This window comes from Corvus hawaiiensis, chromosome 12 (genome assembly GCF_020740725.1).
Source record: "Corvus hawaiiensis isolate bCorHaw1 chromosome 12, bCorHaw1.pri.cur, whole genome shotgun sequence".
Classification (NCBI taxonomy): domain Eukaryota; kingdom Metazoa; phylum Chordata; class Aves; order Passeriformes; family Corvidae; genus Corvus; species Corvus hawaiiensis.
The window spans coordinates 5433818-5505906 of NC_063224.1; the positions used below are offsets into that span (position 1 = coordinate 5433818).

General features: G+C 40.5%; 1 long non-coding RNA gene across 3 annotated transcripts; it reads left to right on the top strand.

The window, feature by feature from the left end:
• Window positions 1-589: 589 nt before the first annotated feature.
• Window positions 590-58435, top strand: LOC125332351. 3 transcript variants are annotated; one of them, XR_007206453.1, is made up of 8 exons: window positions 590-846; window positions 7915-8111; window positions 29393-29516; window positions 32252-32313; window positions 40151-40301; window positions 49643-49739; window positions 51431-51542; window positions 52113-58435. It is a non-coding gene; the product is annotated as an uncharacterized LOC125332351 (long non-coding RNA). The 3 variants fall into 3 exon arrangements; XR_007206452.1 differs by having other exon boundaries at window positions 51434-51542; XR_007206454.1 differs by lacking the exon at window positions 7915-8111 and having other exon boundaries at window positions 51434-51542.
• The last annotated feature ends 13654 nt before the right edge of the window (window positions 58436-72089 follow it).

The window sequence follows — 72089 nt, forward strand, 5'->3', positions numbered from 1 at the left end:
TAATTTCCTTGCTCTATACTGAAAAGCAGTAAAATTGATTTGTTGCTGATATTTTAGGGATATTTGTTTCTAGAGACAGCAGGGAAAAGCTAATTTAGCCAGAAAGTCTTCCTGTTTTCCAGGACAAATCTGTCTGTTTTTCTGTTACATTGTCGTTGCCTTCAGCAGATGGGGAATTAGTAGCCAAGGAGTACAGGAGCTGCTAAGAAATTCTGTCTTTGACTTTAGAAACCTAATGCATGGAAAATTAATTTTTGACTTGGGAGCTGCTGGTTTATACAAACTCTGGTGGCACATGCCTGCCTCACGAGGGAATCTGGAAAGATGCTTTGGGAAATTTAGGAGCTGAGCAGCAACTCTCTTTGGCTGTTGGTGTCACTGAGGCATCCAGTTCCTCAGGAGGGTGCTGAGTTGGGCTGATGAGAGCATGGCTCTGGATGAACACATAGGAGAGCAGAGATAATAATTAGTGCAAAGGCGTGTGGGGGAACATCTCGCTCTCACCGAGGACAGCACGGAGCCGCACCACCCACGAGGCATCACTGGGATGATAACTTAATTGAAAAGAGTTGCTCAAGCATGTACCATGCCTGGCACAGAGGTAGAAACTTCTGCTCCAAGTAATGTTTTAACAAGTTGTTTTCTTTTTTCTGTTGTCACCTGAACCAGAAGATTTGGGTGCTTGCTTACTGCATAGATACACCTCAGGTTAAGCCTGATTTTTTCTTTCCTTTGTTTTGTTTCTTAAACTGGTTGCATTCATGTGCTCAGGCCTCTTCAGCACTTCAGATCCCAAGTGAAACAAGAAATGGGAGGATGCAGAACAAAGCCACCGTGAGTACACAGGTGAGAGGTGGAGTGTTCTACTTCATTCCAGAGAACAGGAATCATATCTGGTCAGTCAAGCTTTTATTCCAGCTCCAATTTTTAAAGAAAATATTTGCAGGAAAAATAAGCATTTGAAGCTAGACTACTAAATTGAAATTATATGGGCTGATTTATAACAAGAATTGAAAGTCCAACACTTTCTTCTTGATTGTAATTTAAGGTTAAATGGAAAAAAGTAAAATTAATATCAATGATACACACCAAAGTAAAAAGGAAAAATGTCCTACTCTGCCTGACAATTCCTTCTCCTTTGAAGGTACCTCTGCCTCTTTTTCTTTCCTCCAGAGAAGCAAATTGTAGCATATCTGGGAGAATAACTAATTTAAGCTGTTTTGGACAAAGAGGGGCGAACCCATTCCTATATCAAGTCTGTTCAAACAACACTGAAGTTCCTAAGTATTGAATGGACTGGAACTTAGATGTTTAGGGTGATGTGCACTGTGGCTCTCCCTGGTGATCTGGGTGCTTGCAGACAGAGAAAAATTTCCTCTGCTGCAGCTGCTGCTTTGCTGGTCTGGTCTAGTCTGGCATTGCACAGGGACCTGTGACCGAGGAGAGGGTTGGTGTGTTGTGCACCACCTTCACTTTCTGGGTGACTTCAGATGGGACTCCTGACAGCTCATGTCTTGTGAAGTCCACAGGGAAGAATATTTTATGTCATTGTTTGTGGAGGCAAGTGACTAAAAACTGTGGGAAGCTGGTTGTCCAAAAGAAATCGGGGATCTTAATTATATTCTCTGAGTTGTGAAACAGGGTGGCAACCAGGCTCCAATATTTCTCTTCCCAATCTGTGCCACTTCCAGACCTGATCTTACCCGGCCGGGTCGATAAAAGACACATTCTTGCCTTCCTGATGTCATCAGAACTGACACTGCCTCCCTCCTAATAGCCCTGTGTGTGCATTTAGTGAAAGGGAGCATAAATTTGGAACTTCATAAAAACACCACTTAGAGCACAGAAGAATTTATAATGGTGACAGATATGCACAGGTGACCTCCTATCAGAGAGTGAACATTTGTCTTTTCTTAACCCTGCTCTAAGAGGAGATGATCAGCTAACCTGATCAGCACAGCCTGCACCATACGCACTCTGGTGCTCGGATTGACAGAGATCTGGGTGATCCAAGCCCCTGGAATGTTGCTATATTTTCTGTATGGGTAAAGAGAAGAAAAAGTTTAAAACAAATATCCTATTGCTCCTTTTCTACATCTTGGTACAAAATGAAATCACAGACTTGTTTCTTTATGAAAACACCAGCAATGGTTTCATTTCAGTGACCTGGCAGCCCTACTGTCCACCGAGCTGTCTCACAGTAGAGGTTAACTTCAGCCTAACTCCCCTAGCCCTAATCACTTTTGAGAGAGTTAAGCACTGCTGAAAGCTTCTGGTGTTGAGTAGGGAGCCTGCAGCCATCCAATAAACCCCACTAAGCACAGAGACTGTGAGGGTCTGTTTGCAGCCCCTTGTGTGTTAAAGCTGCAAAGTCTCTGGGCACAGTCCAGTTGGATGTAAACAGCATTCCTTGCCGGGGCAGCAAACGATACCTTCCTCCCTGCTGGGCCTCAAGATGTAGCCAAAACTTGTTTACTCTGTAATTTAGAGTTCATTGTAATCTAAATAGGGATTTTTGCAATGCAAATAGGGCTGTACAGAATGTAATACATTTTATTTATCGCTACTGTTAATTATGACTGTATAGCTTATCACTCATCACATAACCTGGATTGCAAAACACAATGTTTCAAACACACTTTAACTCTCAGATCATGATCAGTAAAGAGAATATATTATACTTTTAATATGCACTTTCCCCCACAGTATTTTACAACAGCCTGCATAAACTCCATTCTGCAGAAAAGGTTTCCAAGAAACAAAAAAAAGAAATATCTTGATTCATGTACAAAGGTAGTTTCTGATTGCATATAGTGGGCAAAAAAAGTGTCTTTTTATTTGATTTCCTGGAGTGCTCACTTGTCCTGACTGTTATACATCTATGAGGGAGCTGCTATTAAGCCTAAAATTCTGAGTATTAGAAGATCATCCCATAACGATATAATGCTAGGATAAATAACTGCAGTTCAGCATGGCTAGAACAGTCTGATGGACTCAGTGCTCTTTAAAGGTGCTGAAACGAGAAATGGAGTGCAGAGGTTCAGGAACAACAATATTCAGTGAAGGAAAAGTCTCCTCTCTCCTTGGCCTGTAGGAGGTGATCTAGGTTTGCTTCTATAATTTACACCTGTCATAAACTAATAATCAAGCTCAATACAAAGTGAAATTAAAGTACTGCCCAGTGAAGAGAGATGAAGTGGTTAATATTTGTTACATACCCTGATGCTGGACCTTGGCCTTCTGACAACACCCACCATTCTCGAGGTGCCGTTGCAGATAAATGATTCCCTCTGGCAGAGATAAAGCACTAAATGCTTCACTGTTGTCCATCGAATACCATGACCCTTATGCACCAAGAGGTTAGAAATCTTTTATTAGCCAGTTGCTGTTCTAAGTAAAGGTTTTTAGGCTAGGTCTAAGAAGCCTGGTTCCATGAGTTTTACTAAACTCTCCATCTCTTCCTACACCCCACTGCATTTCAGAGGGCAGTGCAGGTGGGAACAGGTCACCCAGAGAGACCTGGAACCATCCATCCAGGGAGGCTTTCAGGAGCTGCCCAGGCAGAGACAAGTTTGATCTATAGTTGGCAATGTCCCCATGCTGGGAGGAAGGTGGAACTAGATGGCAGCTAGAGATTTCATCCAGTCTCTGCATCTCCTTTCAGCTCCCCAACTCCAGTAAGTCCCTGATAAATGCCAGGGTGTTGTAGGTCTTACACAGCACTCATCACCCTCATATCTGAGATTATGCCTGGTCCTGCAAGGACTGAAAACAGTGGGAATGTGCCAGGAGATCCCAGTGCCTCAGGCATCTCTCTAAGTTCCCATCCAGCCCATGCACCTGCGTTCCTTCTCACAATAAATGAGCAAGAGGATTAGGTTGTGATGTGCTTCTGGATTTTGGCCTAAAGTGGAATTGAGGGCATGGCTCAAGAATATACATAGATTGAGGAGATGCTGCATCTTCTACAGATCAGGCACAGCCCCAGTGCCTAAAAGAACTGCTGATTTTAGCTGAATTTTGCCACAATAAATTTTTTTTCAGCAATAAACTTAGTGGTGAGACTGGCCACCATAAGTGAGCATGATGCTGGAGGGAGACACAGAAATCAATGCAGGTATTTGGCAAACTAGAATATCTGACAGTGTTGGAATTAACAAAGCTGGTTTAGCATTTCCCCTGCCAGTATCCACTCTTGTAAATAAGAATTTCATTTTTGTTGATATAATTGCAGTCAGCAAAATGTTTTGTAGAGAGAGAAGTTCTGTCTACAGTATTTTCTCTGATACCTGAAATTCAGAGTGGACATGACATATTGTTTTGCTTTGACTTTCATTTAATTTGAGCATTATGATGACACTGAAATAACGGGAAAGTGGTAGCAAGTATTCTTCATTTGAATATATTATCTTAGGTCTCACCAGCTGCAGAAGTTGCATTTACATAGACAGATGGTGGTGTAAGAGCCACCACTACTGACTGTTCCACAATGTTAAGTAGTTTTTCAGTGTGTGTAAGAGGCAGTGCTGATTGTGTTAGGAGTACTAGCAGCAACCTGTTTTGTTTCTTCTTCTATAATCCAAACCCCCAACAACTCCAAAAACAGTAGTCGCTGTGGAGTAGCTGGTGTAAAGATGGAGGCAGTAAAACTGTCATGTTTGAAAATGCCATTTGGGAGCTTCCACAATTTATTTTCTGAATGATTAGGGAGTCTGTCACAACGTAAAATATTTGGAAGTAAGCTGTCCTATGTTCAAAGGTATGCGGCTTGTCACAAGAGCAGTTACACTGCAGCTAAATCCTTGGTGATGTAAACAGCTGTCAGCTTTCAATTAAATAGGGATCACTCCATGTTTTTGCCTTGCCTCTGAGATAAGGGAGCCTTGTTGTGTCTGTGCCAGAGCATCTACCTGTGCAGAGTGCTGCTCAGCAGATTGCTGGTACCAGTTGTTTTCAATGCACAAAGTTCTGAGTATTACCAGGAAAGAAAAAGCCTGACCCTTCTTCCTCTACCTGAGGTGCATTGCTGTACAAGGGTCAGGAAAACCCCTCCTGGCTGAAGGGCAGGGACCAGCCCAGCTCACACGGCCGCTGGCACAGGTGTGTCTGGCACTGGTGGTGCCGTGGCCTCTGTCTCAAGGTTACTGTTGGTCATGGGAGCATCAAGTAGCTCTTTCATGCTCTTGGTTGAAAGGAGGCAGATTGCCTTGGTTTTGGTCTGTGCTGTGCTTTCTCCCTGTGTAGTGTACCCAATGTAGTCATGAACATAATTAAATATTTGTAACCATGTACATGTACACGGGGTAGTCTGGATTAAAACATAAAATGAACAAGCGTTACAGGATTTTCTCCAAGAACCCAATTAAAAAGATGTGCTTTCCATCACAAAGATGCTATCAACCCAAAAATCTTACTTTATATTCCCAGGACAGATCATTAATAGTATTTCAATCAAAATTTGATTATAATAATCCTAACCTGTTTAGTATAAGATGTGCAGAGCCTTTTATTTTTTTAACTGGATGCAAACAGTAACATTGCCATCATCAAAAAAGTTAAAAAAAAGATGTATTTGATATTGAGGTAATTTAAACTCATTTCAGCAGAGACTGTAGACTAGGGGCAAATGTTTTCTATAAAGCTGCTCTTTCTGAACACCAGCATTTATGAAAGTCACATCCACTAAATCCGTGGCTCTGTCTTGTGAATGTTTTATCTAATTCTAGTGTTGCTAGCACGTCAGAGGGTTGTGCTTTTTGGGAGGTTTCCAGTTGTCTGGTAGAAATCCAGTTGCTTATTCATGGATGAAATCTGATCAAGATGGAAGTTACTGCAATGAGTGGAATTACCTTTTGGCTTTGATGAGCTGGTCTAAAACTGGAGAGAGAAGCAAAATTCTATTATACGTGATTTTTCCTCTCCAGTTTTATTTATTTCCTTTCCCTCCCCTCCATCCTTGCACTTTTCTCTGGGCACTTGGCAAATCCACAAGTGCCATTAATGTTGTTCCTTGACTGAACATTAAATGTGTATTTTTGAACACCGCCTCCCTATCTTGCGCCTCCCTGGAATGCCCCAGTCTTGTTGGCTCAGGGATTGTATTTGTTCTTGGAATATCCCAAGGGAAATCCCATCACTTTTCTTCCATTTGCATGACCTAATGATTGTTTGAAAGTCCCTGATTTTGCAGCTTCTTTCTTTTAAAGTCTGAATTTTGAAGTATATGTATTAAATTGGACTTTGGAGAACTTTAACCCAGTTCACTTCTTTTAGCCCAGGCATGAAAAGCTTTACTGGACATTATGTGATGTCCATGTAAATGCTGAGATAGAGTTGAGCACTCGACATTTGCCTTAAAGACAGAATACAAACAATGAAAATACACCAACCTTCAGCCCACAGTCATTATCTGTGGTACCTTAGTAATAGATGTAATGCCTTGTGCAGAGTTCAAGGCTCTCATATTTAAAGACTGAGGGATTTTTCTTCCCACAGAGTTGAAAAGAAAATGTTGTAACTAAAGACAACATTATTTTTATTAGTTTAAAATGGGTTGTGAATAATCTGAACAAGTACAAAAACGCCCGCATGCCTGCTAGTCAATATAGGATATTTTTATCTGCCATTGCAGTCTACACCACTTCTGTATTAACCATCTTAAGCAAAAATATGCCAGACCATTTGGGCCTTAGGATAATGATGTTGTGATTTATTGCACTCTGTGATTCCATCCTGCAACAATTACCAGAAGAGCTGATAATGGTCTGCAATTTGTTTTCCAGAACTGGGAATAGCTGCCAGCAAGAGCCACTGTCAGGGAAAGGCAGTGGCTGTTTACCTGCCCTGCTCAGCCAGTCCAGGGAGGACAGGGCAGTGAAACCCTTGGGAATGCACAGCAAAGTGCCAGCCTGTTAACTGAGAGCAGCTGTTTCTCATGAGGTGCTGCAGTGGGACCCAACAGTATAAAAACTGACTTGTTATTGAGTTTCTATAAAAAATATGAGACCTGACTAAAAGAATGGGTAGTGTATCAGTTTTTTTACCTTTCAGTTCACTCACATCAATTTAAGACATGCTCTTGATTCCAAGAATCAAGTCACACCACCCTGTTTTTAAAGAGCTCACAGCTCTAGCTATTGGTGGAGGTTCCTTATATTGGAATTTACTGTAAGCACTTGTCATAGTTATATGGAATCTTTATAATCTGTGGGGTTAGAGATGTTTCCTGTTTCGAACAGGTTTCTTGATGACTTTGGTTCAATGTGTTGAGGCTCCACACTCATTTTTCAGGACTTGATCCTGCCCTGCTGTGACAACTGTTTGTCAGCTGCCAAGAGATGAGAGTCTGTGAATCTCAGTATAAAGGACAAATATTCATCTTCATATAAGATGATTTCATACTTATGGAAAGTTTGTGGGTTTCCATTACTATCAGTAAGGTTGGCTTAGTTCTCTTTAATTGGAAAGGGATTGTAGGCTACACAAAAGTAGTTTGACAGAAGCTGTCATAGCCTAGGTCTTGGTAAATGACCAGAATAGGATTTCAGCACTTAATGAACTGAGAACATAAAGTGATACACAAATATTTTGCAGACAGAGAAAAAACTTTTTGGCTTCTCTAAGAAAAAGAAAAGGTTGGTCTGTATGTTGTCATTGGAGAATGAAGCTGTTTTTTTTTAAAAAAAGCTGCATTTGGCTTAGCCTGTATTCTATTTCCTCTTTTGCTGGTTCTCCTTATGCATTTAGAATCTGCTCTGCTGTGCTCAGTACCTGGTATTTTTCATGAGCAGTCATATAAGTAACAGTCTGCTACTGGAGCATAGTAAATACTGGTTCTATTATTCTGACTTCTTTAGGCTTGGTGTCCCAAGTTTTAGAATGGTAAAATGGACTTTTACTGTGCTTTATTTAAAGGAGAACAATTAAATGGTTTACCTTCCTCAAAATAACTATTTTCCTGTAACATGGCTGGAAAGAAAGAAGGAATCTATTGACATTCCCATTGGTGAAAGTCAGAACATAAGGGTCTGGATCACATCCAGTAGCAGAACTAAAACCAGTCCTGTGTCAAGATGATGTAACCACCAGGGGATTGCAGATGCCAAGCACAGGTAAGAAAGGACTCTGCATTACCACTTCTTTCTTGTCTCTGCTTCCTTTCACACATACGCTCCTGTTTGTGAGCATTCTCCCCTGCATTCTCCAAAGTCACTGGGATTCCCAATAAGTTTTCAGCAAGAACAGGAATAACAATGACTGCAGGCACTTTAATGCACTTTTCCTTTGGCAAGGAGACATAAGTATTTTCCCACCATTCTTCTCCCCATTAGCAGCAGCTCTTTTTTTTTTTTTTTTTTACTTTCTTTTTGTCCCCCAGGTCATTTTGCTACAACACTTCTGAAGGGTTGTACTGAAGTCACTCTTCAGTGAGTAACCAAAATAATCAGGTATTAATTACAGCTAAAGAACAAGGTCCAAAGTGTGATTCATTGTAATTCTTCAGTTCATCTAGAGTAAATAGGACCTTATCTGTGGGGCTGCCTAGGTTTTTTACTTCAGTGATATGTGGAAACTATAGCTCAAGATCTTGGAGGAAACTTTGAACCCACTATACCAGTTTGAACAGGTTTGTGGCCTTTGGCTTTTTAATTTTTGCCTTGGTTCACTGTTAGATTTGAATGATTGCCAAGTACTGTAAAAGCCTGGAAATTGGATATTAATCTTGAAACTCTTATTTAGATTCTTTTCCCAAGGAGGATGTTGCACAAGAAACATTGCCCGTCCATCTGGTCATGGGAGAGTGTTTTCCACTTTTGTTTCAACTCTATTCTCAATGAGAATGGAAGAGACTCAGTACTTTGCAAGAGTAGACACTGAATCTACAAAGCAATATGAAGATGTCATTGTTTAAATGACTGTATGGTTATTTTCATTAATAATATGGCTTTGCACTCATGTTAAACCTTTCCAGTAAAACGTATCAAAAGGTTTTGCCATTTATAATTCATGAAGCAAATACTTTTATTTTTGTGTCTTCACAGAATAAATTTTGCTTGAAGTGGGAGGAGATTACGATATTTAAGGGCCTTAATTGGCCTAACAGAAAATATTAACCACTTGTATATTACTTTACTCACTATTACATTTCTATAACTCTTTTGAGAAAGTAGGGATTTGAATAATGTTTTAGTTTCAGTTCTGAATAGGTGTATGTTAGTACTTCTGTAATTTCTTGGAAGTACATTGGAATTAAGAGTACTTAATAAAAAAAAAAAAATCTTTTCATGTTGGAAGTCCAGCTTATAATTAACAAAATTATTTTGAAAACTCTATCTTGCATTGCAACCTTTCAGTCTTTTGCCCACATAATTTCTGTTGGTTTAAGAAATCCAGCCAGTGCTCAGTTGATATGAAACTCAGACAAATAGACCAAATTAATAATACAAGTGGTTATTCCCATGTATGTATGCATTTATAAATAATACTTAAGGTTTATGCCTGGTAGTGTTTTTTTAGCTTCAGCTGTAGTATATGAAAAAAGTGGGTAAGTATAACCATACCTTGGTTATTATTTCACTGTATTTCCTTTTTGTGCATTTATTTGACAAAAAGTGGTACTTCCATTCATCCATGGCAGAAGATTGTATCCAGGGCTTCTCAAGAACTTCATAGGCCTTGAACTTTCTCCTGCTCTAAGGACAATAGCATCAATTTTTCTTTCTGGGAGATCTTAAGACTTGAATTGAGCTGTCACTGATTCCAGTACACTCAGTTTGGGCCCAAGGCAGACTCTGATCATCTCTATGAGGAGGTCGCACAGAAAAGCCCAACCTAACTCATAACTTGAGTGAGCAATCCAAAAGGAGAGAGTTCAGCAAGGAAGTCTGTGTATTTCTTAAAGGTGGTGTCTTCATCAAGTGCAAATCAGGTAAGTCCAGGACTGTTAGGATTTGTCACTTGAGTTCTTGAATCTGTGCTGATTTACCCCGCTTTTGGTCTGACCCTTTGATCCTGACAGGCTTGCAAAGAGCAAACTCTATTTGCAAGTCTAATAATGTGGCTGAAACTGGTAATTACTATACATACTTCTGGAAGATCTATAATATAATTAGCAGCTGCTTTGAGTTGCAAAATTACAATAAGAGAAGATTTACGTACTTCCCTTTAACTTAAGTATAGTTTACTTCAATAAATACTATTCTGAGATAAGAATAAATGCATATTGCATTGGGCAATCTTCCCTGTGACACTGTATGTATTACCTCGTTGCTCCAATTATCCAAAATGATGTTGCTTTCCCTTTTTCCCTGCTTTGATTACCTTTTCAAGTGTTCTGTACCACCCTTGCCAAAGGGGTGCAATTATCCCTACAGGGATACCTCTTGGCTTTGGGTGGAGAAGTTGTGTAGACGTGTTGCCAGTGTGGTGGCTCGGTGAATCAAACTCTGCCCTTTCATAACTTCTTTCATTAGGAGTCCCACCTGAGAGTCTGAAGAAGCCTTGGTGCTTTGGGTAGGAAAATGACTGAAGCCAGTGAGCAAAAAAGCTGTTCCTGCCCTGGTCTGCCTGGTCCCTCACCATCGCTGTGCTTCCCAAGCTTTCTGGTTTGGCTCCTCCAATCCTGGATGTTCCAGTGCAGAGGCAGTGTCCCCCAGGTGGAATTGGAAGCCCTTAGACAATCATTTATCACTTCTCTGGAGCTTCATTAAGCAGAAGCAGACCTGAAGTAGTGAATGAACTGTGTCCAGGGCCTTCTTGGGTTTGAAACTCGAAGCAGGAGCCTTGCTGGCAACAGGTCCAGCCGTTTATATCTCAAAAGCCCAGAGGATTCTCAGTTCTTAAAGCCAGCTCCCCCACAGGGAGTCCTTCCTGACACAACCTTCACAAAAAAATGTGTGAGAATGCCCTCACCAGAACTTCATCCCTTTCAGGCATTGTGTCTCCAGCAGGACCAATGACTTAAGTTCTTCTGCTGAGGTTTGGGATTGCAGAGCTCATTACAGGGGTCTAGCCTCTACTAAGGGTCTTCCTTGATTTCCACTCATGTCTAATATGGTGAGGACAAGTTTATTCCATTGCCTTTCAAGCCCTCTGTGCTCAGAAGAGATTAAGATTTAAACCTTCTACTGTCCCCTCAAAGGTGGAGTGAACATCAAAACAGCCTTGTGACTGAAAGTCTGACTGAAGCTAATAAAAACCTGTTCTCTTGAAACATCCCTGTTACTGCATGAGGAGCACTTCTGTAACCTGCCAGCCTTCAGCTCCATTGTACTGCTGTGGTGCAGTTCACTGATTAGGAACAATACTAGATGCACTTGTGATAAACTCTTTGTTGGATCTCTCACCTGTGCATACCTGTGCTCTCCTGAAACGGGGAAGCACAGACTACGTGCTGTGCAGCACTGCTCACCTCACTGAGGTAACAGCTAAAACGCCAAAGAGAAGATCATGACAATAATAATGATGATGATGATGATGATGATAATGATAAAAATGAAATGACACACTTGGAAAATTGCTCGTGTTACCTTTGCCTGAGCAATTTATAGAAAAACTCCCAGTTCCCAAATCTTGAATTGGGAGAGAAACTCCCAGACAGCAAAATTGGAGGTGCAGTTATAATTTATTTAACAATGGAGTGGCTTTTTGGAGGTAAAAGAGGAAATGTTTCAGATTTAAAACATTAAAGTTGCCTGAAGCACAGAGAGAGTGAATTGATGATAGTGTGGAACTCTGGGTTTGACTCTTCATGAATGTGTCCCTATTGCCAGAACTTCAGTCCCAATTCAGAAAGATTTTAACTATTTTTCAGAAATGGATTAGATCCAATGAAAGCTTTTCTGCTGATTTTGAAAGGATTTTGGAAAAACTCCAAATTATAATAAGCTTTAACCAGTGTATTTTCTGGTTCGCTCTTGTAGTAGTAACACTGCTCTCCCTAAAAACTGCAGGATGATCTGGGACTTCATCCAACTCATGCTGAAGTCTTTCCAGTCAGATAGAATACTTGGTGAAAAAAATTAGAGGTGATTCCTCAGTAAATGCAACGCATTGTCTGTGATGGGTCTTGCAGTTACTCTTGCATTTATTCCAAAGCCTGGTACAGGATGCTTAGAAGAACTGCACAGTATTACCGGCCTTTGAATTATATCCTTTTTATTTTGCAGATTCTTTTTTTAATATAAAAAAAGGAGGAGGAAATCTACGAAAATGAAGACCGTGTCAACATAGTTCAATTTCTCAACTTGTCATCTTGTCTCAGTTCTAACTGGATGAGCCTGAAGAAGGCCCTATGGGCAACTTGTCAGCTCTAATCACCCCTTCTACTCTTAGCAGATATTTTATTAACACTTTTAAAGTTTTTTTTTAAATTTATTTTGTAGTCTACATGCTGAGGCAGCAGCCAGTTTGGTTTCCTTCATCTTCCTCTCTCTCTCTGCTGCCTGAGAGAGAGGTTGGCTCTTCTGCCATCAGAGTCCACAAATCACAGCAAAAGGGATTGTTGCAGTTTTCATAAATGTGGTGTTACTCGAAAATTATAGACTGCAACTGCTTATTGCAGTTCTGTGCAATGGCTGTAAATTGGGCCCTGTATCTTTCTGGTGACAGTCATTCCCGCAACAGGCCTTTTAGGAAATTGGAAGGGAAATTAAACAAGAGCAAGGGGTAGCTTTCCTTTTATCTTTGACATGCCTTCCTGAAATCCTTATCTATCATATTCAGGCAGAGATGCTGCTGAAATGGTGGTGGATTTAGATGTTGTCTGTCTCTGAAGCTACAGACTGCTGATCCTGCACGCTCTTTGAAGCAGGTCTGTTGACGAGGTCCAGATACAAATAAAATTTCATGAATGATGGACTGTGATGACATGACACCAGTGGAATACATTATTTCTCCATTTTCACTGTCCATTCATTTAAAAATCAGCTTTCTCAAAGCCATTTAAGTCTTGAGCTGAACACACACCATGGCCATAGGTAGGGAATGGCTTGCAGAGAAGATTGAGTGGTCAGTAAAGGCAGGCTACATGGTGACTTTTATTTCTCTTGCCCAGGAGATGAGTGAACTGAGCGTTCTGTTGTCCCCTTTTTTGGCTATCTGGACTGTGGATCCAGGCATGCAGGAATCAACAAGCCTACCTGTTTGATTGTTCACTTCTTGCGGGATGTGTGTGGATGTGTGGACAACTGTTACTGTCTGCTCATCCACTGGCCTAATAGCCTCAGCCAGCACAAAGGATGTTAGGTAGTGCATAGAAAACTAATATAATCTACTTATATATATGTGTGTGTGCCTATATATGTATACATGTTATATATAATATATAATCTAATAACTATATAATACCATATAAGGAAGGAAACTGTATGTGCAAGGTGGTTTCTGAGACTCAAAGCCTTCTTGAGGTGATGCACATTACTCACTGCCCTGTGTGCTGGGATGTGCCCAGTCCTAATCCAGCCCTGAAGTCCTGGCCTTCCTTCAAGTTTGGTTTGATGGGAAGGGCTCCTCACCTAACCTTACCTTTCTCTTCACCACAGAGCTTGCCTGAAATGAACTCTATGTTGACACTCGTGCAGGCAGAAAGTCTCTGTCTGGAAAGAAAAGGCCTTTTTATATCTGTTCTCCAGAAGGAGAACACGTTAATTCTGGCTATGGCAGATCCTCTAGGCCCGAACCTCTGACACACCCAGTATAAAGAGAGTTTAAACAAGCACTTACCCTTAAGGGTGGGAGGGATGCTCAGTTTTATCACCTCACCACACCCCAGTCCTGGTTCCTCCAGGCCCTGTTAGAACAGCCAGGTTCGTTCCCTGTGTGCGGTAAGTGCTGAGGTTTGTGTCCCTCAGCAGTCACCTGCTCCAGGATACTCTGTGCTGCAAGAAAAGGGTCAGGTACAAAAGCACCTTTTTGCATGGGTTGGGAGAATCAGTCAGTGCTAGGAAATGATAGATTTAACACCCTCACACAGCTCAAACCAAACCAATAACCTGACCTCGAGACACCTGTGCCTCTCCACCATTGCTGGTGCCAGTGGAAGAGTGTCTCACCTGAACCCAGCAGGACAAACCCCAGACATGCCTGGCAGGAGCTGGCACCAGTCCAAGGTTGTTCTCACCCTTCTGCCCGGGCAGAGCTTGGATTGCTCTTTGTGCCATGTTTAAAGGAGCATGGGCAAATTTCAAGGCAGTTAAACCCAGTGATCTCCTTATCTTTGCTATTAGTATTGCTTTTGATTATTCTGAAAGATAGATGACAAGAAACCAGATTTGCTTTTGATCTATAATACCATGTGTTTACTTTTCACTAAACCCAAACAAGGAAAACATATAACTCTCTTTCACTTTTGTCTGCCCTCTATTTGTTTTCATGTACGAGCACAGTGCTTCAATGTTCAGGCTGTAGATGATGCCAAGGAAAATTGAAGTCCAAACCAAGAAGCTGCTTTCCCTGGAATTTAGAAAAACAAATACAGAGAGCTTTCTGTTGCTCATTTTATTTCATTTTCAATAAATCTAAATTTTGGGTCAACTCAACCTGACAGTGTTTATCTAAATAAAAATGCAATGGTTATGTGAATGAGAACTGGTCCTTAAATCAGAGAAGGAGGAGACTTTGATTAGTGTTTGGCTAGGAAGAAGGCAACTGTCTAAAGGAAGAGGATTTGAGGACCTTGCCATGTTCCACTGAAGTGGGTATAAATTTTATCAGTACCTTTGAAGCAAATAGAATCAGACTCTAAATTGGTGATTCTGCATTACTTAATAACTCTTACTCAAATCTAGTGCTTCTGGCTAACTTCAGTTTTTAGCTGGAGAGCTAACTGGAGATGTTATTTGGAGTTGCCTTAAATCTATCTGCTACTAAATGATTTACTGGATATTTAGATACCTATAATCCTGGAATTAGACCTACTGGGATATAAATCCCTGAAGCTCACAAGCAGTTAAATAATGACTAAACGGAAAAAGGAAAAGCCCATCTAGTCCTTTCCATGCTAAGGTATATAATAGCACAAAATTGGAAAAATCTATCTTCCACACCAAATAGAGTGATTACAAATGAAGGCGAGAACATTATCCAAAAATATTGGAAGCTGGAGAAGTACTGTGATCAAGTAGAACAACAAACAGTTTCTGAAAGAAAGGGAAACTACATAAATATTTATGTATGTGTTTTACAGGGTCTGCACTGACACCGAGTTCCTTCTGTACACGCTTTTATCAAAATTCCTAGCCAACTGAATTCCATGCGTTTATTGCAAAGTTTTCCTTTTCCTTTGCCAGGAGGGCATATCCAAAGCTCTCATAAGGAGGCTGAAAGCATGGGCTGGATTTGCTCAGGTCTGCGAAACTTCTTCTGTCTTATTGGGAGCAAACACAGACTGGATTGCTGAGATGGAATTTTAGCAGCCTGCCTTCAAAGCCTGCTGTAGACAGGAGAAAGCTGCCTTAGGACTTCAGTGGCCCAGGAACCAGGCCCTGTGGGTATCCTTGCTCTGTGTTTTCCAGTCCCTGTGGGTTGGTAATACGGTTCTCATTGTAGACAGCCAAAATGTAAGAGCAACATCCACAGTTCTGGTTGCATTTTTTCCAGAAAAACTGGTTTTGAAGGACCTCAGCTTGATTCAGTGCTGATCCAAAATACTGCACAATGGTGAAGAAATGAGGAGAGAAAGTTTAAGCTTGTAGAATGGTGCTTTGCACAGCTATTGCTGAAAGGGACCAACGGTGTTCATTTGATGGAGTGTGTGAGGCTGCGTGCACGGCAGCATCTCTTGAATCGAGGGTTACTGTATGCACTGCAGAGATCCTGGGGGAAAGGAGGTTATACACTTCCATCCTCATTCCCAAAGTGTTCCTGGAAGAGCCAACTGCTGAACTGACTGTGGTGCTTCCAGCACCTCGTCTGGTCATTCTGAAATTGATTTCACAAATATTTCATGTTTGCCAGGTGGGCTGATGAGGAAGAGGTGAACTCTAAGAAGAATTGATTTTACCCATGCTCTGCTACAGAACCTCATCACCTTAATATTGCAGAAGTTTGGCTGCGTCCTGCAGTGCTGGTGTTAAGAAATTGGGAGCAATTCCCTCAATAAGGTGACTTACATGTGACTAATGACAAATACTGCAAGCCCTGCACGACTTCTGTATAAATGTAATTTTGTACAAATAATCACATTCATGTGCAGCCAGTGGATGTATTACTTTGATCATTTAACAAAATGAGCAGAGGCAGGTAATTAATTTTGGTTATTAAGTGTTTGCCCAGTATTCACAAGTAGGAGCAGATCATGGTTACTCTGCCTCTGGGGCTACTTATTTGCATAATTTGCTTTGTTTGGTAACAGTGTGCGATCCAGACGTCGGGGAAGAGTCATATAATCCCTTTATGATGGAATCCATGTGTTTACTAATACCCATGTTCAGTTTGTGTGAATGTATTTGTGGCCAGTCTCTGCCCACTGACTCTGGTTGTGTTCTCATGCAGGAGGACCAGTGAGCACCTGCCTATTTCAGGAGGAAGAGAGAGGCCTTGGCCAAATGCAGTGTGCTGGAGTCATGTGTTTCCCAAACTGCTCCAAATCTCAAAGCATTTCATGTGTTTTGCCCTTCAACATATGATTTATGTTAGTGAGTTGTGGAGTCAGTGCTTCCTTTGGTGAATTTTATTCTACAGTGGGAGTTACTGAAATGGAGAAGTGACAGAGGTTGCAGACCAGAACTTCTCACGTGCAGCACTGCTCATCCTCTTCCCCTGGCTCCTTAGCATCAGTCATTAGGGACTGGCTGTTTGATGAGCCTGCAGGATATGTACCAAAGCCACCAGCCCTTCTGAAACTTGCTGCTAGCTCAAAAGAGCTTCCTTAGAGTTTTCTTTTTTCTTGAAGATGCACACTTTAGGAGCTTCTCCAAAAAATACCAACGAGAGCAGAAACAGATAAATGTTAAGTTTCCTTTGCATTCCACAAGAGGTCCCAGCTGGTCTTTCTCTTCCAGCAGTAACCCTGGGGCAGAAGGCAATGCTTTTTATTTCCTCTCACACTCTGCAAAACAAAACCTTAACAAGGCTTGACACAGTTGTTCTTCTCCATGTATAGTTTGGGGGGTGTTCCCTAAAAATCTCTCTGGATGCAGGGTTGCCTAAGATTTTCTAAACACTTTGGCTGAAATTCTATTCAAGGTTTTATCACAGGGCTTTGCATGTGGATAAATTTCAACCACAGTTTCTATTTCACCTGATTTTTAAGGCCAGCAGGAACCATTATAATCATCTTGGCTGACTCCAATAAGCCAGAGGATTTTGCTTAGTGATTGCTGCATGAAGCTTGTGGTAGAGCTTGAGCACATAGTTTAGAAAGGCTTTCAATCTTGATTTAAAACTCAAGTGACAGGGAGTTTGTCCTGGATAGTTTACTGCCTATCCTGGCTTGTTCTTGTGGATCAATTCTCTGAGTCAGAGAATTTAGGCTATACAAGAAAAGGAAGCAAAATATATCAGTGTCTCTCTCCACAACCTAAGCCTCAGATGAGACCAAAAATTGAGTATATTGAGATTTACTTTTTACAAATCAGCACACAAGCAGTTTCAGAATTTCACAGAAATACACATTAAAACAAGACTTCTGGAGAGCTGAAGCTTTTTCTTTAGAATATTTGTAGTGAGCTTCCCTATATGTTATAAACACCATCATTTTTATGGCAGTTTAAGTGTTTATTTATGTTCATGGAGGTTTGATTCTGGGAGACAGAGAAGGTGGAAAAAGAAAAAAGATGCTGTTCAGCAAGCCAGAAGAGAACTAAGAGTTGATAATTTGCTTTCAAGGAAAAAAATGAGCATTGCATGTGCTGAAAAAGTGTCTGGATCTGTGTTGGTTGTGCTGCAGCCAATCTTGCCTGATTGGACCTGTAGCCTTGCGTTCCAGTCCAGGCCCTGTGAGCTTGTCCTGGAAGTTTGCTGAGTTCACTCATTTCTGTGTTGATAAATGGGGTCCCAATATTCAGATTTCGTGCCTCACCCTGTTTGCTCCATATGGGAGCACATGGCATGAGCTGTACAGCCGTGACCTCAAATTTTGCTGGCCTCTTGGCAGTGTTTTGGCAAGGAGCAGTGGCAGGCACCACCTTTTGCCTTCCTTGTAAGCTGGACCATTACAGGAGCATTTCCTTTGGCATCAGGGAGTGCTGAAGGTTCCTTGGGAAATGCGCTGGCTGTGAGCTGTGAGAACACTACTGTGAGAGACAAGGACAAACAGAGGGCAGGGTACCAAAAAGTTATAACATTAGACAAGTCCAGGTTAAGGTCCTGTGATAATGAAATAAGGGTTGTCCATAGGAACAATCATTTTCTTAGTTGTTGGTTTTGGTTTTGTTTTGTTTTGTTGTTGTGTGGGGGGATTTGTTTGTTTGTGGTTTTTTTAGTTTTTTTTCTTCCTTGCTCTGTAAATGTCTTCTCAAAGTTCAGAAGAGATCTCTGCTAACAAGCATGGGGAAGAAAACATTATCAGCTGGAGGCCAAGTTAATAGTTGCCTATTTATTTAAGACTTTGCTTGTGGATGAGAAGAATAATTGCATCAATAGTTGATTATGCATTAATATCTGTAACATCTATTAAACCACTGGGAACTTGTAAATGGGGTATAAAACTGGTATAAAACTCTCCTGGTGCTGTTTGACTTCAACAAACCTTAAGAAACCACCAGGAGGTGGTCAGGAGCACAAGGGTGTTCTGCAGGTGTTGCTACTGCCTCTCCTCTGCTTTTTTAGTCCAGATTTTACTAGAGGAAAATTACTTTCCTACTAAAAAATGGAACACCTTTGAATATCCAAACTTAAACTGAATTCAAGTGTTTCATTGTCAGTATGTTAAAGATTTCATCTTTTGCAGGTTTATCCATCACCTAAACATCCAATCCTTCAGTATTTAACTGGTATTTGGACTCTAATGTTCCTGTGTCTTTAATGAGGAGCATTTTATATGTTATGGAGGGTACTTGTTTTTTAAAATGTTTTCATTTACTAATTAGGATGTTCTCAATGCTTAGAATATTTGAATCACCACATGATGCCAGGTAATTTTTAATTATATGTTAATGTCAATATAGTCCATACATACATAAGTACACAGTGAAGTTTCTAGGAGAGTGAAACATTAACCACAGCTGAGTGGTAAGAACGAGAACAGCAGTGGAAACAAGAAATTAGAGGGAAAACCCCTTCTTCTCTGCATTTAATGTCAGGATTGATGTATGTCCTAGATTGTGTAGCAATGAGATTTCATTGCCTGTCACAAAGTTCACTGCTGGCAATGGATATCCTCAGGTGCCACAGCAGAAGTGCCATTGCTGGCAGTGACGTTGCTGGGAATGTGTCTGTGGTGCACGCGCTGCGGCTGCTCTGCAGGTGCGTTTCACTCTGACCCATTCACATCACAGTCAGTGAGAATTTTCTCAAGGCTCCAATTATTTCCATCTGGGAAAGGAAGGATACACTTGACACAGGTGTCTGCTGGCCTTTTCAACTCTAAATGGCCCATCTCCAACTGGCTCAATGATGGGACTATCCACAGAGGAAAGGGGAAACATCCCTGCGTGCACACTTCCTTTCAGAGCTAACCTTTAAGCCACGAAGAACCTAAGATGTTTCAGCGTGCTTTGGATTGGTTATCTAGAGAAAAAGTTTGATGCAGGTATTTGTTGCCCATTTTATCTTAAACGGTCGGGAAGAGCTGGTTATCATGTGCCCTAAACTCTTAAATCAGTATTCCCAAAGCAATTCCCTCTCTTTTTTAAATTTTAAACTGAAGAGAACCCAGCATGCTCTACCTTTGCTTCTCAAGTCTTGCCCTTTCATTTCTTTTTTTCCTAACAGGGACAAGCCTTAAGCACAGGTGGCTGCTGTGGTTTTTTATTTCTGATGATAGCTATTGACCTGCCAACTGGCTATTCTCTTGGTAATAGTAAACAGGTTCCTAATGGCTAAACTTTCTTCCATTTAAATTCTGTAGTCCAAAAATAATTTAGTATTTTATAAACCAGGGAACATATTATTAAACACATACATCATTTTTACCACACTGTACCTCTGTAAAGCTAAGTATGTTTTAGGGTTTTGTTGTTTTGGGCTTTTTCCCTTTAAAAATTTTGGGATAGGCCTCCAAACAATGGAAATGGAAAAAATGAATTGGGTGATTTGTATGTAAGTAGAAGGCCTGGGAGCTAGAAGCTATACACAATTTCGACAGTGTGTTTGAAACTACATGAGAAAGAGTATCTGTCTGACAAGTAGCAGACTCCTTGCTGGTTATGATAGACTCAGAATCAATAGGTGATTTCAAGGAGTGTACTTCTCTGGATTATCTTGTTTTATATGAGTTATGACACCTAGAATTTTCTTTTTTCTTTGCTATTTACATAACTTGTTTAAATTGTAAAAATCCATTACACTTTCTCAGCTATTAAAAGAAAGGCAAGACCTTCCTGGCATCAGCTGGATGACCCCTTGAGATAAATGAGTATGAAAATATCAGAGCTTTCTTATGTTAATGTGGCCTGGGCAGGATCCCTTCTGGTATAGCCAAAGCATATGGAATTTATATCTCAGTCGGTACATCGGAAAATGAGATTATTTACTCCAGGATATGGTAATGCTCCCATTGACTCTCTGAATCTTTGTGAATGAGTGTGAATGCTCAGGGAGTTGACAGGCTGCTGTCACAGGCTCAGCCCAAGTGCAATCCAGCAGGCTCTGGTCAAGCTCTTGCACACGCTGCTCTGCCAAAGGACTTCAGCCTTCACCTACAGTGTCCTTGTTTTTCCATTACTAAGACTTTCCCAAACATACAGAGCCAAAGGGACACATTAACACATGCCTGCATGCCAGAAGGCACAGCACGTCTCTGTGACCAGGAAACACACTCGTTATTTAACAATGGATGGAGCTCTCCATGTTTGTTTTTCACCTGAGTTAATCTTGGCCACCTTAGTTAGTATCATTTAGGTCACCTAATATGTTATGTAAGTGAACTGTAGCTGGCCAGCATTTCCAAATTTCCCTTTCCCACAATAATGGGAAAAGACAGCTTTAGTTTTCCTCTTCTTGCCTCATTTGGATGTCACATGGGTACAGTTCTGTCCTATTGTTCTCTTCTAGAAAAGTCTGTGGGTTTAGCATTGATGATCCAACTCATCTGGACATCCCTTTGCATGACTAAAAATACATGTGTTACTACAATCAGTAACTTTTATTATTGGCATGGCTGCTGCTTCTCTTCACTGAAATTGTAATTTTCTTCTTTTTTTTTCAAATATATTCATATTCTGCCTTAAAGGATGTGTATTTTTCTACCTTTCTACCTATCCAAGCTAAAAAAAAAAAAAGTCAAAATGGGATTTTCTGGATTGCTCAGTTCTTGAAATAACCCATGGCCCCAAGTGGGTAGTCCCAATGGAGAAGAAGGCTGAAGGCTCAAGCAGGGATATTGCTAAATGGCATGAAGATTAGGTGGCTTAATCTAGAAATGTGGTCTGGGCCAAACTGTGGTTATGCAGGTTTTTTATTTATTTGGTAACTATTAGTGAGAGGAGACTGTTTATTCTAAAATATTTCCTTATTTTTCTGAATAATTATAGTTTATTTGGAAATTTTTTTTGTTCTTCAAGAGGTGTTTTTGAAAATCATAATTTTTTAGTAATTTGTGATATACATCCCCCTCTCAATACATATAAAAGTTAAAAAGTGTATTTCTGACTTTTTAGTACAAACACAAACTTTTAAATCCACATGAGCTTTTCTCATGCATAATGAAAATGAAACCCAATGGGAAGAAGTAGAAGAGAGAGAAAACATGGGCATAATTGGTTCAGGGATGGGAGAGCAGTGTGAGAGAAGGGACTGCTGCAGAAACCTTTCCCTAGCCAGGTGTCCCTGTAGCAGGGCTCTTCCTCCTGGAGCCATCCATCCCATAACACTGTTTTTTCACTGCTTCTCTTCCAGGGGTTGTGCTGGGGGGGAGCCTCTCACAGCTGACTTGAGGAGAGCAAACTCAGTGTTGGATTGCATGGCTTCCACCTTTGCACTCAGTGTGGAATTTGGGAGCTCTGTGGGGCACCCAGTGCTGCTCGTTAGCCTGACCTTACATCTCAGCAGCAGCCTGGCCAAACCTCTGCTCTTCGTGCCTCTGCTCTGCCCCAAACACCACAGGCACAAGTAATTTTGGATAAGTCTGTACTGAAGTTTGATTTAATAAATCCCTCTAATAAGTGCAACAAAGGAACAGAAAAGATCCCTTCGGTGGCTGAGCCAGCTTAAATGAGCAGAATGCTTTCTAATTAACAATCCAGTGGTTCACTTCACATGCTTGGCTTTTTATAAAGAGCAAACTGAAAAATACTTTTAAAGCATTCAAAGATATCTTTGTTTTAAAGGAGTAGAGAAATGCTGCTCTATCCACTGACCGCCACCAGTGATCCTAATGCCATGCAGCCCTAGGTCACTCTCACAAAATGGTTGCCAATATTTTCTCAGCAAACTCTCTATCGATTGCATAAATACAGTACAGTACCCGTGAGGTAGTGTTGACCTGTCACATAGTAAAGATGTGGCAAGCCCCATAATTCATTACCAGTTGGAAATAGAACATCATTGGAGAGATAAGGATAACAATGACTTTCCATCCAATGATAAATTACTAGCAGCTGCATTATTTTCCCTCACTTATATATGGCTCTCTTTATTGAATTTAGCTTGAGATAAATAAATGATCTGCCAGGAGCCTGGTTAATATTACTTCTCTGGGACCCATTTCAGGCCCAACTAGGCTTTTGCTGATAATATCTTTAAGCTTTTCAGTAGGGAGAGACATAACATTTGTTTCTGACAAGAACCCTATGTCGCCTTATCTGTTTCATTTGAGAGGCCGTCGACCCCAGCTTCTTTAGTTAAAATGAGAGCTTTACTGTAGAGGCTAAGTTCTTGAACTTGACTCTTTTCTTACAAGGAGATTATATGTCCTGGTTGTAAATTTGAAGCCACACATGATATACAGTTATTCTTAGCATTTCCTGTTGATCACAGGGTGGTATTGATTGGCCCCTGCCTTTGAATCTTTCTCTGATTTGTTTGAAAAGGAATTCCACCTCTTTTTTGTATTATTATTTTTTACCCCATAATAGTATGTGAGCTTGTTGATGCACACTCATATTTAACTTCAGGCATCCGTTCCATTTGCAAATGATGGTGGGTTTTTTCCACGACCTCTCCCTCCTCCTTCCACCGTAGGAAAGACATCTTAGCAAACATATCCACATGATTAAAAATAAAAAAAACGCCAGTCTAAGAACAAAAGATTAACTATTTCTGTGAATCAAGATGCCAAAGAAGGCACTTGAGTCCCACAATTCTTTTTGTTACTGTTAATAATTCCCGTACTGCTTCAGTGATCCTGGCTTTGCAGGTTCCATTGGAAAATTCGAAGCAGGGAGGGGATGGAGTGGAGCTGTCAGGCAGCAGGTGTGATCAGCCTGTGCTGCACTCCTCCAGTTACTGTTTGGATACCTCCATTGTGGTATTTTTGTTATTTCTGGGAAGCCCTATCATCAGGTTTTAGATTAAAATCGAACAGCTGCCATTTTTCATACAGCGTGAATTAGAGGAAATTAAACCCAACCACTTCTGATAAATCCTCTCATAAATAAACTGGCTGGTGGTGTTAAATATAAGTCCAGCCACAGTTTGATTCACATTGTAGAGAACAAAAAACAAGTTCTCTCTATTTTTATGCTCCATCATCATTATTGTTATTTGTACTACAGGAAGGCCTGAAGGCTCCAGCTGAGTTTGGAGACCCCATCTGCTAAGTGCATAATCAGACTTGCCTGGAAGTGTTTGCAATAAGAATAAGATATTAAAAAAAAAAAAAGGGAAAGAACTGTTATACCTTCTTGTGCCTTTACAGTCAGGAAACTGAGGCTCAAGGAAGGAAAGCAGTCTGCTCAAGGCAGCAAGGAAAGTCTTTAGCAACGTTGACAATTACCAAAAGATCATCTGAGCTTCTGCCAAATGCCTTGATGTAAGATCCTTTTCTACAGTCTTTTTGGGGGGTCACCTGTCTACTTTATGCTTTCCCACTAGGCAAAAGTTAGAAGATAAAATGGGAAAACGACGATAAATCTCTTTTATCTGATGTTAGAAGAATTTGCGGTTAGAAAAAGAGGCACACCCTAAATAGCAACTTGCATAAATTCATGTAAAAGAAGATATAATCTGTGTGCATTTTAATTTTAATTTGAACAATGTCTTGTCTTGAAATGAAATAAGGAAAATTTGCCTTTTTATATACTAGGAGCAGTTTTGGCATGTACTGGCCATTTACCATGTCACATCAGAAGATAAGATCTTGCACAATGCTCCTAAAAGGCAGAAAGGTTAATATTTATTAAATCAGAAAAATAGGACAGTCATGTGACATGCAATTGGTGTAAACCAGAACCCATTCTTGTTTATCTTGAGAGATTGACAGGATCTTCTCACCAATAATTATTAGCTAAACTCTTCAGAAATTATTTTCACTTACAATCACAAACACAGGCAGCAGGGAAAAGAAGAAAAAGGGTGTTGGATGTGAAATAAATTATTTGCTGCCAAAGAATGAGACTGCTTTTCCATTTCTGCTGTGCTGCCATTCTAACATTTCCCTGAGTACCCAGAAAGTATCAGGATGAAATTCACATGCTTGCACAAAGCCAAATTAAAGAGGCTTCGTGCAGAGCTTTCCATAGAAGACTGAGTTGACTGTGTGCCCTTGTGTATACTCTGTGTGTGAGCAGAGGGAGGGGAGGGGACTGCAGCAGTTGTAGCAGTCCCCATAGTGAGCCATAGTGAGCTGGGACAACAGTTCCAGGGGGTTCTGACCAGAGATTCCAGTAGCTTTGTCACCAGATTTTTATCTCACCTCATATTCTGTGTGGTGATCCCTTTGGGCCTGGAGGTGCAGGGATTGCTTCTTGGAGGGGTGAAATCATCAGACACCCCTCACTTCTGTCCAAACCATGCCATTGCAGCAGGGAAGGGTGATACATATCACTGGAAAAGTTCACTCTAGTGAATCATTCTTGCTAAGATCCTGTGCAGTGGTGGGTAAATGCAGCCTCTCCTTTTTGTGAGCCTCAGAAGTGGAATACTGAAGTCACTTGACCAACACGAAGGGAGGTTCAACTGGGAATAAAACTGTTTTTGATTTGATTAATAGAACACCTCTCCTTTCCTTGCTAAGAAGGCACTGCTTTTTCCTGGTACATGGGTAGTGCCTGGATTACCAACCATGTGGCATTCATCAGGACAGTTGCTCTGTACTTTGCTCACTCTGCCATGGAGGACTCTAGATCCATATTGTTGTTTCCACATAATTGGTTTTTCTACACAAACCATATCTATTACCTAAAGTAGTGTTTTGATCTCCTATGAGGCTACCATAGAATTTTATGTCAGTGAGCTGCTGAGAGGATTTACAGCATTACTGTCAGTACGTCTTTGACAAGGATCTTCTGCAAACTCTGGCAGAGGAAGTGCAGCTTCTGTATCTACCTCTAAATCTGGTTTGGTTCAGTTGAACCACAGACTCCTTCTCTTTTGGTGTTTAGTCAGCCTCCACGCCGACCACCTGTGTGCAGTGACACTGCAGTACCTCTCCTGCTAGTCACTAGATGCCACCTTTACAGGCAATTAGACCCATCTTAGGTGATGATTTTCATTCCTCCCACTGGAGTCACTCCCTTTACAGCCGACTTAGAGCAGCAGATCACATCAGTGTTTTGTGCCTCCTGCCAGTGTCAAGTGTGCAGATTTAACCTGTCTTCCTCAGTGGTGGTTCAAGAGTGGTGTGGTGTCAGTCACTTGCAGTGTTGCTCACAGGGACCTGGGCCAAGGCCAACAACTCAATTCATGTTATTGGCTGAGTAAGAAAAATGCCAGTGGTGCTGACCTTGTAATAAATCCACAGCCCCTGTCCCCACGCCACCAACTGTCCAGACCAGCCTTTTGAAGACTGATTGTATCTGCATTCTGGCTGCTAGAATTGTTTGGGTTTTTTTGTTATTTCAACTCTGTGGTCTCGGAGGAGCAAATTCCTCAATAATTTTGCCTTCTCATCGCCACTCTGTGCTGTGTGCCAGCAAGGCTGGAGAACAAGGCTGTCTTTAAATGAATAAGCCTTTCCTTTTCCTCCTCGCAGTCATACAGGTTAAACACGACTTCTTGCTTCTGTCATTCATCCTATTAAGAAAACCCCAGACTGCCAAGTGCAACTTCATTTGCCAGTTTCCAGGGGATGGCAAGCATCTATACCTGAATCATAAACCCTGAAGGAAGGGCCTTATCTGATGTGGTACACCAGGCTTAATGGGCTGGTCTGTGCAGCTGCAGCACCTTGGGTAAGAACTTCAACAGTGCCTCTTAAAAATAGCCAGCTTGATGTTACATTCACTGTGCTGAAGGACATGGCTGTTTATATTTACAGAGCTCACACTTCACTGCTGCAAGTGGTTCTTTGATGGCAGGATCTAATTGAGCAATATCCTAAACTGGTTTGATTCAGTTTGAAATTCCAGCTCTGCAGCAAGATCGAATGAGGTTGGACCAGTTATCACCCTCTCTCAGCCTCATTTGTAGGATAGAGATGTGTTAACGTGTTGGTGATGTAAGACTGAAGGAAGACTTTGCTTGTAGCCATTATTGCTGAACCAGTTGTTCTGATGCTTTACCCAGAAAGCCCTAAGTGTCCTTATAAATGTAAAATTTCTTTCTTTCTTTCTTTTTTTTTTTTTAATTCTTGAGCAGATGGAAGACTTAGATGGAAAGAAATAAAAACATAATTTGCCAAAGCCCTCAATTAATCATAATCAAGTTTGTGCATGTTATACTCTACAAGGATAACAACAATGAAACACAAGGAGAAAAGGATGCTTTCCTCAGGCAGTTCTGGAGACATAAAAGCAATAAAGAAGGATACTTCAGAATAATGTGGAGATATATGACTGCACTAAATAAAAATGCTTCTTTAACGTACTGTAAAAATAAAGATGTTTAGTTAGATTTATCATTCTTGTTACAAACACAAATTGATCCCTTGAACTACACCACTGGCTCTGAAAGTATCCAAGGAATGGTTGCAGCCCACTTTTTTCTGTAATTACTTAAACATTGTTTTATTAGTTAGAGAGCTAACTGGATCATTCCATCTATTCATTCCAAGGTTAATATATGGGGCACTTGATCAGGCAGATATGGATTTTTGGATTTTATACTATATGTTCAAGCCATCTTTTAATTTTAATTTGGTATACTGAGAGGAATGGTTTGCTTATTACATTCTGTGAATCGCATGCAAACCTGTGAAAAGACATTTTTAAAACTAGTTTTACAAATAGCAACATGTGGTAATTGAAAGCAACCCCACTCCCCAAATCCGCTCTTGATTGACTTAAGAACATTCAAAATCAGTGAGATTCATTTCTGCAGCCTCATTCAACCATTGCAATGAGCAAATGAAACAATTGTTTTATTTGTAAGAGGAGATTATCCCTTGAAGGCAGATAGAAGGATACTGCCTACAGAACCCCATTTGCAGGCACAAAGAGCGCTTAGTCAATTTTTGGCAGTGATACTGAAGCTATTAGTTTTGGATATGAGTTCACTGATGTTCAGAGCTGTAGATTTCCAGTTAGTTCATGAAGGGCCTTTAAAATTACACACAGAGCTTCATTAATTGCCTCAGAAAAGAAGCAACAAATATCAGGCCCTTAAAGTGTGTGCACAGAATGGCCATTGATTTCAATGAATATTCCCCACTGGAGAGCTGGTCTTATGTCCTGGGAAGGCAATCACAGTTTGTACAGTAGTTGCATCAGCATTGCCTCAAAGTACAAGGGCTTTTGCAGGATCAGGCCCTGGTAGCTGCTATTTTTTTTTTTTTTCTCTCTCTCTTTTTCTCTCTCTAAATGTCTATATGCATGGTTTATATACATGTCCACACACGTACACATATATAATCCTGATTCAGTGCATTAAAAGTGTAACAGAGTGAATGTGTTAACTCAAGTTAGAGACCAATACAAGATGACAAAGTCAGGGTCTTGCAAAAAAAGAAAAAAAAATAGAAATTCAGTTCTGTGGTCTTAAAGGCCTTCTTTGTTTTTCCTTTTTCATTTGGTAGAATATTGCCTGAACATTTGTTCTGCAACCAGCTATCCATAAAGGAGAATTTCCTATGCCTTTCTTGCAAACGGCACAACCTCATGTGATCCCTGATCACAACAAATTGATTTATTTAAATAAAAATAATGATCTTCTTTCCTTTCTCCAGTCCCAGCAGCAAAATCCCATGTAAACCTGATCAGCAAATTGATACAGATATCTTCTTTTGCCCTCCTTTCTGGAACCCAAACAGTACCACCCTGATCCCCAAGTAATAAGAAAATGATTTATGCAAACAAAAATAATTCTTTTTCTTTTCTCTCCACCCTCTGACTGTATAATCTCAGAAGCTCCTTGTTTAACAAATTGATTTATTTAAATTAAGCAAATAGTGATCTCCTTTTGACCTCTGTGGAGCACCTCTGTGGCGGACTCCTACCACTGCAGCCACCTTACCCATATGCTTAGGAGGATGTATTTTAAAATATAACAGCACTTCAAACTAACCTTGATACTCTGTGGTTCCTTTAATCAAAGCTCGTGGAAACTCTGTTTCTTGAAATGAAGTTAGGACATGTGACATCTGAAAATTAGGAAAAGTAATTAGGAAAATTAGGCAAAACTTCCATAGAGAATAGGCAGAGTCCTGCTTGTCAGTGGTTCCATTGACATGGTCTTGTTCTATGTTTGATAGCCCTGAAGGTGTATAAATACACATAGATGTACATGTTATCTGTATATTTTTACTGTGCTGGTTTTATATAAATTTGTATTTTCTGTTCTGTCCAACCAATGCCTCTGTTTTGTGCAGCTGCTACTTAAACAGTCATTTGGGCATTATACAGAATTACATAATTATACATGCTATAAGCAAAAGTGCAAATAGTCCCACTTAGCACCTAATCAGATGATATCTGTTGTGAAATGCTGGTGAAGGAGCCAATAGATATGACTTACTTTGCTATTAGCTCTGCTTCTTTGGAGGCGAGTACGGACTGCAGCTGGAATTTGGCAGAGATGGAAGAGGGATTAAGTGATAGCAGGGGCCTGAGTGTATTGTATACAGAAACATTCTTTCCTTGACCAGTTTCTGTGGTGTGCAATGCTCAGAGCAGGATAGTGGTGTTAACCAGTCTCCCAGATTTTGAAATACTTTGTTTTTTTGCAGTTCATTCACACTCTGTGTCTGCTTTGGTTTCAGACCCGTGGTGCACTCCGACAGAAGACAGTGACGTGACAGGAAGGGTGACACAAGGCTCTTACTTTTACATTCAATAATTGATTCTCCTGGATGGATTGTGACTCCTTAAAGGTTGCAAGGAGAGGTAAGAATGATTGGACAGCTTAAAAAACATTAGTTCCTTCCAAAGTCAGAAAGTTTTCGCTCCCTTGTATTGCTCTCCTTCACGGTCCAGCACTCTTTGGGACTCTTTGGAAATACATGGGAAAATCATTAAGAGAGATTGTTTTTATTAACCAGGCATTTTCTTCTTTCATTTTTGGGTAATTTTGAGTGGTTTTTTGTAATGCTCAACACTGAATTGGGAATCACCATATGAAAAACCTGTGTCAGTTTTTACGATTGTCACAAAGTCTACATGGGAAATCCAAATGGAAGGGAAAACATTACAAAAACTGCTCAAGTTGCAAAAGAAAAATATAGATACCTCTGAAGTTTAACAAATCCCACCGTTTTTATTTTGTCCATTTGAAATACATTTTTTATTCTTCCAACATTGAAATAATTGAGGCTTTTGCATGTGAACACCTTTGGAGATATAATCTAAAAATATACTTGGATATTTGTTTCAGAATATTCTATCTTGAAGTTCAGTCCTTCCCATGCATTTTCATTACCTTTACTCCTGACTCACACTAATAAAATGAGGTGAGACTCACGCTATAACATTATGCAAAAATGGTCCCATAAAAAAAATAATAATCTTGCTGTGAAATTATACACAGACAGTTATTAGAGCTGCAACCTTTTAAAAAATTTGGCCACTCTCTATTGACTTGCCAGAGAGGCAAGTGTTTCTACAGATGGCTTGGAATTAGTAGAACATGAAATACTGTCAATGGTACTGGTAAGAGGATTAACCAGCAGTTCTGATGCTATTGAACCGTTTGCAGAGACCATATTAAACAGCCACATCAGTCCACAGGTCAGCCCTGCAGTTCTTCTGCTAAGCAAACACAGATGTAGAGCTCCCTTTCATGGGCATCATTTCATGCCTTTGACATATGTTAGGCTCTTGGGACTCAGTGGCATATTTACAGCCTGAACATTAAAGATTCCTTTTTTTTAGATCATTAGTGGACAGCAATGTCTGAGTTGGCAGCAAAAGGAAAAGCAGGAGCCCAGGACACTGGGGATAGACCCCAGCAGCGCAAACGTATCAGTGAGGAATTAAGCTGCTAGAAAGCTCCCTGATGAAATGCTGGGGCCTTTTTCAGTTGCTGACAAAAATCCTCCTTTAAGAATCTAGTCAGTTTTAAATATCTTTTTCTTTCTGGTTAATCTTCTCTGTTTTTTGCCAAAGCTGCCTATGAAGTTGCAGTGGTTGAGTTTCACAAGGCGAGAGGGTTCAGCTCATGTCAGCACTGCCAGGCCTCTGTGCTTGTTCAAAGTTTGTGCAAATCTGCTGGGACTACAAATTGGCCAGAAGAAATGGAGGGAACAGTCAGTCTTACAATATTTCTGTTCCTTTTCTATTCCAACAGAAACTTTGGCAGTTCTTTAACATTTTCCTCAGTTTTTTGTTTCTCTGAAACTAGGAGTCAGAATTGAAGAAATTAAATAGCATAGCTATGGGATGAACAGGTATTTTTTAGATACAAAAAATACATTCCTATGTATGTCTAGTGAGAACAGGATGGGACAGGTTCTTGTGTATCTGAATAGTTTTACTTGTCTCAATCCTGAAAACTTGTCAGTTTTCAGATAAAGATATAGGTATAGACATGCTATGTTCAAAGTAGAATTCCTGAATGTAAAGGTTGCTGACAAAGAATTTGTATAGAAAAAAGAAGGTCAATCAAGTGATAAAATACAGAGCTTCTGGTCAATAATTATTTAATATGGTGCAAATTTTTGGTGATTTCCAACATACAACTGGAAATATGCATACATACACGTGTAGCCACTTCTTCCTTCAAGAGGAAATAAAGACACAACCAGAGAGCGTAACAATGAATTGCATTCAACCTAGAAGTGCTTTAGCATGTCTTCAAGAGCTGCTGCCTGCTTCAGTGATGGATTATAAGTTAGCATGGAATCCCACAGGCATGGCAAGGTATTTATGTAGTGTTCTGATTGCTCAGACATTCCCAAAAACTGTACAGTCAGAGCAGAAATCAGGGTATCACTATCTCCCACTTTATTTCATTTATTTATATTTAGCAAGTGCTGGAGTATTACAAACCACCGAGCACAGCTGTAGCTGGAATATAGTTTCCAAAGCTTATTTACAGTAGCTCTCACTCACAATGGTATATTACTCCATAAGTAGTTCTATTGATTTCAAGAGATCCATTAGAGAGGTTCCATTCCTTGTACATCTGAGTGCATCTTGATTTTGTCTCATGGTTGAAATGTAGAATAAGCTCCTTTACTGCAGTGTTCTTAAATGCATGAACAGTTTGAAAATAGCCCTACTTCAAGCCCTCCCTCAAAAGCTCATAATAGTGCAAAATACTGGTGAGGCTGGAGGGATGCAGGTTTTGCAATATTTTATTTCCTTCAAGAAGCAGTGATACAGGTTCTTCAGTTATACATAGATGAATGTGCATTGCATGTGCTGTTTTCAGCTGTGTACTTACACCAGTCCAAAATCCCAAGAGAAAAGGAAAAGCTGAGATTCACATCAGTAGCAAAAAACATCAGGTGACGTTGATTTAAAGAAAACATTAATCAATCCAGATTTGCTTGGAATGGGGCCCAGGTTCACTCAACAGGTTGGTGAACCTTAGTAAATATTTCTGTGAATCTCTTCTGTGTTTTGACTGTAACATGATCTGAAATCATCTGAGTTGCATGTGGTTTTGTTGTGCACATTAGGAACGCTCGTGGGGCGAATCCAGGGAAAGACAGAGGTGCTAAATTTTGCATGACGTGGTAAGGTAAGAAGTGTTTCACTCTTCCTGACACTCCCTGATACCAAAGTGAACAACAGTTGATGCTGTCAGCACAGTTTTAAAAGAGGAGACAATCACTGTCTGTCAGGCTCCTTGTGTCTCCAGGACAAAATTTAAACTTTATTTCGGAGCCAACAGACAGTTTTCAAATCATATCCTGAAAAACCATATAATGAGTTTTGGACTATTATTTTCTTTTCTTTTGTTTCTGGTAAATGTCAAAAGTTTTACTGCATAGGCAGGTACTGGAGTTGTGAACAGCATGCAATGTTTCTTGATGTATATTGGTTTGAAGAAGTTTTATAGTGTTTCTCAAAATTAGGTTTTTATGTTGAGTGGATGAACAACTTGTGTTTTAACTTCATTCGGTTTGTATCTGAATTCATAAATTGGTGTACTCAGCCTCCATAGCTGGATATAAAGTATTTAAGATCCATCTACACCAATCAGGTAAAAAATATGACGAGGTGACACTTTCTATTAATTTTATTTTTAATCCAAACTAGAACCCAGAGCAATAAAGATGTGAGACACTCTGCTCAAAAAACAAAATCTAATTCATCAGAGGATGCCAAATTTTTAATTCTGTTTCAGGGTGAGCAACAGAATTTTGCTGGAGCTGAGATTTTGGAAACAAAGGCAGGTGGGAGGAGCTGTTTATTTTTTTACACTGATTCGCTGCCTCATAATTGAGACGAGTTTGTGGATCAGTGAAATGACAGGGAGAAAAGGAGGCCGGGGAGTGCAGCTTAGTGGCCTGGTGTATATATACAAGGTCAGACTAGATAATTTAACTGTCTCTTCTGGCCCTAAACCTGAGGAAACTCAAAGGAAAAATGAAAGTCTGCAGATGTAATAAGTAAGAAAAAAATGTAACAGGCTGGAGTGTCCTTTAATGCCCCCGAGGTTCAGCATTCCTTAAACACATCAAGCAGACTGGGGTACAGCTGCAGATGGAATGGCCTTGCCAGTCCATTCAGAAGTACAGTAGAAAGGAAGAACAGCGTGCCAGTAATATTCAGGTTTAAGCTGATCTCTTTATTCTCCTCAAGAAGAGTTTAGTTTGCACCCGCTTGTATCGTTGCATTTTTCCACTGAGGTTTTCTCACTTATTTAACTTGACACAGGGAGCCCCCTCTGAGGTCTTTGAGATTCCAACCAGCATTGGAAGTGACAGCCCAGATAAGGAAGGTAATCATATCAGACCTTCGGGGACCGCACTGACTACTTTTTAATTGATAATTCCAAATTTCTGTAATAAATTTGTCTCTTAATTATATACATCATGTCATACATGGTAGCTAATGATTACCACTAGTCTAAGTCTGCAGCCTTCAAGACATCCTTCTCCCTACCATATAATCATAATTTCCTTCCAAATTAAGATTTCCTCAGAAAGAAAATGAACAAAACCTGCACATTAAATCTAATTCTTTCCAAATAAAATAAAAGTAGGTAAGTTTAAGATACTAAGTAAGTGATTTTAATTAATGGATCATTTCAGGAAGATCATAAAACATTTAAATAACACTGAAGTTATGTATATTTAAGCAGTTTTATAGAGAATTAAAGTCTTAAATGGTAAATTTCAAATGTAAATACAAAAGTTGATAGAGGAATGTTAATTGTTTTTCCTAAGTTTCTCACATGGCCTAGATGTTACAGGAGGTATCCAGAATTACATTCATAGTAATAATGTGCCCAATTCAAAGCTTATTAAAGTCCTTGGAATTTTTCCATGGATTTTAGCAGTCATTGTAAGAAAACTGAAAATGCTTTTCAATGTCCAACTTCCAGTACTGTGGAAGTCACTTATATGTCAAAATTATACATGTGATGTCAATATTCTAATGTAATAGTAAATTTTTAGTTCAAAACTCCTTTTAGTAGCCAAGAAATTTAAACTGAGAACTTATCCACTTACCTCTCAGACAAATAAAATTACATTTTCAGTAACAGACATTTTACACCAGCGGATTAGTTTACATAAAAGAAAACTTATACACCAAGAGAAGCTGCTACAATTAGACAACAAAATGTGCCAACAAATTGAATTATCAAGAATGTGAGTTCTCACATGTCTGTCTGTAGGTCAGCAATACTCTCCCATTATTTTTGACTTAAATAGATCAAATTGAAACTTAATTTTACAGTTTGATAATAACGAAATGCATAAGGCTTGAAAATAATGAAATTAAAATCAGAGGTAGTAAGGCTGAAAAGCTGTGATGCATACATTTTCTAAATTCCTTATTGTAAGCCACTTGGAAATGAATATCCCATTGGAAGAAAGAGCTCAGAAAGTAGTCCTCAGCAGTTTTCCTCGATTCCCTGAAAACATTTGGTCTTCTGTGAGAGTCTGGAAGAACCATGGCCACATCTCTTCGCATTTCAGTGTCAGAATGTGGATGGAAGTGGTAACTTTCCATGTAAGTTTTTTACTCCATGTAGACATAGGAATCACATTGCAGGGACACCAGCAGTCAAAAAAAAAAGTGGGAATGCTGTCACTGGGGTCTCCTTGTGATTAAATTGTCAGTGTGTATGAGAAAAAGACACCTCAAGGGACTGGTAATTCTTACTGCCCCAAAAAAATCCAGAAGAAACACTTTTTTTTTCCCTCTAGAAAAGATTCACCAGCAGTGCTGCAATGATTTAATTCAGAACTAGGTAGCAGTGCGAAGTCTGTTTTCATTTGGTCCCTGGTGAGCCAAGTTCCATTGTTTTTCCCAGGGAAAGCTGTCCTGGTGCAGATGGCAGGTGAGGCAGTGCCCACCTCTCCTGTGTCCCGGTGCCTGGTGGAGGCGATGCCAACCTCAAAGGCTGTCCAGAGCCTCCATGGGCATTTCTGGCAGAGGGATGTGCATGCATGGCAGGAGTTCAGCCTCGTGGAGAAGCCACCCTGCCTGTCTCCGTGAGAGTGGGGCTGGAGGCAGCATAAACCTGGTCTTTTCTTTCTCTTCAAAGCATTTAACATCCCCATTACGCACAGTCCGAGGCACGCGATCCAGGATGTTGCTGTGCCTCTGTTTCTTCAGCTGTTGGATGGGGATATTATTATGCTCTTGTCTCAGATGCTGAGAGGGTTAATTAATTATGTTTATGAAACCCTTTGAGATTCTCAGATGAAAGGTGGCTTTGGAATTGTTAGGTGTTATTATAGGAAAAAAAGAATGATTTTATTGCTTTATGTTAATGGTTAACATCTGCACCACAAAACCTGCTTGATCACATAAAGATTCTGCTAAGCATTTAATCCTAATTTGCAGGCTGATGCATATTCATTTTATTTAGAAGATTAATTTAGTCATCAAAGGTTAATCTGCCTCGGGTTTGTAATTAGACAGAGCAGTGACTTGGCGTCTCTGGGCTCACCCAGGTTGTGCTGGGTTTTCTGAGTGGGCAGGGCTGTAACTGTCACCAGTTTTCACTTCCAGATACTGCTCATAGAGGGCTTAATTGCTGGAGAAATGGTGAGTGGTGAAAGCCTTGGCCGGTTTGAAGACTAAAAATAAAAGGAGAGGTACAAGCCAATGAACAGTCAATATACTGAATCTCAGAATGCTGCTTAAATTCATCCCTGGCAGGTTTACTCAATGCAATATCAGGGGAATAAACAAGGGATTTTTTTGTATATGTATATGGAAAAATGATTTAGCAGATTTCACAATCTTTGCTGTGTGAATCCTGCCCCTCTTTCAAAATTAATGATTAGCAGTGTGCAGAAAATTTCTGAAATGAAGAACTGTGAGGCTTTCAGCTGAAAATCTCAGATTTTAACTTTTAGCTGCTGTTAGGAGACACTGTTAAAAGGTTATAATATGTGACCTGTAGCTGCTTGTTCCCCTGAAAATTAAGCCTTTTGTGCTTAAGGTTAGCTCCTTTAATCAGAAGTCACTAAAGAAAATGTGGTCCTTGTGGAGAACAAAAATCATGTTTCCTTTGCAGGTACACCAGAAGGCATCTTTAATTACTGTTTATAAAGCTGGCTGTTACTAAGTGTGAAGGATTATTAGTGCCAGGGTATTGTCTTTTGAAGTGAGGAAGAACAGTGGCTGCCTCTTTGTCATGTGCTCATCGTTTCCCCGTTGCGAAGCAGTGGGAAGGGTGATATCAGAGGGTGTGTGCTGTGCCTCTGTGCCTCAGCATGGCGTGAGGCAGCGAGGTGGCCTCCAAAAATCTGGGGGATGGGACACCAGGGTGGCTTGGGACGTGCTCATCCTCACTGTCAGCAGGGATGGGGTTGTCAGAGGGCAGCTCTGTGCCTTGGGGATGGAGCTCGCACACGGTAGGACGTGGGGAGCTCAGTGTGGGAGATAGGGCTGGAAAACGGCAGAGGAAAGCCTCACAAATGGAGAATTTGTCACAAGAACAGTGGTTTGCCCAATATGAAATCAATACATGCTGCAAAATAAGTACAGTAAATGAAAATCATGATATTAGAATTCAGGAATTTGGCCAAAGTTTTACATTTCATTGCAGCTTGGCTTTGGTCGAGTTTAGAATCCAGATTCCATAGCGGGGGCTGCTCTTTTTCCCCAGCACAGCTCTCACATCTCTATTATGATTTGCCAGTTTTCCCCTCCTCTTTCTGGTGCAGAACCTCAGAAGCATCCAGGAAAGGATTTTGGAGACCATAAACAGTCCTTAATTGAGAACAGCCCAAAATCAAGTTTAGTGCTAGCTTGACTATCAGAATATAAATGAAACTTTTTTATTAAAGCATTGTATTTTAATTATTATGAATAACAAGTGGCCTAACGTGAAAAAGCTTTTAACAGCAGTTATTTGTTTGATAGCTGATAAGTTAGTTTTGGATGGATGATTACAGCTATTGCTTCTTGTCTTCCTCACTTTCATTTTTACTTGATCTAATGACTGCTTACTGATTTTCATTTGGATTTGTGGTGAACTTCTAATTCAATTGCTAATAAATTCAGATTGGTTTAGGCCTGTTATTGAAATCAAGTTCCTATTTCCAGTTTAAAAGGCCAATGGAGTTTTTCTGGTGTTTTGAAGGAACTCGGAAGTGTTTTGAAACTCATGATTTGCAAAGCTGTTTGCAGGCTGACCCTTTGGTAATTAACAGCAAACACTTCTCACTTTGTTCTTTACAAGAAAGGTAACCAGCCATGCAATGAGAATACGTGATGGCAATTCACTACAACTGGGGAAAAAACCCCAAACAGCCAGAGCAGGTGTCACTCTAAGGAAGTACTGAAAAGTAATGTTACTCTTGCATTGTTCAAGCCCTTCCTTTGTAGCCAAGAGACTGAGAGTGGAATTACACACGTTTGCCACAGATTTTAGACTGTTTCTGCTATTTTAGTTCTCTCCTCATCCTGAACCTTTAGTGTCTTAACTTGCATCTTAATCCTGAGCTGATTTGTCTGAATGGTAGACAGGTACCACTGAAATGTGGATCGTGAGCTTCATCTGTCATCCTTGCTGCTGTATCATTAACTTTAGTGAGCTTCCGGTGGAATGAGTCTGGCCCACAAGAGGATGTGAACTGTCATGAAAACAAACCCCTTTCTCATCCATTTGAAATGTTTGTGGGAAAGAATGCCCTAAATATTTAGCAGGTTGTGTAATTTGAGAGGCAATGCAGGTTTTTTTGTTTAATTTTATTTTTCTCCCTACCTTTCCATTTACTTTATTAAATAGAAGAAAACCTTGCCTTAGGCCCAGTGTGCTTATGACAGGGAAAAAATATCGGCCAGAATCTCCATTATTGCTCAGGCCTGTATATATTGTTATTGCTCTTGTATTTGTAACAGCAAAAAGTGACTATGTCGCTTATGAAAAATCCTGTTTGCAGAAAAATATCCTCTTCCCTCCACCTTTTCCAAACTCAGCACCCTGTGTAAAGAATCCAGGAGCATTTTTGTTGGTTCTGTTAGTGCAGCAGGGCTCGAAGCAGTGTGGATCTAAGGGCTGGGCACGTGTGCCATTGCAATGATGTATGAGAGTGATGCAGCTCCTGGAAACAGGAGGGAGCAGAGATGTTTTAAGCCAGTTTAGCTTCCTCTCCCTTGCTTGTTTGGGAGTCAGTGCAGCTGCACAGAGAGCATCACTCAAATCTGCTGCAGGCCACCCTGGTTTCTGGTGGACAGAAAAACTAATGTGGGACTTCAGTGCTGCAAACTTTGCATGTCCCCACTGCGGTCACCGATTTCAGCACTTCCAAAAGGCAGCCAAACTGATGGCTTGCTTCAACCACCATCAAAGATCTTGCCCCTACGTATTTCAGCTGCAAGGAGCTACAGTGAGTCAGGTTTGGGTGGAGGGGGGAGATCCTCCACCCAGATTGCCAGCTCAAGCTTGCCAGGGCTTTATCTTGTGTTCTTAGGCAATGTGTGAAAGTTCTGCTTCTGGAAGAGCTCAGGGTTACACTCTTAGAGCAAAAGCAGAGTCCTCACGAGAATGAACCAGTGCCTGGCTGCTGCCTCTTCAGTCCTGTGTGGAGCAGGACCCTGAGACACCCATGCCTGTGCTTTAATGGAGCTGGTTTACATTTAATACAAGAAATTGTTGGCACAAGGCTTGTGAATAATGCTGAGCATGGGAATATTCTCCCCCAGAGTGGGTCTAAGTGTCTATGCAAAAATTCACATTTATGCATCATTGAATTTACATAATATGGTCCACAAGATCAATATTTTGGAGCTTTTAGGGTATTAGCATTTCTCCCCTGTGCAGGGTGACTCTGAAGCAGATTCTCCTTGACTGGGATATCTAGGCAGCAGGTCCCTGGCAGTGTATCTTTCTCTCCAAGAGGTGTGCTAGCTCCAAGATTGGTTGCTGGTACCTTCAAAGGATGAGAAGTTGGCACCTCCTTTGGCTTCTGTGCAACCAAGTGCTCCTCTTTCCCAGGAGAAAGATCTCTGCTTTCTGCCTTTGCCCTCGCCTAAGGCTGAGATGTCTTTATCACATTTACCCCCTGGGCACAGGAAGTGATATTATATAAGAAATAATTTTGCAACCCTATTTCTACTAATCATTGCCACTCCTACCGTAATAACAGGCAGATGGAACATACACGATTCATGTTGCTATTATTTTTTGCTACAGTTTGCATGTGTTTTCCATTTAATTACAGTATATGAATGTCATATCTCTCATTTTTTCCCTTCTCGCATTTCAAATTGAATTTGATATCTATGATATATAGATAGGCCTGTGGTAAATCGTTTGATGCACTTTACACTCTTAAGTCTGTCTCTGCAAATCTCTTAAATGATCTGAATGTTTTCCAGTTTTGTTGGTGATGCAATAGTATCTGGGATACTATTGTAGTAGCTTCTGCGCAGGGCAGAAGAATAGCTTGAGCATTTAAAGAAACTTTGCTTGACAACAGCACCAACACCAAAACCAACCACAACCATTTTTAGTTGTTAGAGAACTCTTTGCACCTTTATATCTCAAAACAAATTGCAAAGGACTTTGCAGGAGGAGAAAACTGAGGTGTGCTGTTCAATGATGGATAATCAAGATGCCATCAACACAGTAGTGACAGCACTGAAATAGAAACCAGATTTTTGGTACTGACCTACTCAGTGGGAAACATGTCTTAAAATAATCCAGGCTTAAAGAACCTGTGGTGTGCTACTCATTGGATCCTTTCTTTACCAACTTGTGTTACCATGTTTGAATTGAGCATATTGTAAAACTTGAGAAAGGAGATTTCAGTCCAGGTTTTACATGAAATAGAAACAGAGAAACATTGCTAAATGCTCGTTCCTACTCTATTTTAATGTGAGTTAGTGGAAATCTTCTAACAGTGGGCTCTGCCTCTTCTGTAACTTTCCATATGTTTCAGAAAGGGTTGAATTCAGAAAGGGTTGCTACTTACCAAGAGGAGAAAAACAGCGCAAGAGCATTGGTTAACGGGCATGCTTTGGATTCACACTGGATCCTGGAAGCAGAGTTGTCCCCTGTGGATGTAGAAGTATCATGGTTACTTCCTTCAGGTAACAGTCAAATCTTGTTTTTTCTGAAGTGCAATGTCTGATTGCAGTGTGTTCTACAGATCAATCGATCAACTGCAAGTGACACATGTTTTTAAAACAATGGGTGGATGCTTCCTTAGTTCACACATAACCCACAGAGGTTTTGAAGGCTTGATGCACTCTGTTGAGTAAATAACTATAAATAAAACAGACTATTAAAAAATCTTTAAATGTGCATTATGCCATCCAGCTCTGCTGTTTGGAAAGAGCTGTGGTATTTGGGAAAAATTAAACATTTTCAACAACTGTCCAAATACATATTTACACATAGTTTATGGTGTACACAAAGATATGTCTGTGGCAACTCTTGGGCCCCAACAAGTTTTATTAATTCCTCTTTGAATACAGTATTTTCAGTCACTTAAACACTGCAAGTAAACAGGAGACAGCTAATCATAGGGAGAAATGCTGATTTCAAGGGAATTTGCAACTTACTTCTCCCACAACCTTTAGCAGCAAATGGCAAAATATTGATGTGGGATATATGGAATATACCTGTGTGGGGAGGGGACAGAGAATTGTAGTTCATACAGGCTTTTTTAGTACAGGTTTATTCAGCCAGGTGAATAAAAAGACATTTTTCTTGGTGAGAGCTCTCCTGGTCAGTTCCAGCTGGAGGTGACCAGCACTAGGGCTGTTAACACTGAAGGTTTTTTCATTATTTGTATGCCATCTAGGACCTGCAGATATTTTGGTGTTCTGAATTCCCTAGACACCCATGCTTTCAGTGTCCTAATTCCTGTTCAGTCAATGAGGAGCAGAGTCTGTGGGCTTCTGGCTTCGTTGTTTAACAGGGGTATAGCATGATACTTGAAAGACAAAATTTCTTTAGATAAGAAACTTCAGAGTAGGGACCTTACTTTCCTGCTTGCCTGTGATGTTATCAAGCAATAATCCTTGTTAAGTAAGGATTAATGTTCAAACATGATCACGCTGATGAAATGTCTTTTTGCCTGCAGAGGAGACCTGGCAGAGTCTCCCTCTGCCTGCCTTTGGATGGTTTTATAGACCTCTTTCACATGAGCCACTTTTCCTGTGAGTGGAGTGGGGGATCATCAGCTTCTCCACTGACGAGCATCTTGGGCTGAGATCTCACCCACATCTAAGAACAATGCCCTACAAAAGCATCTTTTAGCTGTAAAGCTCTGAAACCAAATTCTCTGACTCTCTATCATGTCTAAAGTTGTTTTGGATTTCATCAGCTTGTTTTATCACATGCTAGAGAGTGCCAGTGTTAAGAAGACTTGTCTTAAGCAATCCTCTTAGTGTTCCTGTGAGAGGTGGTTATATTTTAAATACAGTGAATCAATCTGTTGTCCATCTCTCATGGACAACTTGATCAGACCCCATGGGGCAAAGCTAATGTAGTCTTGTAATATCTGAAAAGCCCCTTTAGCAGCAGCACTGTTTATTTTTCAGTTGTACTGCTTATTTGCTAATTCCCATCTCGTTGCAAAACTTTCTAGGTACTCTGATTTCTTTATCTGACTTGTTAGGCGTGAACATGGCCCTTAAGGACTCCTCTATTTTTGGACAGTTGTCAATTTTACCAATTAAAAGAACTCCTTTGGATGGTTATCAGAAGCTGGAGCTGAAAACATGTTTGCAATTACTGATGACATAGCTGTTTCTATTTGCTGCTCTCTCTTTTAATTCCAAAAAGTGATATTTTTTTTGGCAGTAGATATGAGAAAATATGTCACTGTGTATAATTACAAAATGCTGTTCATTTCTGTCTTATAGCTGTGGGGGGTTAGTTGGTACAATACATTTGGTTCATTCTTGGCTCACTCATGCTCACTTGGCATGACATACATTTAAGTGTATTATTAATTGTTATGTTAATATTCATTACCATTTTAATTTCCGTGGAACCATATAATTCTGCATGCCTCCAAATCGATATTCAAGGGTATATGGAAGCATGAAAAAACCCCACTGAATGGTTTCCTAGGGCATTGTAATAAGCCTTAAATAAAATCACCTTCTGAACATTTTCCTCTAGGACACCTGGATTTTTTCGACAGACTTTGACCCCACCATGATAATTGCTACAAAACAAGATTCATCCCTGGGAATGGCCTTTGTACAAAGCTGCTTTAAATGTTTGTTGTGCTTTCAACCAGATTCAAAATACAAATCCACTGCACTGGCTTTGCTTTAATTTCCTAGGTTGCATCTGCCATCTTATCAGAGCAGTCTGACTGCACTGAAGAAGCTGCATAATATTTTTAGTAGCCCGGATTTTTCACTTGATATGTAACAAATATGTGAATAATGGCTCTGTAAGTATCTGTGAATTCTTCAGTAGATTGTTTTGCAAGAGAAAGTTCTACTAGTAGCAGTAACTTAGGAAGAGCAAATTTGTAGGATAAGAGGTGAACGTCAATTTAAATGACTGTTGCCTGGGAATTTAAAAGAAAAGGATTGATACAGATATTTTGGGCTCAACCTCCTGTAAGCACAGACTCCTGAAATCAGTGAGAATTTTTCACCTGTTTTGAATGTGCGTCAGACTTCCAGTGCATGTGTCTGTATAAAAGAAAGAGGGCATGTAATGTCTGAAGTACTGTTTTTCCAGAAAATAGGCCTGTCTAACAAAAACTTACCCATTTTTGAGAAATCAGTTACAAGTGAGTGCACCTGAAACTGCAGACAGGTGGGTTCTTTTCTCTAACCCTGGTGAAGTTTTAAGAGGTTTCAGATATGTTCATTATCCACTTTTACTTCTCTTTCTTAGAGAACTCACAGGCTTAGGCAAGAGAGAGAGTGACTTTAGGTTCTTGCCTCAGCTTGGAGGTTGTCACTCTGAGCAGGTGTAAGGCCATGGCACGAAACCAGGGTGGGGTCACAGCATTGGAAATTTTATTGTAGCATAAAAATAGCTCCCTGCCAAAGTCCTCATAGAGCAATGTATTTCAGGGTCAGTTAACACTTCACAATCATCTCAAAACATGCTTGTAAATAAATTGTATGGGCTTAGCTCTGCTGTCATTGACATTTCCCCCCAAGTAAATGCCAGGCCTGCTGTGGAGAAAATTCCACTGACTGAGAGCCCCACACCTGAACAGGGTTAGAGCTTCTCTTCTCAGCTGGGATTTAGTAGTCTCGGTTCTAGGTGGCAGCAAAGCCCTTCTCAAACCCTCTGAGTTCCTTGGGGTACACCTGCCCTGGGTAACAATGAGCAGAGGCACCTGAGTCACTGCTGGACGGGGCGGCTCTGGAAGCAGCACGGCTGTAGCAGCCTGTCTGGAGAGCTGAGCTGGAAAAGCAGGGCCCTGCTGCTCCAGCTGCTCCCTGCTGCTGCTGGGGCTGAGCAGGGCTCTGGAGACACAGCTGCTTCTCAGAGATAGCCTGTTTATTTGGGCAGGAGTTGCATATTTTTCTGTGCTGCAGCTTCACTTCCAAGGGTAGGACTCTGCTGCTCTGTGTCTTTCTGTCTGGTGACAGTGTAGGCAGTTTCAGGCATAGGTGAACTCTTACCTAGCATTTGTGGATTTGCCTACAACAGCCAGCTCTGCTCTCATAAGAGACACCAGCACACTGATACATCATCATTATTATTATTATTACTAATTATTTTAGTCAACAGCTTGTATTCAGAAGTCATAAGTCTTGTTTAAGGATAAAAGACCTTCTTAAACACAGCCATTTAGAAGTGTGACACCTAAATTAATATATTGATAATATGTTAGGAAGGATGTTTTAGAACTTCTTTCTAAGCAGAAATTAACATTTTATCTGAAAATAGTAATGGAAAGAAAACTGTGTAGTCTAGCAAGGTATATCATTTAGACTTGATGATAGAATAATTGTTTTCCATCAAGCAAACCAAAGAAGAATCCATAATAAAATTTTACAAGTTAGCTGCCACCAAGAATAAACTCAAGAGCACTATATGAAATGAATTGTGTGTTTTAACTGAATCTTCTCTCAGGACAATAACTCTAATGTAGAGCCAAGGTCTGAAGAGGTCACCTGCAGAAAACCCTCCTGGGGCATTTCAGAGGAGAAAGGAAATATTCTTCTCCCTGTCAGGTTCACTTCGTGTCCTAATATGTCTGAGGATGTGCATTGAAAACATAATCCACAGCCACCATTCTGAGTCAGGGTTTAGATAACAAGGGTCATTAAGAAATCTCTGAGGATGACAAACTTAACCCTGTATGAACTTAAGGATCATATCCTGCTACTAATGCGAAAAGTAAGTCTGGTTGATTGTAATTGTGACTGAACTAAAATGTCACTTACCATTAAGATCAATTTCTCTTTTTTTAAGGATTGCACCATTTCTCTAAAAATATATGTAAGATCATAACTGGCATCTATTGAACATAGTCTGTACTGATCCTTTTCCAATACTACATGAGAGAACATCTGGATTTCTGTGTATTTCCAAATGTTTGCCTTATCTCACATTGTGTTTACAGGACCAGGGTGTGGCAATTCCATGCAGGATCCCAAATTAAAATACCTATTGAGAAACCTCTACATTTGTCATCACAGGTATCTAACTCCACAACTTCTGCTCAGGCCCTTCGGGTAAACCAGGGTGTATCGCGACTCTTCCTGTGCCTAAAGGATGACGTGTGCTCCTGAAGAATGTGCAACAGTCCTGGCCCTGAATTCAGAGCCACGGGTACTGCTGGGCCCTCAGCATGCTGCCCCTCAGCTGGCTGTATTGGGGTGAAATGCTCCAAACATGTTTTCAGGGATTCCCATGTTAGGTCTCTGGGAATGTCAGGATGTTTGGGCACTGGAACTGGCTCCCCAGGGCAGTGGTCACAGTCCCAAGCCTGAAAGAGCTCAGAAAGTGTTTGGACAATGCTCTCAGGCACATGTGGGATTGTTGGGGTGTCCTTTGCAGGGCCAGGAGTTGGGCTTGATTCTTGTGGGTCCCTCCCAGCTCAGCCTATTCTGTGATTCTGTGATTCTGTAATTCTGTAATTCTGTAATTTTGTAATTCTGTATGCCATATACAGTGGAGAGACTTTGAAGTTGCCCTGCCAGTGGCAGTGTGAAAGATTCCTGACTGTTGGCACTATAAAACTCATTCCCTGAGCATTCTCAGACCTTTATTACAATGGCCCAATTTATGCCTGAATGAAGCAAAGAGGCCACTTTAACTGCCTTTGCCCAAATCCCCATGCTCCATCCTACAGGCATGCCTTTGAGCCTTGAGCCTCATGTAAATTTTTATAGCTCCATTAACTGGGATGTCATCAATTTGAACAATTACAAATTACAATGATATTAAAGTATCCAAGCAGCACTAGCTAGAAGTCAGCAAGGATGAGAATTATCACATTCCTTGCTCTCCAGTCGTGTTGGGGCTCCTTGCTTGGTTTCTGTGCCTCTAGTCTTGCATCAGGGCGTCAGGGTGTCAAAGTTCTCATTTGCATTTTAGCTTCCTTGAACTCCTAAAAGTGAAGGAACTTGGCTAAGCACAGAGTTTCAGTATATTGTGTTTACTTAAGGGGATTTAGGTGCTTACAGAAAATGCTGGGTAGATAGAAACGAACTACAAGGATTATAGATGAATTTTATTTAGTTCTACTTCTCGCTCAGTTCCATTCAGTGAGGCTTTTTGGCTTTCTAAGCTGTGGGCGTCTTTTGTTCTGAGTAAAAAAAAATAAAAATTATCCCTTGGGTGTCTTTCATGGACAAGAATGATATAAAGGGCCTTCTTTGCTTTACAGCAGATTCAACTCTGTGCCCATTTGTCAGTAGGGTCCATCTCTGCTTCGCTGAGCTGGTGTCAGGGTGCTCCAGATGACAAAGCCATCTCCTTTCTCCTGGGATCAGGATGAATTTTTGTCTCATTGGATTTTTTTTTCTCAGAAGGCTTTTTTGATTCCTGATGATTGGATGCACTGCCTTTATAGCTTTTTCTCCCCACTTCTTTTTCTCTTGGTTTGGTCACACGACACGGTTACATTAATTTTTAGAGTGGTCCATGGTGCAGTATATAACTGAAGGCACTATGCAGCATAGTGTCTTTGGGATGTTAATAGACACACAGTCACCAGGGAGGGACAAATTTGAGTCCCTGGGAGACTGGAAGCCCTGCTTTTTGAAGGACTTGTGGTCTTGCAATGAAATAGGCTCAGACTAATACTCCTCTCAGTACGATAAATCAGGAGTGATTTCCTTGAACTAAAAAGGGGTTGCAAAGAGATAAAACTAGTGACAGGAGAATCATTGCCCTTCTCTCTTAAGAGCAGACAGTTGGTTAAATTCCTTTGCTCCTCAGATAGTGTTGAATGTCATGCAAGTCATCATTGGGTCTGTGGGGAGTGGGATACAATCAGGATGTTAATGTGCTGGGAGTGCAGCTGTTTCTTCCCTGGTGTCGCCCGTGCTTTGACTCACCTTTGCTGCCAAAGAACTCGTTCACCGCTCTTCATTTGTAACTCAGATCTTTACCTACACACATTTGCGACTGAGATTTGTAAGAGACAATTTTATGCTTGAAAAGGGAGAATTACTTTACAACTATACCTGTTGTCTGTGCAACTGCTTGACAACCTCACAAGAATTCCTTTCACTCTGTGCCTCTGGTTCTCTCTGTCAGTAAGAAACAGAACATGTATAGTTCTAAGTGCTGAAAATCAAATACTGGTGTGATATATTAGCTTCTCTCTCCCCCTGCCCCAGCCCCCCCCCCCCCCCCCCCCCCCCAGTGTTCTAAATATGGCTCTACTTTGAAATTAAGTGCACTACAGAATATTCAGTTGCAGCACATTGCTGGCATACAGTTTATAAATTGTTAGTGTTTGGCAGCCCTTGGTTTTTAAATTCCTACTGATCATAAGTAGCTGGCACTAATCAGCTCCAATAGAGTTATGGTACTGTGTACCATCTTAAATAGCTGGAGTGGAGATATCCATCTAAAACCCCATATATAATAGCCACATGTCAGAAACACTTTACTCTGAGCAGGGTTTTTATTTTACTTTTTACATCTCTCACATTTTACATCTGGTTCAACAGTTCTGAAGGAAACTACATCTGATGTGATAGCAGGAGATCTATATCATACATCTCAAAACCTGCCAGAAATGCAATTTAAATATAGTTTTGGACAGAGTAAAAGAAGTATTATTGGTATCAGATGTTTGGGCAGTGAGAAGTTGAGCTCCATCCTCCCCTTGATTTTTTTTTGTACAGAAGGAAATCATAATGTGAAATCCTAGTTCTGCTAAAACTTGTGAGAGCTTTGCTCTTGATTTCAGTCCTCAGTTTCACCTTGCAGCTGTAAGGTGCCTGCCAAGTTCAAGCAAAACTGTGAGGCTGGAGCAGCAAAGACAGACCTGGATGTGGCCTTTTGCAGAGATGAGCAGGGTTTGATCTGGTTTCAGTGGGGATAACTATCATCTGTACTGTGACACACACTTCAGAGAGACCTTCTCCAGTATTTGCAGCCACAGAAGGTTTGGGTAGGGCAGGCTGGTTCTGGTACGCATCACTCCATTCCAGTTTATTTTCATGGCTCAAGTTTAGAAATATCTGAAATTTCAGATAACCTGGTTCAAGTCAGGAGTTTTATGCCTTGGTCATCTGAGAGTGCACATAACACCTGAACTGAACTTCTGCAGTTCTTGGGAATCATTCATCAGCAGTGGATGGAGAACACGACCTGCTGGCTGTGTCTGTCACAAATTAGCACCTCCCATGGCTTGCATCTGAAGGGGCTGCCTGCACGTCCTCCACACATGGCAGTGGGCTTAGTTGCTTGGAAATAGGATAGCCTGTGTGTTAAAGAGGTGTAATTTTAAGACTGTTGGTACTTGGGGTTTGCTGAAAAACAGACCTCACTGATCCAGGGTACTGAAACCTGCTAATCAGAGCTGTCTGTCAAAGGCTTGGGAATGTGTTCAGCCACTTGTGTGTCAGCAGTGTGCCAAAGCACCTATGCATGTGTCCCAAATGCCTTTTGTTCTCATGCTGCGTATGTAAGAGATGTCATTGTGTGAGTCTGGGGCTGTCTGAACAGACAAACCAAGATTCACTTGGTTATTACGATCCTAATTGTTACTATTTCATCACTCCAGAGCCCTAATGAAGGGCAGGAGCCTCAGTGTGATGGACTCAGTAAGAAGATGAGCTTCAGCTCTTGCTTTGAAGCACTCTACATTTTTGTCTCATTATTTCTGGTCATAATCCAGCACCAAAAGAAATCAAAAGCTGTCTCTGAATTCAGTGAGAGCTGAGGGCGCACGAAAGCTCTCAGGAAATGCTCAGTGTGTTGTCAGGATCAGGCCTGTAATGTGTAACTCCAGCCTAGAAAACTCATTTCCTTTGAAGCTCAGTTGAGTGTTACTACTACACATCAGCATGTTGCACCACACAGAGTATATCAAATTTGATGTCATTTTTTTTCTTCCTTTTTCCCTGGGAACCTGTAAATATCCTTTGGTAGCAAAACCAGAGAAGAATAAGTTCTCCTCGATGTATTTACAAATGTGAGAAGCTTTTCAAGTTGTATTTGCAATTCTCTTTCTTGCAATGACCTCTATTTTCATAATCCTTCATGGAATATCATGGTTTAAAGAGCTTTCTCTCCCTGCTGTTTTTGTTAAAAGGTTTTTGGTGTGATATTTGGAAAGTCAAAGTCTGCATTTAAATGTTGTGTTTTCACAGATATAAATGAAAGAGGCCATATTTATCTTTTTTCCCCTTTTCTGAGAACATCAAGCAATTCCACTTTTTACATGTATTGTTAACTAAACCATGAGAGCATACAGCAGCTTTAATAGTAAAGCAATTGTGATTACATCTTACTTGTAATTACATTTATTTCCTCACATATGTCCAAAAAGGCAAGCATTAGTTTGGCCTGTATAGGCATGTGCTAATGGCAAGAAAATTGTCTGGCAGCTTGACAGCAAGGAAAATAGCTTATAGTCACTTAAAGTCTTTCATGTCATGGACACTTGCAAAGACTCTGAGCACTCAGGCTTTCGCTCACATGCTTTTAAAATCGATTGAGTTCTGAGAGAGGGGGAGTTTGCTATCTGCACTGGATTTGCATCTAAATAATCCAAATATGAAGAGATACAATTGGCAAGGTATGGGTGTGTGATCACAAGTTTGAAAAACCCGGTAGTGGCACTCGACAGGACTAATCTACAAATATCCGTGGGCCCTGTGCTCCACTCTGTGTCAGCCTGGCAGAAATGCCTGCAGCCGTCCACAGAAAAAAGGTGGGCAAATAAGGAGTCCCTGGTATCTGGAAGGACTCTGAGGCTCACTTGTATCCCACATTCCATCTAACTGATTTAATCGACCTCTGTGTACAGGACAGTGCAATTCAGAGTGACCCAGAGGATCACGACTTGTTCCTGTTGGAACAGGGCTTTGCCAGCCCCACATTCCTGGCACGAGATGACCACACTGGTGAGTTCTTTTCACTTTTTAACAAAAAGCTGGCTAGAAATTTTACAGACTGATTTATGACAAAGCTGAAATCACATGCATTTTCGCAGTGCAGAAAAGTTTCTTGTTGGAAATGATAAATGTTACAAAGTTCTTCAGAAGCTGCATAGAACGTTAAACTGAGCAGTGTCCCAAATGCTGTCTGGGAAGAGTGAGAATTTTTCACTGTCCATATAAGCCACAATCTAGGGCAATTTGCAAGCTTTTCTGAAACTAGAGGTACATTTGTATCTTCTGTCTAGTCTGCTTGCCTTCTGGTACTGTGTTTACCAAGAATCTCAGCAAATTCATTGTTTTCTCCATTGGAATAAGTCAGTGCCTAGCCAGAACAAGTACACTCCCAGATCCAGCGTTAGATGTTTCCCAGATTTGTGGGCACTCACATTTGATTGCCAATATCCATAGTCTATGACTACTCAAGTTATGTCCACAGCTGTAGAGATCATTACTGAAAATTTGGTCAAGAGTTGGTAAATACATGAACAAATGGTAATCTGCACACTCAACTCGGGAACTAAATGCACAGGTCTGCAAATATGTCCAATTTGGTATTTTTGTTGCTTAGCTAGAGAAAAGCCACTGCATAAATCCTGTAACCCTGTGCCAGGTGGTGACACAGGCATACAGACAGACACATATATGGGTATAAATGACCCAGCTTCACTGACAGGGCTGGCAGTCCCTGAGTTCCCATTACCAGATGAGCCATCAGCCCACTGGTTTTTGCTGAGTAATTGGGCTGGGCAACCAGGGGAGCCAAACTAATGCTCCTACAAGCTGGCTCAGCCCTCCAGGCATCATGGACAAAGAAACAGCAAAATAATAATGGAAGTTACTCATTGGGTCTGTTGCTGTCTGCAAGGGTCAGGCATGTTCTACTTTTCTTGGGGCAATAAAATTCCCAGGAATGCTGGGCACAGTCCTGGTCCTCTTTGTAGACATCCCTCATCCTTTAGGTGCTCACAAAATGAGCAGTCATTAAATCTTTTAAAATGGAATTTTTGAGGGTAGCTGAGAGCCACTACAGGACTAAAACCCAAGGGGTTTTTTTAGTTTAGTTTAGTTTTTGGCTACTTTTTAGCTTTATTGTGTTTATTGTTCCCTGTCTCAAACTTCCCATTGAGCTAAAATCTCTCAACAGTAAGAGCACAGAGTAACTATAGTTAGTATTTATAATTTACCTCCCAGAAAAAGAGCCTAAGCTTTCTCCTCCAAGCATTATAAGGAAGGTAGAATTATTATTTGCCGTGGAAATGGGAGAATGGAAGAATTAATATGGACACAATGATAAAATAAAGGTTCATGATCTGTCTTACGCTACAGAAATTAGGTTTGTCTTCTGGCTAGAATCGAGGTCAAATTACAACATCTGAGTACTGAGTGAGGAAAAGCAGAAGGTTGGACTGGAGTTTTGGTCTGTTCTCTGTGCCAGAATTTAGGGAGTGCTTAGAAATCTGCCTTTAGATCTATTTCTGGATTTGTATGCTGTGTCTCTAAGAATTATATTAGCTTTTTCCATTCTGCCATCTGAAAATGTTAATATTTAGGGATTTTTTTTCATAAAACCAGCAACAACATGGAAAATATTAACAGGAAACATTTTAGATGCTACAGGAAATTACAGCTGTGAAGAGCGTTTCATATTGTATTAGCAGGAGATTGAATGAGGCTTCTTCCCATCCAAACTTTTAAATCCATGAAGAAGAGGAATGTCTCTAACTCCATGTACCTGCTCTGAAGGGGTATGAAATCTACAAAGAACAGGTATTATTGTTTGTTTTGCTTTCACTGGCCTGGAAATCAGCAGAAACACTTAGGTTTTAAGACAGCTGCATTGCACAGTTCTGGGAATTGTGAATGAAGTGACAGAGACGCCACAGCCGACAGTCTGATATCCTGACTGGGGTGCTGTCAGTGGGACACTCGTGGTTGGCAGGCAGTGCTTGCTCCTGCCTGGGATTCTGCTTTCCAAAGTGAAGGGCGGCCGTCCCTCTGTCCCTCACATCAGGAAGGGCAGTTGGTATTTCAGAGCTGTTCTTGTGGGACAAGGGGGCTGTAGAGCCACCTGAGTCTCCAGCTCACCAGCAGCTTGGACCTGGCAAGGTCAGAGCGAGCAGTGAAGCTCCCTGAGCCTCTGGTTAATGAAGCAATGCTGAACTTCGTTTTGTTAGCTACCTAGCATAAGTCTAGTCTGGTTATTTCAGTATTAAATTTGCAGTTTCACGTTTTATATCCCTCAAGCATTATGGTGACCCACACTGGGTGACTGGTTTGCTCTCAGATCCTTCCCATGTTCCTACATATGTGGTTTGTTTTCTGACTTGATTGACCTAGAGAGAACATTGCTGCTGGATGAGCCTTTTCATGAGAAGAACAATGCTGCTGGATGAGCCTTTCCATGAGAAGATGATGAAGATGATGTGCTCATTTCATCCTGTTTAGAAATCTCCCCAGACTCCATGCACAGAAATAGTAACAGCAACAACAAAATAATTTAGGTTATCTCGAGAGAAATTCTCTACTCTGGAAAGTGCATAAAATCAGAGATAACCTCTGCTGCTGTTGTGCCTGTCCTCAGGCCTGTAGGGAACCACCAGATTCGCTGTGAGCTGAACCAGCTTTGCTCTGTTTGCTGTCTCAGACCAGCCACTGCACTGGAGAAGTCAACCCTGGCAGTGTGGGAGCGTGTTCTGTTCTCCTCAGGATCGGCTGCCCTCCCTGAATATCCACTTTGCACACCCACAGGATGGCATCCCTTCTGCACGTACTCATATCCACAGAACTGCTGTGCTCTGCAGTCTGCAAGGGGCGGATACACCTGATCTGCCTCAAACTAACAAATCCCCCTGTGCTTGGAAATAAAACAAACCTCAGAAGGGGGGAAAGTTCTCTCTTCTGAAATGATCAGATGCTATAATACAGTTTCTTTTGAGCCGAATTCTGTTGGGCAGACAGCTATTGATGTGGTCCCCATTGTCACTTAGGTATTTGGTCTATTCATTATTTTCATTTATATTGTTTATGTAGAGCACCTAGAGGCCTGTGATAAGCAAATTTCACCAAATAAAATAAGCCAACTTTAGTAGGTCAATTAGCATTCTCCAAAGATCATACATTTTAGCAGGGAGTTTTGCAGTTTACTGCTGCTGTCTAAGGAGAAAATGGAAAGTAGACCCCTCCCCTCATATACAGTGTCAAATATCAACTCTAAATTAGAATGTTACTTATTCTTACTGAAACTGGGAATTCATTGTATGAGCTGAGTAATCACAATGCTGTGCTCTGATTTCATTTCTGGAGATTATCCAATGAAAACAGCCTGTTGTTACCTACTGGGAAGAAATAGGCAAATACAGTCATGTCTCTAATATGTGTACACAGTATATCAGTGCTCTCCAGGTTGCTTGCTAAACGCAGCTTAAGAATGTTCTAAGATACAGACAGGGAGATTTGTAATGAGACATGTGCAATGTATTTCTAGTGTCTCCTGTTTTCTTTATAGTTATAAAATCAATAAAACTTAGGTTTACCAAAGAATATAGCTCCGTAATACAGCGTTGCAGGCTGATGTAAGTTGTTGTGATGGGGAATTTATTTTTGATTTGAACATTATGAGCTTCCTGCTTTCCCTACTTACACAACTTCTGGCTGTTTTATTGCCCCCTTCTTTTCACTTGGTTGTCCTCTTTCAGGGGTACTCTGAGATGCTTTTTCTTCTGCATAAGTTTTCATTCTTTCATGATGCCTCTCTGCTTAAAACTCCTTATTTTAGGTATCTTTTGGTTGTGATTTTTTTCAGTGCTGAGAGTTCTAACTTAAAACCAATTAATTGGTAATACTTCTGCAGCGAGACAACACAATATTTATACTTTGTGTGCCATACTGTTTGTGCCTTTCATCCCAGTTTACAAAGGTCAACCTGCCTAGAGTTGGGTATTTTTACCTTTATAGCTCTTCATCTGAGTAAGTGATCTAATCTTTACTCACAGTTTTATTGACTGCTAGGTCTTGACTTGAGCCTGATGATGTGTTTCTGGTTTGCTAATTTAGGCTTAAACTTCCTGCCAGATCCAGCCAGACCAAGCCATATGAGCTGTCTACCTTCACAGTCTGCCTCACGTCTGCTCTTCCAGTCACCTGTATTGGGGAAGCTGACCTTCCCAGGAATCAACCTCAGAAACTGGATTTTATTTTTTTAATTTTTTTTAAAATTGTTGTTGTTGTTGTTTAAGCTTGTTCTGACAAAAGAAGTCACAGAAGAGGTGCATGAGTGAGCAGAACATCTGGGAGAGAACAGGGAGTAGCAGGATTGTTGCTCTGTAGACTCCTGGGTCCAGGATTCATGATCCTGGGTGAATTCCAAATGCACACAGAAATGGAGTGTAGGAGGAGCTGTGCCAGGGTATGGTCAAATCTGGATGCTGGGCTTCAGAGGTTTAGTGCCTCCAGTTCTGGAGTTTTGCCTCAGGGGTCTCAGTGTGGTCAGCAGATCTGTCTGTTAAGGGGAGCTTTATCTTCCCTCTGGCACTGCAGACATTGGCCAATGATTCCAGGCCCTGAAAGGTATTTAGGTTTCTGACTGCAGCTGATTTTGGTGTGTTCAGTGATGGTGAAAAATGAATTGTTAATGAATCCATGAAAGTCACACAGCTCTTGTTGGTGAGAGCAGAAAAACAAACTGAAGAAAGGAAAACCACCATTTAAAAGATGTCCAGAATGACTATATTAATGTAAAATGTGAAATATTTGTTTTTTCCAAGAAATATGCGTCTTGAATACCTAAAGCAGTTCTCAGTTTTAACTCAGCTAAACTGATTTTTTCTCTTTGTTGTTGGTGTTTTTCATCAGCGTCATCATACAGTGACTGTTTCTGTAAACCAGAACTTTTCCATTGCAGTCATAGATATTTCTGCTTCCTACCTTACTTATTCACCAGTCATACAAAAGTCACCCTATGCTACATTGCTGTTCAAATATTCCATTTATAATGATAATACATAAAATATTTTGATTCGTGACAGCGTTAAACTCCGAAAGCTTGTCCTTTGCTCATGCCACAAAAATCATCCTTAAAGATATTGCTGGTGGCTTCAGGACTTAATGATTCTTATCAGTGCTGAGAACCAAACCAAGAAAATTAGATACCCAACAACCAGCTCCATCCCAAGAACATCAGCTACATCCAACTGCTAATACTGTATTGAAAGACTTTTAATCCTAGAATGTGGAATACCCAGCCCAAGTCAAAACAAAACTGAGAACCAACTACCACCCTAAATCTAGTGAGGTTTTAGCTCATTTTTTTCCTGGGATATAATGAATTAAACATAGTATGAAATGCAAAAAGGTTACATTGAGACATATAATATTTGAAGGTTTAATTCATTTTTCTAGTGTATAAGACACAAGGCTATTAAATTTTTAAAGCAGTGATCTCCTGAAGTCCCTACTTTATGAGGGCTTTCTTCATAAAGATAAATGGTTTCCTTGCCAAATCAAATGCAGATTTGAAACAAATTAAGTTAATGTTCAATGGTACAAGGTAGAATGGATGGGGGAACTGTTTTATTTTGCATTGTAATAACCATATACACCTAAATCAATAGCTGTGGAAAAAAAAGGCAATAATATCACATAACTGCAGGAAATGAAATATAGTGAGATGAAGGGGGGAGCGGGTTGCAGAATGAAAGGATTTGTATTGGAATAATGACATTTCATTAAAAAGGGAAGGAGTGCTATTGAATATAAGTCCATACCAGTAAATTCTATTTCTTATAATAACACTTGAGATGAGTTAAAGTTGCCCAAGTATTGTGATAAAGTATCTTGCTGGATTCCTTTCTTATATTATGCTGTAATTTTACGTTAAAAGAAAAATTTGAAATGTTAAAGAGGCAGAGCATGTTTTCTAAAGTGCTTTCTATTTCTCCTAATGTTTCATTTAACTTGTTATATTATCCTGTGCTCCTGCAATCTAAGCAGGAGGAAGTTTATCAGTTTCCTTCTTCTGTAAGCTCGTATTAAAGAAACAAAGCAAAATGGGAATCTGGCAGTGGTGAAAGGCATTGGATTGAGAGTCCTGGGGATTAAAGCCCACTATTTATCTGCAGCACGGGCTCAGGCTGGTGAGTAACAATGAGGACTGAGAGAGGGTGAATCTCGGCAGTACAGGGATGAGATTCCTGCCTGGTGCAAATCAGTAGCAGCCAGGGCTGATACACTGGGTAATGGTACTGAACAGGACTGGATGCAGCCTTTTTCAAAGTATTGCACAAAGAAATTTTTGTTCCTCTGGAGTCAATGGCAAAAATCCCACTGATTTCATGGAAGTAGGGATTTTAACCTTGTTTTTATTTTTTGTCACCCTGAAGTCTCCCTGAAAGACTCTCCAGATAGAAAGGAAAATATTCCATGTGCTTCACTTCAGTCACTTCCCTGATTTGTTTCATTCTTTTGAGGTTGCCCACAAAGGGAAGAGTTCCACTGACTGGGCAAACTGAGAGACATGTGGCTGCTAGAAATTAAACTGATACCCTGCCGTTCGTGTCCCATGTGTCAGATCAGGAGGAGTTCATTAGAGGGACAAATCCATTTTGTTCTTTTGTGGAAAGAGTATCCGCTGAAACAGGACTGTGGGTGTGTGGGCACCTCCGTTGAACCTCTGCCAAGCAATCATCTGGGAAATCACTTGTAGTAGTAAGGGGTGTAAAGGATTGTAAAGAAAGTAAGATTGACAGTGTCATAGTACTTCTGTATCAGTGATAGAAATGTTGTGGAACATGGATGTCATGGGTGCCAGAGCTTTTCTCTACCCTTCCCTGCCACTGTCTGCAGACTACATGAAACCATTGTTATCTCTTTCAGCAGTTTTTGAACTCCATCTTCTTTTACCAAAACCATAAAAGTGCCATGGCGGGGGGGAGGGTCTCTATGAGATCGAAATAGAGCTAGACCTGTACTTTTATATTAATGAGGAAAAGGTTTGGAACTTAACTGTAGTTCATAGAGTTGCTCACGGTTGGGTACAGAGGAGCCCATCATGAGAATGTGGTACCTACTTGTAGTATTCTCATACCATAATATCCTGTCATAGTCTGGTTCCTGTGGTGTATTTTTGGCAATTACAAAAATCGAGTAGTACTTCACTTAGATCTCCTGGACTCATTATGCAAATTTAATGTGGTCAGAAATGCATGAAAATCCAGAGGACATTTGGATAAGGCTTGGCTTTTTATTTAGGGCCTTAGAAATTGTTGCATCTTTTCTCCCCATCATAGAAGAGGCATTTCTGTGCAGAGCTTGTGACTGAAATTCTTTTGAGCAGACATCTGAAGAATCCCCTGTGCACAGTTAAAGGATAAAACTTGTCCATACACACACAGCTCAGCATCCTTCTGTCCCCAGTGCAGTTGGCATCTGTGCTGTTCCTCCTTACACCCTGCACAGCCAATGAACCATCCCTTTGTGTGAGCTAGTGGGGATCTTGCTTTGAGTTATTTCTGTAGTCATAATCAGCTCTGTGCTTCAATCGTTGGTTCATTTGTTTCAATAAGAATGGGTAAAGCATTCTCAGGCAAATTTCAGACCTCATTCAGTTTGAAGAGTTTCATCCCTATGAGCATTATGAAGAGGTACATAACTGTACTTGAGGTTGTCTCAGTTCCTTAGTCTGCTTCAAAATAAGATCCAAAGAGGAGCTCGCTGAAGCAAACCAGCTTTTCAGGGCTGCATGTTGTGAAATTGGTACCCATTTCTAGCAGCAGGAATTGATACTGTGTGCTGAACAATCCTAATGATGTACCTTACCTGAGTGTGTCATGGGCTGCACTTCTCATGCAAAAAGTATTGGTTTCAGGAATATTACTTATATTCTCTCCTTTCATACATTCATTAGCTAAGGTGTCACCAGATTTTTGCCAAGGGGCCAGGGGTAACTGATAGCATCTGAGGAGATTTGGCTGTCTCCCACTCAGGATATGAGTGAAATGGTTTGCTCAGTGAAATGGAATATATTTTTTTTTAAATAAAAAAAGGCCACCAAATATATCCAGGCTCTCATATAAAATGCCACAGGGAGTTTTGTTTTAGAATATGTACAACTAATCAACCTCTGATTTGTGCATTGCTATCACATTTTCTGGTCTCTGTTTCCTCTGGATAGGAAACTTGGGATGTGATCCTTTCAAATTGCTTTTAATTTTACTCCCCTTGAAATTAATTATTGACAAGTCCCAGAATCTGAGCCACTCTAACCAACTGTTCATGGATTTGTCATGTACCGATACCAGTAAAATTCACAAGTCACATTGTACTATGAATTGTGTAAGTCAGATGGAGAAAGTCAGAAAGACTGCTGCATGGTTTATCTAAATAATAAACACAGTTGTAATGGTAAACATTCACTCTGAACTTTCCAAGAACATCTTGTAGCATAAAAAAATTTACTGCAGAAATTCTTGGATAGTGTTTTTAGATAATGGTTAAATGTAAGAATTTCATTGTGTTGCAGGAACAGTAAAAAAAGATGAAATATATTGAATAAAGATTTTATTGTGAGTTATTTGCTCAGCTCTGTAGCACCATCAATTTTTTCTCCCTATATAAAAATAATGAAGTCAATAAATGTATTTAGGTGACCTCTGAGACTTACAAAAATCGTGTTATGAGATGGGTGAATACTGGATACAGTATTTCATTCAGATGCCGAACAGCTGTTGTGCTAGACAATGCTGGCATCCTATTTTTCACCACTGGTGCTAATGCAAACTGTGCTTTGATTATATTTACATTCTATCATATTGTGGGAATGTGAAAAAGACTGTTGGCCTGTCAACCCTCATGTCCCACCTGGTTATGCCATTTGCTAATGTGTAATTGCAGACAGAGTCAGGAACCGTGGTGACCAGTGTGGGAGCCTGCACACAGACTGGCCCAGCACTGCTGACAACCAGTCTGGTGGCTGAACTGGGCTCCAGCCTCTTCCCAGAAACACAGGGCCATATTGTCCTGATGATTCCAACAGGCACGTGACAGAGGTATGAATGGTTACCTGTTTTTGGTTTTTTTCCCCCTGGAAAAAGAAATTTTATTCAAATGCATTTAAAAACATCTGGACTCTATCCTGACCCTGTCACTGTGGGCTGTTAATTGTTCCATCTCTTTTCCAAATGAGTGATCCCAGCTTGCTGCACATCATGTCAGCGAGCAGCAGAGATTTGTTAGGGATCAGATTTGTTTGCGTGTGTTACAGAACATCCCCCATGAATCACAAAATGGGAGGGGAGTGATGCCTTTTCCTGGTCTTAAAATCAAGAGTCAAACATGGTTAGAAGGGGAAATGGGATTTTACCTTGGTATTTATTTTAAGGATCCTTAGGTGCACACGTCCAGGTCAAATGCACCGAAATGCACATCACAAATCACCAATCCAAAAGACCTGGTATAACATTATAGGTGTTACTAATTAGCATAGCTATCAAAGATTCCCCAGTGAGAGGCTCGAGTGAGCCCCTCTCCCCAAGGAACCTTCCACTGGATGGTTCTATCTTGGTTTACAGAATGTGTTCTGGAGAGGACCTTGGGGTCTGGGGCACACTATCCTCTACCTACGAAGCTTCTAAAATGTTTAGCCTCTCAGCTTGACAAACAAGTCCAAGAATGTAGGCAAAAAGCACAAAAAATACAGAAGTTGTAAAAAAGGTATAAAAGGGGTATAAAAGAAAAGGCAAAAAAACCTTCATGGCATCAGGAGGACCCTTTGTACTTCCCTTAACTGTGTGGTGCTCCTGTGAGGTTGCCTGCCCTGGTATCTGTCTTGTCATCAGTGCTATGTGTTCACAGAAACTGTAAAAGTATTTTTCAAGGAAATATAAGAATTAGCACTTTAATCATTATGTAAATTTAATATTTATACCTGTGGTGACATTTGCCTTTGCAGGATGATGAAAAAGGAAATATGCGTTAACATTAACAATTAACAATATGATGAGGATTCTGTGTTTGCTTAACCACATATTCTATATATTTTCTCTGAGTTCAGTATTTATTTTCTTTTCAGTCTGACAGCTCTTCAAAAGCAGGTGCACAGCTTGTCACTTACAGAATGGCCTCTGTTGTAAATTGACTGAGGGTGTGTGATTTGCCCTGGAGCATCTTTTTTAAGTAATTAGTATAAATCAGTCAATAGATTTGTGTTCGTGACACCTGAAAAATTGCAGTAGTTTGGAAAACACTGCACTCTATTATATGTTATCCCCTTTAAGTGCCATTGGTTTAAAATGTGGGAGAATTATCAATTTCAAAAAGTAGATCACTAGTACTTTGATTAAGCAGCTTTTGTTTTAGAGAGCTCTATGCATTTATTCAGGAGACAGCTGATACTAACTGCAGTTTGTCCGCTTGTTTCATGGAATCCTGGAATCCTGGAATTGTTTGGGTTGGAAGGGACCGTTTGTTCCAACGAGACACCTTCCACTTAAAAAAAGTGCTTTCAAAATGTTGCTCCATAAACTGCTCACACTGAAAATAAGGATAGAGAAGGATCATTTTGACCTGCATACAAGTGACCTCTTCAAAACAAAGTTTCCCACACTCTAGAATGTTCCAGCTTCTCCATACTGTGGTTTCTGCAGTTGCTGAGTTATGGTGGTGGTGATCCAAGGCTCTCCTTAATGTGGGAAGCAAGGGAAAGATGCTGGTTGTAGGCAAGGGATTGGTGGTGTCAGCTACAGAGAAAATTTTTGTGGGAGTGAGGAATTTGTTAGTCAAAAGACAAGTTCCAATGGCCATTTTGGCATGCTAGTGAGTCATTCAGGCCTGTCAGGCTCCAGTTTAACTTCTTGGGTGCACTGCTTTCATCCATAATCCATGGATTCTTCTTTGCCACTTACTGAATTCTTTCCAGTTGAGTCCAGCCTTTTTTTTTTTTTTTTTTTTTTTTTTTTTTTTTTTTTTTAAGGCAGTGGGATATCACTTCAGTCTCTGCCTTTGTCAGAAGTTGTGGTTTTGCAACTCGGTGTTTCTGTTTTCTTTTCAAAGTAAGTCTGCCCTTTGTGACCATGGGGAGACTGTCTCCAGTGAGGCTGACTGCCGTGAGAAATGCTCTCAGAAGCACTCCTAGGAGCCTTCACTCCTTTACACTCATACTAGAGTCCTCTTGCTTGTTACTTGTGTGAATAACTAAAAATGGCCTTTTTTAGTAGTTTAGGCAATTTAATCAAAACTGAAAATAGGTACCAGCTTTGAAACTGCTGATTACAATAGCTCTGTCATCACCAACATAAACCTTGCCTGCCTTTCTTAGCCCTGCACAGAAAACAAGCTGTTTAGATGAAAAAATTGCCAGGGATGTTTTTTTTTTAAAGATCTGTAATTAAGCAATCATAGCCGCCCTTTAAATAAATACAGCTTGCATTTACATTTTAATATGTACTTCTGGTGTTTGTTTAACTTTATTTCTTTTTCACCCCATTTTAACATAATAGGAATTGTACAGCAGGCTTCCTGAGTGCCTCCACTGCCCCAGCCTGTCACAGCCTGTGAGCTGTTCCTCGGAGCCCTCTGGACTCAGACTGGCAGGATGCCTGATGCTGTCACTGCTTAGCAGAAGTGGGTTTGAACCGAAAAGCCAACCATTTAGAAAGCTACATTGTTCTGCCCATCCCCAGATCAGAATCTGTTAAAGCAATTAAAACTTAATTGTGATCAGAAATTGTGTGTGTTCGTCTCAGGCCTTGGCTGTGGAAAGTTCAGCGTTCCCTGGAGTTGGAGATCTGGGCTGGTTTTTCACACGAGCTCAGCACGCACCAACTCTTGTTGAGAGCTATGGGGGTGCTTCTCAAGACTGGATGCCTTTGAAAATCTGATCATGTCACTTTATTTATTTATGTAGATTTGTGTATGCACAAATATATACAACATGCCCAGAAACAAGCACGCACACATACATGACAGCTCTAGGGTCTGGATTTTCAAAGGAGCCTAGGAGGATTCACTGAGAGATGGGTGTCTAATTAAAATTCATATCCTTCCTGCCTTTGGCATGACTTAAGCCTACAGCTAAGTTAATACCAAAACATGGCTAAAGGGCAGCAGGATAATTCAGTAAAACCTACAAGAAGGAAGCCAGGCAAATTAGCCTTCCTTTCACCAGCCTCACATTTTCCCATTTCTTATTTTCAAAGATGGAAGTAAAATTAAAAATGAAAGCCAAATCTCTTTAAAATACTGCCCTTAGGTGGGATGCTTTAGATTATCTGAGGTCAGGACCTATCTCTGGTTATTTGTGTGTATAGACAGCAAAAAGTGCCTGATTTTTGTTGGGACTTCACTGTACTGTTGCACTGGTGTATGAAAATCAGAAAACTACAGCCAGGTTACCAAGGACTTTTGGACACCTGTAAAATCCTAATGTAAGCTGTAAAATCATAGTAGAAACAGTGCATCTTCCCCCTTCAATATACTGCAAACCAAAAAAATCAGACAAAAAAGCCCCCTGGTTTTGGATTTCCCAGAAGGTTGTTCCTTATCAGCATGAACAAAAAGAAAATCCTGCATCCTGGAAGACGTTTTACCAAGCCAACATTTTTTATGATAGTGCACAATGCAGTTTGCATTCCCACCTTGTTCCCAGGAGGGAGGAGGGCACCGAGCTCAGTGCCCAGCATCTCTGCTTTAACCGATGTGGATACTCCAGACAGCCCACCAGGGTACCAAATGGAAAAATGGAATGCATTCTTGAAAAGGGCTTTTACACCACCATGGATCTTGAATTCTTTGCTGCCCAGGATATATCCTCAACAGGTAATTTGGGAAAAACAAGTAAAGAAGATGATAATTTTTGTTCTCTGGAGACCACTGTGGGGAGGGAGGAATCTGAACGCCCTTATTTTCTAGCCTGGGTGAGAGACAGGTTCGCAAACCTAGAACAGAATTGTTTCTCCAGCCACTGAATTTTAAAAGAAAGTGACTGCAGATACATTTTTAAGGCATGAAATCTTTCTGTTTTCCTTAGAAAAGATTTACAGGATTGAGCCTCTGAGGAGAGAATTTTTAATTCAGGTATCCTGCCAAGGCTTAGTAAGAAGTCAGTCCCAAATCAGTCCCCCTGAGCTGGTACTTGGATATCTAAGGAGGCAAATCACGGCATGGGGTGACATGTGGGCAGGTGTCAGTTTGCTACCTCAGAAGCACAGGACCCTTGAAAGGGATGAGGGCCTGGCTCCCAGTTTAGCATCTTTCCTCATGGAATCTGCCTGAGTTGTATTTAACCAGGGGCACTGAGCCCCAAGAGAGAGTGTTTCAAAACTGATAGGGTCTAGTGTTTTCTTCCCCGTTTGTTGATGTCAATCTCTGCTTTTTTTTAGTGTGACCTGCTTTATGGACTTAGAAGGAATGAATCCCAAACCTCTTTCTTTTCCAGAACTGGTCAGGTTTTCTGCAGTTCTCTCACTTGTGCTTTTGGATGGTACTGACAGTGGAGAACGGATTTTTAATTAAAGGGAAAAAAGGTATTAACAAATACCTTACATCAAAGCAACTGGTCTCTAACCTGAGTAGCCCAGGATGCTTGCCCCTGCTAGGCTCCTGGACAAACACACTTCACCACTGTGATCTTAAGAGGCTGAAGTATCTTTCAGACAAGCTCATTCCTTAGACTTAATTAAAACCTAGTTCGCTCCTTTATTCAATTTATGAGGCCTAGCCAGTAGGATTAAGCGATTACAGGCAAAAAGCCCCATTTGTGAAACACTCATAAGCTCAAGCTGCTAGACTGCTCAGTTGTACTCCATTAAATTAATAAGGAATGAATAGACTGATCCATTATGAATAAAGCTGTGGGGAGCCTCTGCATTGCCTCAGACTCTCTGCACACTCCTTAGAGAACATTTGTGCAAAATGATTATGTTCATATTCATTCAATTGGAATTCTGTAAAAGTGGAATGCATAAATTACTCTAAAGATGGGGAGTTTATCTTAAACATTAACTATGTGTGTGACTTAATAAGACTATTATAAAACCATTAGCATTCAGTGTATTTACCTACGTATGCTGCATACCTAAACTAAATTCAACAATTGTTCCTAATTGCTATTCTTGTTGTGTGATCAAGCTGTGGTTCATCTTCCCTTGTAGTCATAATATTTATGAATTGCAGTCTCTCCTGTTAAAACTTCTCAATCTCCCCTTTCCCCCCACAGCCTTTCACTTGCTCCTGCAGTTTTTGCATTGGTAAGTAAAAGATCAACAGATGCCTACAGATGTGTTAAAATAAAACACTGGCTATCACCTGCAAGTATACATGTCAATCAAATCTTTATCTTTTTCAGAGTATTAGTTGAAGAAGGATGGCAGTGACTCCTAGGTGAGTGTCCCCTGAATCTGCTACTGTTCAGCAGAATCCTGGTTTCAAAATGCAGAGGGTACAAAACTCATCCACCATTCTTTGCTGTGTTGTTAACATGCACAGTCTGTTTCTTCTGGAAGAACTCCAAATGAAAGGTAAAAAGCAAATCCAAAAACCAAAAGGAAGGGGTGGCTTGATGGAAAAAAGAAAAACAAAAAGCCAGTTTTTAGAGGACTTGGCAAACAAGGAGTTAAAATGAATGAACATGGGTTAGTTGCTAAGGTTATAAAAGCAAGTGCTCAAACAGGCAGTGGTAGGGCTGTGCTGCAGGATGAGAGAAGGGCTCAGGGCTGAGCTGCTGGGACAGTCACTTTGAGCAGGCAACCTTTCCTCCTGCCCTGCATCTCCCTTCCCATCCTTTGACACTTTCTGACAGAGCGACCAGAGCAGCAGACCCTGTGGGGTTGTTGAGTGGATTCACCAGGGGCTGGGCTGAAGCAAAAAGACTGCATTACTAGGGCTGATTCGATGTGATCTCGATGAGATGGCAGCAGGGGTATCTCGGCACGGTGTTATTTTCAGAGCTGTTCCTGAGCAGAGCGAGGAAGTTACGTGTTAACACAGGTTAGCTGGCATGTCTGACCTTCATTGTTCCCAGTGGAAACAGTGACAGTCTATTAGTCCTCCACAAGGGATATCACTGTCTCACAGCAGCTCTGAAAATCTCCCAGGACACTCCTGGAACAACAATAATTCTGCAACAGTTCACACAACGTTAGAGCTCTGTGAAATGTTTGCAACAAATCTTGCCTGGATTGGAGAGGGGGATGTGGTGGGAAGGGGGAGAGGGATGGCTTTGAACTCAGCTGCATTTGAGAGGAGACACTAACCTTGCAGGCAAGTCAGACCAGGTGGGACTTTCGCAACAGGAAAATTTTGCTAATTCTCTTGAAATGAAACAGCCAAATAGATAAAAGAAGGTGGAAATTAGTTTTTTAGCTTAATCTTGCTTCTGAAGTAGAATATCAACCTTTAAATCTGAATTTTAAAGTGAAAGACAAAGAATTTAAACAGTGAAACTCGTAGGGGCTAAAAGCCAAAGAAACCAATTTTCAGCTGAACATTTAGGAAATGGAGTGACAGAGTTTTAATACAGCTTATAGGAAGTAGAAGCTGAATCAAAGTATGATTGCCTTTGATATAAAAATTATGTTATGCATGGGGAAATACGTCTGTAGATTTTTACACATTGAGTAGCTGCTAAGATCTTTTCATGGCAGTACTTTTAAAATAAAAGGGTAGGAGTAAAGAAACTCTTAGGTCCACTACTGGATTCCTTAGACCTGATCCTCTCCTCTTTGGTTACATTATCCTTTCCAACATGTTGTGCCTTTCAAAGCTTCCTGCAGCCTGGGGGACAGTGGTGTGGTGTGCCCTGGTCTTAAACTCAGCATAGCCTGTGGGTGCCCACAAGGGCACAAGTGATGCCTGTGCATGGATAACCACGTGTCCTAGGATTGAGTAAAGATAAATATGGACTATGTTCAGGGTAACCTCAACTTGCTGCTCTGGAGATTTTTTCGCCTAGGAGGTGTACCTCAAGGCACAGAGTTACTTCATGTCATTACGGCCCCTGGATGACTTAATCCAGGCTTGATCGAAAGGATTAATAAATGAATTCTTGACAGAGCCAGCATGTGAAGTCTGTATTGGAGAAAGGCTTATTCCTTGGCCTGGCTCCAAGAGAAACTAATTATCATGAACTTCATGCAGATTTACGATTATTCTTTTTGTAGAAAGAGTTAGGCCAGCACTCTCTGGCAGTGGTGGAAAATGTGCAGAAGAGGCGAAAACCAAACACACACAGGACAAACGTTGCATGTGGGCTTGTTTCCTTGAAATCCTTCCCTTGGATTTTCTACATTTTCACAGAAAACTGATGTAAGAGCACTATCATGTATTAAACCAGATAGAATCGTTACGCTCCTCTCAACTCCAGGAGACAGAAATATCATACAGTCTTATTTTTCCAAGGGAGATGATATCATGGAATAAAGTGATAAGAAAGAAAGCTACCGTGATAGTATGAAATATGTCCACTGGCTGCCTTCAGCACAGTAATCTTTTATGTTCAAACTATTACTCAAAGTAGGGATTGTTGAAATGCTGTTCTTCTGTGGTGCTCTCTTGGGTGATCTATGGAAGCCTGTAGAAGTCAATGAAAGAATCTTATAATTTCTTCTTGTTTCTTAAAAAAATGGTAATAAAATATCTATTAAATTTCAGAGCATATATGTATTGGAAATGCAGTATGATAGTGGGGGTTTAAAAAGTGCTGTTTCGTTATCAGATTTCTAATATTCTTTTAAAATATCCAGGAAAAAGAGGAAAAACTGCAAACTGGTCATCCAAAATTTTGGGCTTTCTTTTTTTTTTTTTTTTTTAATTGGAAGCTAGTTGAATACATTTTGTAATCTATTTCCAACAGTTCATTTGCAGATATGCTTGGATTTGTGAGGTTATCTCCTACTCATAGGATTTTGTTGAACAAGGTTGTGGAACAGTCATTAAAATGAAGACCAAAGCTTTGTCCAGGAGGGTCCTGAGATAGCTTTCTGCTTTTTCTTTTTAATGCTAAATTTTTCACATTAAAGCATTATTTTCCTGCCTCTTACACACAGAAAAGGACATAATGAGGGGACAGAGATAATACAGGGACTGAGGAATTCTTTCATTTTATAAGGCAACAGACCAGTGGGCTGTAAGGTCCAATATCTATCCCAAAAGAAAATTAAAATCACTTGGTCAGCCAGGCAGTGCAAGATGATCAAAATTCTGTGATCCCTGTGCATGATTAAGGTATTCCTAGAGCCATGGGGATTGTTAATCCTTTTGACTTAAGCTAAATAGTCAAACTACAGATGTTACTACTTTGTAGATTCTGCATTATTTGGATCTCATTAGTGCGTGACAGGGTTTATGAGCTACACGATGTGTGTTGTGTGAATGGGTGTACAAGGACAGGGAGTGGCTCCCACTTGTGGGGCTGCAAAAAGGCTGAGTTCATTTTGTGCACATGCACTAATTAGGCATAAAATCTAATATCAACTTTTTGAAAGATGGATTTGATAAATGGTAATACCCCCGATATGCCCTAATGAGTATCTATGTCCCAGGATAGTCAGTTTTCCTGTGTTGTTATGATATGTATGGATTTTGTATGCTCAAAACCACTGACTCCACCATGACATGGAAACAGAGGAGCCACTGCATGTGGAACTGAGGAATCATTTCCTCCTGTGCTCAGGACAGGTATTTATTTAACAGTTAGTCATAGAAAATTAAGTGAGGTGATTTTTCTAGTTAGGAGATGAAGGAGAGAGACCTATTTATTCTGCCATCTTCTATAACCTTTTTGGGCAGTATGGATCACTTGCATTCCTTAAGATGGTTGGACAAAACATTCCTGTCCAACTTCCTCAAAGAGATTCCTTCCGTGTCTCAGTGAAGCAACAGGTAATGATATGGACACACTTAATAGACTTGGCTTTAGATGTTTTGCATTCCAGTGTTAACATATCTGCCCCCTTGAAAACAAGCAAAACACCAAGGAGTAGCACCACCCATTCTTAAACATCACAGGAGTCTCAGGGAGGAGACTTCAGTAATAAAGCTTTCTTTCTTGGATGTACACATTTAACTGTATGATTATCCTGGGACTATGAGAGGTGTAGAAATTCAAACCTGGTGGACTGAACCACCCTCCTCTATGACAGCCTCATGAGTGCAGGCTGGAGCAGAGGTAGAAGAAGAGGTATTTGGTGTGTGAGGAGCCAGTATGTCCCAGTATGTCCCTTTTTGTCTGTCACATTCACTGTGGTGCTTGCTGATAGAAATCAGTGGGAATCCTTGTAAAGTGGGGCTTCAGTGGGTCTTCTAATAAATTGACTTCTCTCAAAAAATACTTCTGATGAAAGCACAGTGCTGTCAGGAGAGGGATAAAGGTCACCTTGGTAATAAATGATAGCTATGTTGCAGTCTAGGGAGAAGTTCTAAGGTTTTCCAAAGTTTGAATAGGGATAAGTGGCCCGTTAGGTAATTTTCCATTTCCTGTAATATCTTGCCTTTTTTTTGGCCAATTTGCCCTCTCCCTACATGCTCTATTTTGGCCAGTTTCCCTGGAAGTCTGCTAGAAACCCAGCATGTACTAAAGGCCTGCAAATCAGATGATCATATAACAATGATTTTCCAGTTCCAGCTGCATGTGTCTCTGACTGCCTGGTACAAGCAGGATTCTACTGGGTACCCAGCATGTCACACCAGTCCCAGTGTACTGACATTTTGTTGTCCTGTGGCTGTATCATGATTTAAGGGTTGAAGCCACACTGGCTCTGCTGGTCTGCAAGCACGTAATTCCAATGAGAAGTATCCCCCACAGGGTAATAAACTCTTTAATAACAGTAATGTAGCAACCACAATAATGAAAAAAGTGATTACATTCTACATAAAAATATAAAAGCTCATTTGATCCTGAGGTCCCCAGTGGCACATTACCTGGACTTTTATTTAAAATATAACATTTCTTACATCTTATTCAGGTCCTTTGTTAACACTAATATAAAACACCAGTAAAATTGTCATTGGAGGAATTTAATAAGGAGTGGGTATGGCTCAGTGATGCACGCTGCTAATTCTGAGTCCTTCCACGAATCCAATCTAGAAAAACACAAGATGCACTGCTTGAGTGTTTCAGTACCGAACCCCTCTCTGCATATGCAAGGCAGATCAGAGGATCCCTTCTTTAGAAGCAGGGCTCTTTCCTAAAATAGAAGTGCTTCAACAAGCACATGAGTTACATGAAATGTGAGAGTCCCTTCTTGTACTTTTATTGCTCTTTATTCTTGATGGTTTTGCTGCAAATTCAGGCTAATTCCAGAGATCTAGAGTGACACCAGGGGATTTTCTTCCAAGCATATGTCAGGGGTTCTGAAAGCAGAAGCCAGCCAAACCTTAGTCTATGATCCACCTTGCTACATTTCTGTTATATCTAATGCTGTGAGGAAACCAACCCTTTTTAGCATTGCTTTCTCCCACTATAGATAGTACAGACATTACTGAGCCCATGGGCAGATTTCAAAAGAATGAGAATTCCAGCAGCAATTTTTTTTGCACTGTCCCTTCTTGTAATCTGTACAGCCGAGCAGAAATATATTCAGACTTTTCCCATTTCCTTTATTTTTCTGTCAGTACCACATTATTTCCTGCTGGAGACTCTAGCCTTCCCATCCTGTCGTTGAGGAATTAATCCCCTGCTCTGTAAGTAAGAACATATGGCAAATCATTAGTCATCAGCCAGTGCCCGGACACAGCTTTGTTCTAGAAAGTAGGCTGGCCAAGATGGTGAGTGGAAGGATGGGGTTTTTAATAGGAGTTTTTATCAGGGTTTTAAATGTTCTCAAATCCGAGACAGATCTGAAGATTTAGAAAGTGTATGAGCAGGTAAAGTGCATTAGCAAATCCCCCTGTGAGGTTTAACAAGGGCATTATAGTGGCCTTTGAGATTGTGGTGTAAAAGAAACCTCTACCTCCCTTTGTATGGAAGCTTCACATGTTCTCAGAACCCAAGGGCTTGCCCTCATTTCTATGTGTGCAAATTGCTTTCTATCAAATGGAAGCAAACTAATTTAGGTAAAGAAACACATTGCTGCTCCTTTTTCAAGTATATGAATGTGTTGGGTGTCATTCCAGAAGCTCCCTTAAAAATTTCTGTGGCCATTTAACATCATCTATACCTTCTCCTCATGATACAGTCCCTCTAGCAATTGGTGAACCCACAGGAAATGTCATATATGTTGTAACTCTCTTTGACCCTGTTCTTCCTCTTGTTCTTTGATCATATCCACTGTTTGTCTCACAAGATGTGTATGGTCAATCACAGCTCTAGGGCAAGGATTGCCTCTGTTTTAATATGCAAATAGGCATGTGATGCAACAGGACTGGTGTTGCTGGGTGTTAATGAAAAACAAACACATGATGGTAATCAAGGCAATGGACTGCCTGAAATGGAGGTGATAGAAGGGGATGGCTTTTCAAGACAGCATCTGCCAAATATCCTTTTACCTGAAGAGAAAGAGAGAAGTCCCCACAAAGAGAGACGTCCTGTTAGAAAGCTTTGTTTTATTCCTTTCCAGAGAGTGACTGCAGCACCAACCAAGATTTTTAAACATCTTTGTTTTTTTGAAGTGATGAGCCTTTTAAAAATAATATTGCATGGGTAGCCGTGGTGAATAGGAATTGAGGGAGATGTGCTACTATGCTTGTTCTCTTACTAGTCATTGACTGGAAATGCTCACAAAAGGAATAAAATGTACATTTGCCTTGTTAATACAATTTGTATTACATATTCATAAACCATTTCATAAAGCTCCCAAGGAAAAATTCAATTGTACTGAAAGCACATAATGGTAGAGTGGCCATATAGAAAACAGGCAGCATGTTGCAGAATTAACTGCACAATGAATGAAATGCAATGTCTATAATAAACCCATTCAGATATAAATTATGGGAGAGTAGATGAAATGTTTGTTAAGCAATAAAGCTTGCAACCGTACATATGAAATTGAATGGGATTTATCATAAAATATTGTGGAGGATACAGTCTGAATATGTGTTACAAATTGACTGAATTAAAAATAATCCAAGGAAAGCAAGCTTTTGGGAGACTGAAAATTTTAGGAAATGAGTTCATAAGCTGTTTAGCTCTGACCCAAGCTCCCCCGTTGCCAAGAAAAAGAGAGGCAAGAAAATAAGAACAGAATAATTTCTTAGAGGACCGCAGTTATGTTGTCTTAATTTTAACCTCCTAAATTTTGTCCAGTAATCAGACTCCCTGTTGAACTAACAGTATCTCCCTGGAGTAGAGGGTAGAGAATTTGGCCCAGCAGTGTTTGGTTAGTATGATTTACAGTGGAAGATTTTTTTTTTTACCCCCAAACTATTTATCCCAGTAAGGCTGTTGTACTGAGGGCAGGATAGATGATATTTTGGTTGGACCTTAAAGAGATATGTGGTATGTTTTCCCAAAAGACTTTACCAGATATCTCAATACAAATAAGAGAGTTGCTGAAGAACACATTCTGTGGGATTCCATACCAAGCTTGACTGAAGTCCACTTCTCAAAATGACAGAGCCTACGCTTTTGCTCAATTTTCGAAAATTGAAAATACTTACAGTTTTTACAACATGATGGAAATATTGTACTTGTGAACAACAACCAAGAGAATCACCAAACCCTTAGTATTAAATTTAAAATTCAAATAGAGGTTTATGGGGTAGGGGGATAAAAAGAGTGCATAATTTGCAATCACAAATAACATTTGTAGCTATGGAAACATAGGACAACCTAAGAAAAAGAGAGAAATAAGAGCTGTAGAATCTGTGCCTGAGAGGGTTAAGAACATTATCCCTTTCTTAATCTCACCTAGATTCTTTTCAGGTCTTTTCTCTCCTTTTGAAGCAGTGAATAATGACCATTTCTCGAAGTAGTTAAATGTATACAAAGGAATGTGGAAGCCAGAATACAAAGTGGTGTTTCTGTAGGGGCTTTAAGATGGTTGCTCTGATTTATAGATAGAAGATCCTGCCCCTAGACTAGAGACTAGTGCGGCCAAGTGACATGGCCTTTATAGGTCTGTTGACCCTAAGATCTTTTTGACTGTAGGTGTGTGTCACTGTGGTGACATTCTGATAGAGTTTGTCACACTGAAGGAGTAAATACGTAACTTCACCCTGAGTAACACACCTGAGTCACCAGTAGACCTCCTTTAATCTCTTTGCCTATGGAGCCCAAGAGAATCCTTTTTGGTTTGCCTCTGCTGCTGTCTAATAAATCAATAAAGGGGTCTCCCTTCTCAGAGCCACAAGGAAGAAACACTTCCAGTTGTTATCCAGCAGCGTTTTAAT